At 40.1% G+C, this 72089-nt stretch overlaps 2 protein-coding genes across 3 annotated transcripts; one reads left to right on the top strand and one right to left on the bottom strand.

Moving 5' to 3' along the window:
- Positions 1–17931: 17931 nt before the first annotated feature.
- CYLD (CYLD lysine 63 deubiquitinase) lies at positions 17932–44491 on the bottom strand. Of its 2 annotated transcripts, none has more exons than XM_030955907.1 (17): positions 44331–44491; positions 39725–40385; positions 38353–38520; positions 37253–37358; positions 36122–36217; positions 34939–35055; positions 33060–33439; positions 31484–31649; positions 30521–30662; positions 29895–30017; positions 28513–28604; positions 27395–27461; positions 25839–25971; positions 25323–25431; positions 24268–24386; positions 23450–23666; positions 17932–21994 (listed from the first exon to the last, which is right to left on the bottom strand). In XM_030955907.1, the coding sequence occupies exons 2-17, from the start codon at positions 40229–40231 to the stop codon at positions 21810–21812; spliced, it is 2727 nt and encodes a 908-aa protein (XP_030811767.1). In that variant the 5' UTR covers positions 40232–40385; positions 44331–44491; the 3' UTR covers positions 17932–21809. The 2 variants fall into 2 exon arrangements, with proteins under 2 accessions (XP_030811767.1, XP_030811766.1); XM_030955906.1 differs by having other exon boundaries at positions 38218–38520.
- Positions 44492–50217: 5726 nt separating this feature from the next.
- On the top strand, positions 50218–57551 carry SNX20 (sorting nexin 20). The gene is made up of 4 exons (XM_030956157.1): positions 50218–50343; positions 52446–52617; positions 54191–54342; positions 56855–57551. Exons 2-4 carry the CDS (start codon positions 52452–52454, stop codon positions 57521–57523), a joined length of 987 nt encoding a protein of 328 aa, XP_030812017.1. The 5' UTR covers positions 50218–50343; positions 52446–52451; the 3' UTR covers positions 57524–57551.
- Positions 57552–72089: the final 14538 nt, after the last annotated feature.

Genomic DNA, 72089 nt, shown 5'->3' on the forward strand with positions numbered 1-72089 from the left:
TTGAAAAATAGTGAAATGCAAATTTTTATTGATAGGGATACTAAGAACATAATGTGGTAACTACTTTCTGTGAAGTATGCAATTGTTTCTGTGTAATCCTTAAAAGATAAAAAATAAAAAATATTAGAGGTAGATCTTATTTAGAGAAACTGAAGCTGCCAGCACTTTGTAAAAGCAGTACTACCAGTGTGAAAATCAAGCTCTGATTTTTTCCCTTAATTTTTAATAAGCATTTTAAAGAAAACCAAATGTGGAAATTGCTCAGCCCATCTCCTCTGGGGAGCCAAGCTGCTTCTGCTTCTGAAAAAGGCAGCAGCTGACCTGCAAGGGGAATGCACTGGTTACCAAGCCACTCAAAAATGGGCTCCTCACATGCTCATGATGGCACTCTTCCAGGTTTTGTAAAAAGATTTCAGGTTTTACTAAATCAAATGGAGACAAGCTGATTCTTTGGCCTTGTTTTGGAGGAAATTGTCTCACTTCCAGTTCCTTTGTCAAGAGATGCAAAACTGGAGGAGCTCCATAGAAGAGAGACCCTCCTCAGAGCACCAGGGTGGGTGCCCGCCTTGGACAAGAAGGGGCAGAAGCAGCCCATCCTTGCCCTTGCTGGTTGCTGGCTCAAAAGATTAACACATTGACCTGAAGTCAAACTTAATGCTTCAAGTTAAACTATAGTTTTCAGCACATAAAATATGCATGATCTGAACTGTAAGGGAAAATGAAGGCCTTGTTCTCCAAAACACCATAGCCTTACCAAAATTTGCAGAGTTGTCTCAGCTTTCACCAGCAGAAAATCTCCAGGCTCAGTCTAGAGATTTGCAGCTGAAGGATCAGAGTAAAACAGAGTAAAACTCAGAAAAAGAGGTATATTTCCCTTTTGGGCTCAAAATCAGAACGGAGTTTAACATAATTTCCAAATGATTGATCCCAAGCAATAGGTTAGGAGGGGGATGTTTTGAGCAATATTGTCCCTCACTTTCCCTTGTATTTCTTTGTAAATAACATATTATCTATATTAAGGTAAACTGAATCTATTAGACAATTACCTAAGGGGATTGTGAAACTGGGGTCTGCATTATAAAGCACGTGAAGTTATGACAGCTGTGACCCCAGAGGAATCAAGGCTGAATAAAGACTGTCTCCATTGCAGACAAATGATGATAAAGTGATCCTTTTAGCCAGCAGTCAATGGAACCTGACAAGGCCAAACCTCCAACTAATGAACAGCCCAACCTTTGCTACCAGGGAGATGTACTGAAAGTTTAATCTCAATAAGCATCAAAATACATTTGGCCAAACATTTTTAACAAAAGAGTGGCACGTATCATTAAACAGCCGTGAAGTTAGATGAGTGAGGAGGAAAATAGGAGCATGGGGGTGTATGTTCTTACTGTATCACAGGTGCACAAAATTGCCTTGATAGAACAATATCTTATTTTTCTTCTAAAATTGAATTTCAGATGGTACCTACGTCACACAGACCTAATAATACAGAAAGCAATTGTCTCAATGATTCCTATTAAATCTGTGCATTTCCAGATCCTTATAGAGTAATGTCAGTTACAGAACAATGTCAGGCTGACGGACGCAGCACAGCGTTAAAGAAAAAAAATCATGCACACAATAGGCCAGCTGCACATTAATAAATATGTAATGTTTGATTAAAAATATGGATCGTATTTTTCCCCCCAATTGCTGACTACCCCTAAGGCAGAAGATGTGATCTGGCTCCCACTGATGGGTTTATTTCTTGCTTGCTTTGAAAATACAAACTAAAATGTTTTCCTGTCCCAGCTGTTTCCCATTGTTCATGTTTATCAGCTCAAAGGGTGAACGGAGGAATAAAAAATACGCTCGCATTTCAAATGTGCCAGTCAGTCAATCTATTGTTAAAAGAAGAAAGCCTAATTGTCTGTGCTGGCAAACTTCTTTTTGGTGAATGTCCAGTTTTTAAGAAAAGCTATTCAGCTGTGCCATTTGTTTAATACATGCATAAAAAAGCACATAAAATCACAAGTTTTCTGTGGGATGGGATGGGGGTGGGGGAAATCACATTTCTAACTTATATCCTTGAAACACTCAAGTGGTGGCCTAAGTAGTAGTCCATAGATTACTTTTCTGGTTATTTATTGGTCTGAATTAGTGGCTTAAAGGAATTTTCGTGGAATAAGAGCTAATGCCCTAAGACTGAAATTGTCCTTCTCCAAATCTTACATTTTACTTCTTTAAGAAGCAGCACTTCTTCCAGATTGCATGACCAATGCAGGGGCGAAAGTCTTCCCCAGTTACATTCACAAGAGTTTTATGTTTTAATTTAAGCTCCTACTCTTCTTAATTTCTTCAGACCTCATACTAACACAAAATGGGAATCAGGATGGGGAGAGAGCAGGAAGTCCTTCCCTGCATAGGAGAATCTTCTGTTTGTCCCCAGCTCTTGTGACAATTACACAGCTGTATCCTGTCTTTGACTTGCTCTCCAGCTTGTCCTGGCAGTGCTACTCTTCCAGCTTTCTAACCAAGCCCAGTTAATCAGAACTGACACTCATTTATGCCATGCAAATGAGCAAATATTTAACTCACAGACTACTATATTGACCAGGACTGTGTTAGTCCATCTTTCTGTGGCTAGTGCAGTTTTTCTTTGAAAGCCTTTTGAGGAAAGGGTCATGTTTAGTTCCTCAGTTGTACCCGCACCAAGTGCAAAACATTCCTACAATCTGATTTTTTTTAAAAAATCGTAATATAACAAATTAGATTTTCTAGTTTTTTCTTCTTTTTGATGGGGGAAGAACAAAGTAAGTGGCATTGTCATCCAGCTATCACCCCCTTGTGACACTGAGATGTCACTCACAGCAAATTGTACAGATCTTTCTTCCATGAGGAGTTCAATAACTCCTCGTGACATCTAAATTACCATTCCTGGGTGTCTGGGTTAACACCTCACGGGAATGAATAAGGCAATAAGGTAATTGTCCCAAGTGCTCTGAACATCCAAGTATCTGCTTTGGTCATCCTGGGCTTATATTTGCCTGGAAGTTTGGGAGCCACATACTTCCTAAAATTGGCAATTGAGCATCTGGGGATGAGCTACCTCACCCACTAAGGTGAGGATTGGGATCTTTCTAAATCTGCCTTTATTAAAAGTTACTGGCACATATTAATGTACTTCATACTGGAAAGCACAGGGAGCCCAACCCTCACCTGCACCCCATGACCAGCCATTTCAGAAGCTTCACTGACTATTAATTCATTGATTTGGTAGAATAAAAATTACACAGAATTATTCCAGAGAGGGTAAAACAAATGGAGAATTACTAAAATAAAAAATTGACATGCAGGTGGAAGGGAAGCAGTCAGGGAGATGCCATGTGGTTGAATTTTAGCAATTTATTTGGAAGACTTCTGTCTTTGTCCTAGGGATTTGTTAAGTGAAACAGCAGGCACACAGCTGTGGCAGGACAGTGCACCCTGGGACAGCAGACATCAGGTGAAGGGCCCCCAGGGGACAGTTTGGTGACCAGAGAAGCAAACAGATGGGAAAGGGTGCAAGAGGGGCCTGCAAACTCTCCTGAGGAAGTACCAGACCTCTGCAGTTCTCCAGGAGCTCCAGTGCTGGAGCTGCTGTAAACAGATTCAGTCTCTTTCTGTTTGTAAAAATTATGGACAACAGTGTTCTCTTCTGCAAACCATTCATACTGCCACAGCTGGACAACAAGCAACAGGGAATTCTGGAGATACACAGGGCAATTTCTTTAAACCCACTATTAAATTGTAGACTTCTCCATTAAGGATGAAGAAATATTTTGGTTTAAATTTGATAATCAATGATCTGCTTAGAAGGCTTCAGTTAGCAGATACGAACTGTTCATCACATCAAATCTACCAGATCTGGGCAGATTTTGTTGGTTTTTTTTTTCCAAGAAAAGAAACCGAATTAAAAAAAAAAATAGCAGCCTAGAACACTTAGGGCTTGATCCAATCTTTGCTTACTAGGATTTCTCTGCAGTTGGTATGGTAATATAACGTTAGGAAATGTCTCAAGATCTGGTAAAGCACAAAGCAGTGGCTCTCCTGAAAACACACTCATCATTACACTGATTTATACAAACTGAAACTCTGGCTGTTGCTGGCTGGGATGTTCCAGCAGCAGAAATCCAGGACAGATGTCCATTGTCCTGTGATTTGTGCCATCACTTGCCGCAGTCAGTGCAGACATAAAACAAGAACAGATCCAAGCGGAACGGGGGTCTTCGTGTGTGCTTGGGCCCAGGTCAGAGAGGAGCAAATTGGGACTCACCTGTCAGCCAACACCACCAACGTGAATGTGCCTTCCCAATCCAGCAGAGACCCCCTGGTTTGTCACAGGAAATGGCAAGTCCATGAGATCAGCAAGTGCTGTAAATTGTTACTCCTCCAGCACCATTCTGGCACAGGTTCTGCAGGCACAAACATGAAATGGTGAGCCTACATGGAATTCACTGACCTTCCAAAGCAGAGAGGAGTCTGGTTATGAGTTACTATTTATTAAGTAATTATTAGCTATTTTTAAGCCTTGACTATTCCAAAACTGATCCATAGGTTCAAGTCCAGCTCCTACTAAGAGCATTCCAAGGTAAATCCCTGCCTGAATAAATGGCACCTTTTTTTAGCCAGACACTGTTTTCCAGTAGGGGAAAAGAATTCTTTTTCAGCTGATCCTTCCTTGGTTTAAAAGAATATTTATTCACAATACTTCATCCTTTAATTATTTTTCTTTTTTTTCTTTTTTTTCCTTTTTTGTGTGGTTTGTTTTGTTTTTTGGGTTGTTTTTTTTTGTTTTTTTTTTTTTTTTTTTGTAAAAAGAGGTAATTTTCTCAGTATGAAGCTTTTCTGTATTCTTTGTCCTTTGGGAGACAAAATAATTGGAAAGACTTGGCAGAATTAGTAATATTCTTCAACTTGTAATTGTCTAACATCTTAGTGTTCGAGATGGAAAATCAATACATTATGATGTGCCCCAAGCCAAATTAATATAATGTTAACATGGTGGTTTGAAACTGTTTGAAATGCCTGTTTGAAATCCTGCATATCTACGTCTAGTGATTCAGAAGCTCGTAGCAGAGGGTGGTTGGGTGCCCTATCTTCCTGGATAAATCTGTCTCTTCCTGGCTCTTTGCTGTATTCACTCTGTCAGGCAGGCAAAAACTTCTGCTGTGACTCATTTTCCTTCAGTGGCCCAGAGCTTTTCAAAGAATTCTGAAGGAGACAAGAAAACACCATGCATTGATTAACAGACCACATTCACAATATCTTTTTTAAATTATATTTAGCAGTTTCTCCTGTAATATAAACTTCTTTCAAAAATAGCACTCAGTACAGGATGAGGCATTGGGACAGACAGTTCAGGCACTATTTTATTACCATAACAATTCCCTGCATCTGACATACTCTCCATGACAACATCCATACTATCCACTGTACAACAATTTTGCACAACAGAATTTACACCCTAGACCAAAATTTTGAATTGAACTGTAATGTACTATAAATAAAACACTGTCACATCTCTTTAAAATTTAAAATATGAAGTGCAGCATAGCAGGGGACTTCTGAATGTAATTAGCACTAATGCAGGTCTCTTTGAAATCAAGAAATCTGTTTTCCTATAGATCTGCTTCATCCCTGATTGTGTTCTTAGACTTAGGTAGAATGCAGCAAATGAAGCCCATGTCATGCTTTGTATCATTTTCCTACTGCCATCAGGAAGTGCAGTTTTCATATAGGCTTGTGGACCATCTGTTAGATATGAAATGTGCTGAGGGCTAAAAAATCACTGTTTTTCTTGGCTTCTGTGCTGCTTTCCTTGTAGATAGCAGGCACTGTTTTGTTTTGTGCAATATGCTATAGTACCTTGCAGTAAGAAGAACAATTAATTTCCTCAGAAATCATGGCCATGCACCCAAAGTGAAGACTTCTGACATTCCATAATAGGTGTTATGTATAGTGGGTGTCAAGATCTGCCTAGATATGCTGATAATGAGCCATACTTTTGAGAAGTCATAATCCATCATTCTTCATTTAGAAAATCAGATCCATCAGCCTGTCATCAAAATGTCATAACCCATTGATCTCACATTGCAATCAAGGAATCTTGACTCTTATTAATGGCATTCAGTTATGCCAGGAACATCAGCAATCATTTTATCTTTTATGATAATTTTATCATTTTAGTGGTATCATTTAAAACACTGAAGTTAGTGACTAAATCCATTCATCCTTTTCTTAATCCCCATTAATAGTTACTACCAACTCTAACATGGCTGTTTTAAAACTTCAAATTATTTTAGATCCAATATGATCTGCGTATGGAAATAAATAAGAAAAAACACCTGTGAGTCAGAAAGACCTGAGTGGATTGAATTTCCTTCTGGGGGTCATTCTACCTCTGCTCTCATAGTTGGTGATGTCAACACAATCTTCTAAAGAAGTTACTTCCTGTTATCTCAGTGCTGCCCATCTGTTATTCCTGTATCTCCCGATGACATGTCACCAGTGGTAGTGACAATTTCTTATCCACTGCTGTCAGAAAAAGAATAGCTTAGGAGCTTGGAAACAAATTTCAAACTAAAAGTTGCTTTGAAGTTTGATCTGCTATTCAGTGAAGCACAGTGCAGAAGAAATAGTAAACATGTCAAGATAAAGGAAGGAAAAAAGGGAGTGAGAACAGTGGAGCAGGATAGAGATGAGCTGCATTTGCATACATTTCCAATGTGCCTTTCAGGCACAGATACTTAAGAGATGCATAGCCCTGTTGCCACGGGGGATTTTAATCTGTGGTTTAGGAGCAGGGAACATACATTGTCTGGTTGAAGTAATTGTTGAAGACAGAGACTAATCTTTTTATTTTTGGGACATTTTCTGTGATACAGGATTTTACAGCAAAAGTCTTCCAATACATGGGAATAGTCAGGACTCTTCTGTTAATGCTAAAAGGATTTGTTCCCATTTTCACTTTAAATTTTACAAATCTAAAATTACTATATGATTCAGAGGAAAAAATGGTCACAGCAGAACACTATACAGCATGTGATTATTTTCAAACACATTACTTTTAATAAAATCAAACAACCCCATGGAAAGTTTCATTTTTGATAAACAGTTATTTCCTAATAGCAAAGTATCCAAATGGGAACTTTTACCTGGTCTAATAATTGCAAATTAACTGGGATCAGGTTTGCAAAGTCCTAGGAGCCCACTCTTGGCAGCCAGCTCCCTGCAAGGCTCTTCCTCACAGCAACAAGTTTGCCGAATCAAGCCCTTTGTTTGGATCAGTGCTCATCCCTTCAGGCAGAGCTAATTGGCTAATTCAATCACACTGGCTATTTAATTAATAAGGAAGCCCAAAATTCCACATGAGATGAAAGGATGAAGAGCCCAGGAATGACCCTTGATAATAATAAAAGATAATTACAAGCAAGAATTGCATTATTCAGACTTTGTTATTGACATGATAAGCACTGCCATATGCCACGCAAGCTGTGATATGCACCCTACTGCTCTGAGGTGCCACTGCTCGCTGCATTTCCATGAAAATGTGCCTTCAGGTGAGGAAATGAACACTGTGAAACTAGAAAAAACCAAAACTTCCCAGCAGTAATGAGGGGAAAGCAGCCTGGCCACTTGGTTACCTGTGTTCAGGTAGAGCAGTAGCACTTTTAAGATTCATTTTTCCATTTAGAAAAACCAGGGATCTGAAATACCAGCTGCATCTTGAGGGTGCTGCATGGGGAAAAAACCCAATCTGTTGTATTATTTGTACTATTATGTTTATTACAAAAACTGGGTTCCCAATAGAAAAATGACAGGTGTTTTTGCAGGACCTACTGGGAAAGGGATGGGGAACTACACTGAAGAGCAGACTCCCAAAACATACAACAGAAGTTTCTGCCAGAATGAAAAATTTCCACAGAAGTTAGGTCCTATTTTCTTTACACAGTGCAAAGAAGTGTCTGCTGATCCCAGTAAAGCAAAATGTGTGGGGTGCCTGAAAGACACTGGGCAGAAAGGAAAATAACAAGACGACTTCACCTGCAGCACCACTTTCCTCCCAAATCTTTATTTTGTGTGCTAGCTCCTAAAGACAATCAAGTTCTTGGGAACTAGAATTAGAAAATGTAGATAAGACATGGGCTTGTTTTCTGGCTCCATCTTTCAATTCTTGTGGACCTGGGGCACACAGAATGTTGCAGTGAGTCCTGCTCCGTCGCCTGTGATTTATCTCTTCAGACTGTGCATTTCTAACATAGAGACCATGTCCTCATCTGGGAGTACCATAAAAAGTCCCCAGTATAATTAGGCTTTTTTCGTTAAAATTAAAAGTTTTATAAAATCTTCCCCTATTCTTAAAGAGTTCCAGAGCTTTATTGCTCGTTAAAAGTCCGTATCTGAGAAGCAAAAGGTGTTTGATTTGTAATGAATGTAACCCTTCAGTAAGATCACAGCTGTAATGTTACAGAATCAGTCATGTAAAGAACAGTCACTGGAAGAAAACCTGCCTTCTTTTTTTTTCTCTTTAACCTCAATAGAGCAGTTCTTTTGTTAATTACAGTTACTGCACACTGTGATATTGAAGTGCTCTGTTCTCAAACATATTCTTATTTATTTTAGTCCTTTTTTTCCCAGGTAATGAAATGTCAGAACCCTACTTTTTCTGGTTTTGTAGTATGTTGATCAAAGTGACCTTTGCTTTGCGGCAGACACAAATCAATATCGCGCTCTGCGGTATTTGACAGATAAAGGTGCAACATATAATAAATGGCAATCACTGACGAGGAGAGCAAGAAAATACCTGCCAACTTCAGTTCATACCAGCAATTTTCAGACAATGCCACATGTTATGTTCAAAGTAAAATTCATTCGTCCATCTAATAACAGAGGTGGGGGATATTAAAGGACTCAGTTTTGTTAAAGAAATGTTTCAACTCACAGTAATAATTCAGAGTCCAGTCCAGGTCTGTAGTGGTTGGTTGCAAGTAAAGTTATTACATTTTGAAGACAGGTTAGAAGAGCAATTTTCCTTGCCATAAAGGAAAAGACACACACACACACACACAGAGCTTTTGCCCAAGAAATGAAATAGTAATTATATACACCCATACAAACACAGTCTCTCATTCTTTCTCACACACAGACACACACACATTGTCTTAATATCCTAAAGCAGCTCTCCAGTGCAGTGTTTCACAGCTAAGCATTTGATTTTCTCGTATTCTTTGTAACCTGCTCATAATTAATACACAAATGGAACCAATTTCTATTTAAACGCTTAATTACAAGTAGTGTCAGCTAAGTATCTGCCAGAGATTTGAAGTCAAGAAATCATCTGTATTTTCTTCTCCTCACAGGAAACTAATTTTATACTGCAATGGAAAGGCCCTTTTATTTATCTGTTGTTCATAATACATGTAACTTTACAACTTGCATTTAATGTTTATTTTCACAAGTGCTTTGCATGAAGCTGTTGATACACTCAAGGCAGAAAAAGGCCAATTCACAACATACTTGTGGCTGTTCAGAGCCATTTGATGTGGTTCAGTGAAGACACAGCTAATTTATGAAGCCCAAATGTCCATGCAAGTGCCATGTGTGTCTACCCATGCATCCCACTTTACCTGTGCAAAACCTAAGACTGAGATGCTGTGCTAACTTTTGATTAATATTGTCAGGATGTGACCATTTATTAGTACTAATGGTCAAATTCAGTGTTGAAGCTTACAGCTGAGCCTGAACTGTGAAGCCAGCTGATGTTCCAGAAGCAGAGCAGCTGCAGGAAGGGGATTGCAGACACAGGGTCAGTTCAGGGGGTGACCAGAACACAGCACCTTGCACCAATATCCAACATGGAAAGGCCAGTTCCAGGGAATAAATAAAGCAGCCCAAAACATTGTAGGAATCTTTCTGATCTGCTCCAGATTCTTTTCAATTTAGTGAACCCTTCATCACTTATCCTGGTCTTTTTCAATAGAAATATTATATTAATTACTTATATTCTTCTGTGATAAAAATGAGAATTTCCCTCCTTCTGGTTACTACTGTGCCATTTTTTTACTATTTTCTCACCCTTTCATTTTGAAAATTGAGTTTATCTTTGCTCTTTTTTTTTTTTGACAAGATATTGAACAGGAAGCAGATGTTTTTTGTCATTTGTCTGCAATATTGCCAGACCTTTCCCTAAGCTGCTGAATGCATGATTAACTTTAAACTGATCCTGCTTCTGCATATCATTTTTCCTATATCCTGTTGTGTTAAACTGTACTCATCATTACCTGCATCTTGTCCCCCAGTTCATGTTAACCCATTCTGAATTTCTCACGCTCTCAAACTTGTGCAAAACAGATATTTCTATTATCATTATACATTTTGCCACACAATATATTTTCTGAAATCAGTCACTTAGTGCTGGTCTGTAAGGAACTATTAATAGCTGACCTCTCCAGCCTGGAAAATGTAGTTATATAGGGCAGCAAAACTTTTTCCTCATAGAACATCCTTGTTATTTCAAATGATGATTCCATACTAAGTAATCACAGTCTGGCATGTTGTCAGGTAATTGACAGCTATGAAAAGACCACATTCACTCCATCCAAAGTTGCATGCAGTTGTTCTGCTGCTGTAAAGTATGGGTTTAGTAAGGACAGAGTCTCTAAACATCATAACTTTGCTGAGGGGGTTGTTACCCCAACTAGCAAAGGCTCAACTGTGAGCAACAGATTTATTACCTGACATAATTAATGGCCTAGATAGTGACATTTCCCATATTATAGACAATCATGAATTATGAGCCCAGCTGCTAGCCTTCTCATTCACTGAAATCGGTTGATAAATATGTTTATTCGAGGTCAGCTTGGCCTCATCCATTAGAAATATTGTTTTTCTAAACATTACATTGATTTAATTTAACTCTAATCAATTTAAAATGGTTCTGACAATTAACAAAAGCTTCAAATATGACCTTAAAGTAATAGGATTCATTAGCTATGTTTAGGATTAAACTTATCCTAATAGGGCTATTTTTCTTCTGAGGGCATGTAGTAGGCCGACTGGTGGTCAGTCAAAATGAAATCAATTATTATAAATTATACAGTTTGGGTTGATTATGTCATGCCTGCTAATTTGTATAAATAAGGACCTCAAACAATAGAAGCCATTTATTAATAACTATCTGTGTCCCAACCTGTATCACGCTTTATGCTACAGCTGCAGGATCATCTGTTACCCATGAAGTATTACATTCTCTACTGCTAGGCATATATGCTAATTAAACCCATAATTAATTGTAACAGTTATAGTTAAAGTCAAAATGCTGACAGCCTTTTTGGCCTATTATTCATGGTAATCAACTGATTCAAAAGGCAACGCAATCAACGATTCCTGCACTAGCCAGGGGATCATGACACAATGGCAGCACCAGTGACAGCTGGCACCCACAGCTCTTGGGCTACAATAGGAATATAAACCTCCCGAGCTGAAATGCCTCGCTATGAACAGTGCCCATTGTTCTTCTGAGGGAAAATAGGAGTGGAAGTCATATTCAAGAATTGCTGCCCAGTGCAGTGGTTAACAGAAGGCACCAGAGCCCCAGAGAGCCCACCCAGCCCTCCTGGGGACCAGCAGCACTCGGGGCTGGTGCCATCCCTCAGGGCCCTCTGGTTGTACCCCTCACCAAACCCCTCCCCTGCAGCAGGGAAGGCTCAGATTAGGGAGGAGAATTCTGGAGAGTGATTTGGAATATCAAGAAGAGATTTTCCAGGCCCTGTTCTCATTGAACTTGTGCCTGCTGGACAGTGGGGAGTGCCCAAAAGGTGTGTGCTGTCCCTGGGTGTGTTACCTGCAGAATGAGAGAACATTCTCTCAGCCTGAGCAGGAACATCTCCTTTCCCACTTACACCTGTCTGTGTAGCACCCTTTGAACCTGTGGGAAAGGCCTTTTCTTTTGTTCCCAGGCACAGTGGTGGATTCCAGCAGCCCTGAGAGGACAGGGTGGAGAGAGCAGGACAAGGGGACAGTCTGACTACTGTCAGCAGAGATCCACAAACACTCTTCTAAGACTTGCTCTGGGGCAAGTGCTCTGTGGGCACAACCTGGGGTGCCTCCAGAATGACCTGAGCTCTTCAGGAGGCCACCAAGGGCAGAAGAGGGAGTAAAGGCCAAATTAGTGGCCACTTTCATCAGTGACACTTTGCAGCCCAGATGAGGTGCAGTGCCAGATGGGCCACCTGAACCTGTTGCACCCAATGGTACCTGTCTCTGTGTAGGTCTTGTCTCACTTTCCTCCTCAATTTAATTTTTAGTCTGCTTATCTATCCCTGCATGGGGCCTCAGACCACAAGCTGTTCCTTCCATGGTCAGGCCTGCTCATGGCCCATAGCACTGCCAGGCCAGCAAGTTTATACATACACATCTTGAGATGTGCTGCTGCTGCTTAAACAAGGTTAGCCAGAGCCTCATTACTAAGATTTACACTGTCACTTACAGAGATGCCCATCCAATCCTATAACACATAAATTTATGGGCATCACAGCGAATTTTTTATAGTTAGAGCTCATATACAATGTGTGCCCTTAGTGACACATTTTTAAATAAAATATATTGTACTAGTGATTTCTAATGCTTAAAATAAAATAAAATAATAATCAACTTTTAGCTACAGTTTCCCCCTGGTTATTGAGCTGAACTTAATGACTGGCTGAAAAGTATTTGTCAACACAACAGCTGGAGAGCAACACTTTCTTGTGGCTTTATGTCACAGCATATGCCAGCCACTCAGAACATGTGATAATTCAACTGGAGCTGGTACTACAATAGCAGATGGGTTGAAGCATTGTTATTCTCACTCTAGCTCCCAGCCCTTGAGGGATCACTAAATAAAATCAAAGCAGATGGACCATTACAAGCTCATTTGTGTTCACTACAAGCACCTCAACCTCCAGTTGTGATATACTGCACCTTTGTATAAAATGACATGTATGGTAACATGGCCTAATGAAAATAGCATCAGACTTGGCAAGTGAGGAATGAGACTGGGAAATATGCACAGATCTATTTATCACTGAGTTCTTACCTTGCAGAAAGGGTTTACTGCCATCACTCTCTCCCTGGTGCCCCCCCCCTCCCCCAGCAATGTTTATCATAGTATTTTTATCCATGTTTATAATTTAATTTCCTCACACTTGTCACAAGAACTAAGAGGTGCCTGTTGGTTCTGGCAGTAGGAGCCAAGCAGGGCTCCCAGCCTGTGCAAAGACAGGATGAGTGCTACTAACCTGGACAGTAAAACTCATTCCTACACACCCCTGATGAATGTGCTGATCCAGGTGGCTCACAGGGGTTAAGGCTTTAGCACCTACTGGCACCAATCCCTGCAGGGACCAGGACAGCCTGTCCATTTCTCAGCCTGCTCCTGCCATGAGGTGCTCCACAACTCTGCACTTTTGAGCTTTTCTGTGCACTTGGTGCACAGAACCAACTGCTCCACCAGATTCCAGCACTTTTGTCTGTGAGGTCCCATTCAGCATCTCTGAGCAAACTCTCATGGTATGGAAGGCATCTGCTTCCCAAGGATAAAAGACACTAAAATTGTCAGTTTCCAGAGGAGGATCCTTTGGGGTCTGCTGACAGAATTTGAACTGAAAGTCAGAGTTTGAACTGAAAAATTCTTCTTGCCATCCTCAGCCCAACATAAAATCAAAGGCACATCTAGTGCCTGCTTAAAAATATATCTTCTGAGCACCTTGTACAGCAATGCACCAACAATGTCACCTGAAGGCTTTGTCCTACAGTTCCCACCCTGACACCCTGCTCCAGGGAGCTCCAGCAAGATGAAATATGGCAGGAAAGGTCTTGCTGCCCTTTATGGGTGCTTCTCAACCACACAGACACAAACACACACACACAACATATGTGCGTGCAGTTAGTGGCAATTCCCAAACTGAACTCCTCTCAAATGTGAGCTCTTTATATCTGTATATATCTTTTTTTTTTCCAGACAGGTTTTAAACAGCTTTTGCCATGCTGCAGACACAGCTGCATTCAGTGCTAAGTAGAATACACTGTGAACTTATTCAAGGCTTTGAGGGTTCTGTTTTTTCCTGTATAAACAGGAAAAGTGGGAGTAGACAGTGTCTGGGGAGAGTTACATGTATTCTGTCTGCATGACAGACCCAAATAAGACTATCAAGTTTTAGCAAAAGCTCTGTATGTCACCTGACTGCCATAGGTTCCCTCATCCAGCTGCTGCTGGGCTTTAAAAAGCAGAGAGGTGCAGCAGTGGAAAGCCAAAGAAATCACCTCATTTGGGTTGATAAATACATTTGAACTTCAGTGACTGCAGCATGCAGTTGAAAGACTTGTCCAGCTTTTGCTGTGAAACGGCCTCTTCCTGAATGTCTGAACTGTACAAAATGATGAATGGAGCAGATAATATTTCTCACCTGACCCAGAAAGTCCAGGGCAGCTGGATAGTGCAAGGACAGTGTTCCAGGAGCACAGTGCCTGCAGCTCGTGCCACATCCTGCTCTGTTTGTTCTTGCTGAGCACTTTCTGCTCAGTGCAGTGACTCATCCTAAACTCAATTGGTGAAACTCTGTCAGAGGTATGTGCAGGTCAGGTCAGGCATCAGCACTGCCCCTTATCTGCTGGCCAGCTTTCCTATCAGCCAAACTAATTTGCTAAGATAATTCTGCTTCCTGCCATCTATTACAATAAATCAACCACTGTAGCTTCATTGAATTCTCTGCCAACTGCTGCCCTTGAAAATCTCAAACTGTGTGGGGGGCTGGGAGGGAAACCTGTACTCTTCTAAATATAAAAAAACTTTAGATGAACAACTTGGAATCCTGGGTAATGCTGTATCTCCTCAGCCCCACATTAATGGTGTGCCAAAGCCAGCTCAGACTGAGGCAAACCCCAATGCATCAATCATTCATTCCTTTGAAAACAAGTTTTTGGAATGATGTGATTTCGGGTGGTAAAGCACAAACAAGTGACACAGAGAGACAGAGAACATGAGCACATGCTCAGGAAAGAGCCAGAGTAAAATGACAAGGGATTCACTGTGGTGGCTGTTGAAGAAAGAAATAAACGTGTTCCAATGAAATGGTAATTCTCTGACAATTAATTTTGAAGAGGAAAAAGATATGGAGGATGGGCGTGAACTGAAGAAATATAAAGCATCCCCAAGCATGCATACTACAGGAAAAGACTTCAGGGAGGAAACTGTATTCTGCTTTTCCTTATAGCAATATCAAATAATGAGAGTAGCAGTGTTATTACAATTCACAGCCATGTTTAAAATTAGAAGATGCACTAGTTTATACCCTACTTTTATAGTTTTGTTTAGATTAGATATTTAATAATGCCAATTTGTTGGGTTTTTTTTTGAAAGGGACCTTTATCCCTCATGAAATTCCAGCATTTTCTTTTGAACTATCCAGAAGATCAACACTGGTTTTGCAGCAGCTCTGCTGGGATGAAACTCAGCCTGTACCAGTGTGGGTGCTGAAGGGAGCCAGCTCCTTCCTCAGCGACATGGCTGGGTTCATTCAGTCAATCACTTGGCAGAAGGATGTTTGAGCATAATTGCATATCCCCTCCCTGTCTTTAAATATTCAGAGGAAAAGTCACAGAAGAACTGATAATGTAACAATAATAATGGGGCTGAAGAACAGTATTATAGTGTGAACTCATCTATCCCTTGGTTTCATTTACATGTTTAACAGCTGCTTGTTTCTCCATTATAGAAAGATCATTACCTGACTTGTAAGAAGAGAGGGGGAGTCTGTTCACCTTTGGGCAACTAGCTCTGCATTTATTAATAGTTGTTGCCCATCTCATTATACATTTAATTGCTGCATTATAATTTATTTATTCGTTGATTTATTGTAATAGATGAGTAGAAGCAAAATTACCTTTGCAAATTACTTTGATAGGTGGGAAGTTTGCATGGTTAAAAATAGCCAAACATGCAGTGTGGAATGTGAGATGTTACTCAGTGAATAAACATCTTCACACATAAGCACTAGCAGAGTCAAACTGGTCTCATTACAAAGTGAAAGTAAATGCAGCCAACTTACATACTGTTTAAAAAAATATATAATTGTAACTTCTATTCAATTATCCTTATCTTCCCAGATGTCTCTGCTTCATGGAACAGGGTATCAGCTGAAAAATGAAGGACAAAGAGGATGGAAAGCAGAGATTCATCAAAAATTAGGAAGCTACAGGTGTAGGAAGTTTGCAGAGCACGTGGCGAAGCCAGGCCTGCCTTGCTGTCAGTGCGGGTGGGAGCTCCAGCTGGGGCAGCTCAGCCCCAGCAACCAAATGGGGCCATGGGAGCCAGGCACAGCCCGGGACAGAAAATACACACACGGAATTACTTCCATTTTCAGTTATTAATACATATAGGGAAGAGTTAGACCAGAAAACCTCAAATTATTTTTGTCAGTTCATTAATGATTTAATAAAAGTGATTAGTCAATAACAATATCCACTATCGAATTTCTGCATACACAGATCGACCAGGTGCAAAACTTGTCACAAAATGCAGGTTGATTTTTGGTGGGGGTGTGGGTTTTTCCTGTCCTTAGTACCCGGGGGCTGCAGAGCTGCCGGGGCGGTGGGACTCGTGCAGGGCCCGGTTCCTGAGCGGGCAGGGAGCAGGAGAGGCCGGGGGAGAGCCTGGGGGAGCCGGGGCTGGGGGAGGCCGAGCTGCAGCCGCAGCAGCGGCCGGGCCGCTCCCCACGGGCTCTCCTCCGCGGCCCTTCATTTCGCGTGGAAGCTTTGGTGTGAAGAATTATTACTACATTCGTGCTGTTGATGCCGTTTTTCATCGCCTTTCATCAGAGTGCTACAATTACCCTCCGATTTCCTGGGCATTTTGCATCTGCCAGCAGTGCCTGCTTCCCTCACTCACACACGGGCACCACTCGGATCCAGCTTTCCCTACGGGGCGCACAAGCCTGGCCTGGGGCTGTGGGCACAGTGCCCGCCAGCCCTGGGCAGCTCCGGGACAAAGCCGCGGGGACACGGGGGGACATACAGGGGGACAGAGCGGGGACACGGCGGGGGACATACAGGGGGACAGAGCGGGCCACGGCAGCGCCCCGGCGCGCTCAGCGCCAGGCCGGGCGCAGCGGGGCGGGCACTGCCCCCGTGTGGCCGCAGGGCGGCAGCGGCCCCAGCGCCGGCCCCGCCCCGGCAGAGTCGCACAGAGCGGAGCAGCATCACCGTCCTGCTCGTGCAAAGCTCAGCTTAAACAAACCCACCTTTACTGCAGCTCTTTCCTAAAAATAGCTTTTGCACCTATTTTTACAAGTGTTTAAGGATTTTCCGTAAAATATTTAAATTGCTCAAATTGACATAATACCTTTTGCATGCTGAGGTAGGATTTTATTCGCTATACTTATCGGTTTTTATTTATTTATTATTACTAAAATACTCAGGAAAAATAAATAGAAAGGTAAAGCTACTCCTACTGGATAGGAGTTAGTGTTTTTCTAGACAGAAAATGCATAGAAAGTGGCAGCTGTGGATTCAGCAGTGAAGCTACAGCATTATTCCAGGAGGAGCTGCTCACCAGGGTTAGTAAGGTGGTGTACTAAGAATTTAAAAATAAAATCCCCCCAGGAAAACTCCAGGCAGCTAGAGCTGCTTTTCAGTGGTTTTCCCTTACAGCATTAGGTGTTAATTGGTAAGACACAAGTAGTATTCTTAGACTTGGTTTTATACAGTACAATTCCTAAGCTTCCTAGAAATGTTGAAGGACTAAAAGAAATGTATAAACATAAAACTGCCTGTAAGTACACAAAACACCCTGGTTAGTTCACCTTGTCTTCATGCTTTGTCATGACACTCCCACATTTCCAACCCCCAAAGAAATGAACAGAGCCATAAGAATAATATTTTAATTAATATTAATACAGAAAGAGCACATAGTACATTCCTTTCCAGCAGCAGCTCATTCAGCCCTACCATTTGAAAAAAAAATAAATTAAGGCTAGTTGAGGGCAACCTGATCCAATGGTTTGTTTCCCTTATGCCTTCTTGGAGACAGCCTTGTAAGCTTAAGAGACTATTTGTGCACAAAACATGGGATGTTTATTTAGCAAAACATCAAGAACAGATAAAAACATGCTTTGTTACAGTGGTAAAAATACACAGAGCTTTCAAGCTGCTTTTTACACCAGCTCAGTTGGGAAACCACCCCAGTCTGGTATGCAGCACGGTGGTGCCTCGGGATTGGATGGAACTGGCAATTGTCAGGGATCATGGTGACCACGCTCAGCTACTCAGTGGAGTATAAAGTGCACAAGAAAAATAAGTGCATTGAAATGAACCATTTATGATCAAGAGCAATTCTTGTTACACACAGTACTTGCTTAAAATGGGAATCTCACAGGCTGTTCAGTACAACACAGTACTACAATTTTCAAAAGCACAGAATCAGTATCACATATTAGAAAGACATTTACTGAACATAGATATTTTTGTAATTTTTTCCTCCAATTATCTCCCCTGCCCAACAACAAGCCTTCTGATGTAACTTACAGTGGGTTTGGTTGGGGTTTTCTTGAAGGATTTTGTTTGCTTGAGTAAATCTGTAAGGCATCACCTTTAGCTAATACCTCCTCTTTACCCTCTATGTTCAAAATAAGCAAGGATTTAGTGGCACAGTGATTTGTTCCATTTTGAATCCCTAGTTCTAAAAATGTTTAGCAGAGCAGGCAAGTTGCATGGGATGAAGGTTTTTTCCCCAGTTACAAAAGTCTGTCCTATGAAACTTTACATTTTTACAGGCTGTCAGGAACCATGTTGTCAATGTATTTTCCTACTCCCAGGTTAAGGCCATTGTTAGCAGTACTTATGAGCCAAACCATGAAGAATGATCTAAGTGCTATTAATCTGGGGGGACATTCACCATATGAAAAAAAAAAAAAGTAAATATTGATTGGGAGGTTTCCAAATGCATTAAAAAACAGAAATGCTGGGTGCTTAGTCACTGGACTCTTTGGGCATTACAGTTAACAGCAGTAGATGCTTAGAACGCAAGCTTCAAAATAGCTTATTCAAATCCCCTACAAATATATGCTGAAGGCTAAAAAACACTCAGAAAACCCCACCTTTTCTACCCTTGCATATAAGTTATTTTACAAGTTTCCTTTCACAGTGAAATCACTTTTCTGTTTGTATACTCATTTCTGAGAAAGGAAATAAAATTGGGGTTATTTCTGTAACATTTCATTTACATTGCCAGATCACCTCCAGTGCAGTGCAGTACAGAACACAGCAATACATTTTAGATTAAAAGAAGACTCCTTGATTGCCAAAACAATTTTTTTTGCATGCTGTAGAAGATATCTCTGCCCTCTTAAGCGGGCAACAAACTAACCATGTAATCATACAGTGCTTGCAAAACTATTTACCATTTTGCAACAATCTATAGTACAAAGGCAGGCTGCAGAGCAGTGCCTGCCTTTCCAAACAGTATTTGTCACCAAGAAGCGTGCACAGTAAAGAATATTCCCTGTGTGTCCCACGGGAAGAGTCCACACTTCTTTTCCTTTTCCAGTGAAAGGCCAGGAGTTTGGAGGCAAGAAGCCAAGTCCATTTACACCCATGTGTATTAATTCACTTCTGCCAATCGAGTATATCTCCTGAGAAGCTGGATACTTTCCAGCTGTATGAAAGAGTGGATATTTTGCTACAAGATTATTCACCTAGGAAACTTTAATATGGCTGCCAATTTCAATTCTCTCCTCTGGCCATAGCAGGTCCAAGGCTGTTCTCCAAGCTCAGGCAGGAAGAGGAAATGAGGCTGAGGGGAGATGGTTGGAAAGATGACACCAGTGGAAGACACGTGAAATTAATGCACTAGGAAAGTCAAAAATAAATCTAGAGCTAGGGAAGAGAAAGAGTCCAGACATTCAGACTGGTCTCCTGGGTGCAGGTTTGTGCTTGGGCCTGTGTTTTCTCCTTGTTCTAAGGGGTCACTGCCTGGACCTCCTTCCAGGCTGGGACACAAGGGGCCTGATTATAGAATCCATCACCTAAAACCTCACCAAATTTTTTCAGGAGAGAAAGAGGTCAAGAGCTCTGTACTAAAATAAAAGAGTCTGGCCAAGGAGCACAGACTGATTAAATAAGGCAAGGAAACATGAAAGCCAGGAGACTCTTCAGGCCAAAGCAAGGGTGACACTTCTAATAACCTCGCTGCTCTTGAGAGTGAAAGGTTAGAGCACACTTCATGCAAAGGCTAATGGAACAGATCAACCCCCTCAGCAGCCCCTGCTTCTCATACATTAGTCTTTCAAGCAGTTTTCAAACTTACTACCCTCTATGGTAGAGTGTGTCCCAAAGAAAGATTCTAGGTTTTCCAAGAAAAACAAAGTAACCACACTTTCTACAATAAGGGATCAGTCTCCATTGCCTTTAAAACAGCGGCTTTTTCAATGTGGTTTTTCCTCTGTTAAATTTGTCTCTTCCCTTCTACAGACTTGATCCCAAAAAGGAAGTTTCCATATAAAACAGTTTAAGAGTTGAAAATGTACAGTTCATATAGATGCAATTTGTACGACCAGATGTTACTGTATATATATATAGTTGCATGTTTGCCAGTAGTGTAGACAGAAGTAGCTAAAAGGCAACTAAAACAACAGTATGTCATTGCAAACAGGAACCAGAAGACTTCAAAGTATAGTACTTTACATAAACACAGGTTTTGCAGCTTTTCAAGTTAGTTTTCATCAGGTACTTGGTATACAGTAAAACTCTGATCTACCTTTATGTATAGTTTCATCTTTCCAAGCAGAGATTTTTAATATTCTCTTTATAATATTACTAATCCTGAAATGAAGAGTCAGATGCATAACATTCCCAGGCAGTAGCTTAATGTACTGTAGAAAATTCAGTTCTATTTACTAAGGACTAGAATTCACTTCATAACATTCCCTGAGGCAATCCATGATTTTATTGTTTTGTCCTGGAATCATTTGTGTACAGTTGCTGTTCTGTTCCAGACTGCTTTGTTTCTTTAAAAATAGACACTTAGAAAAAGACATCTGTTAATTTTCATTGCTAATTTTATATTTTAGCAATTATGCTTCCACTTAATGCCCTCTTCTTTTCCTCTCTCTCCCCTCCAAAAGTTGCAAGTTAACAACACAGCAAGTCTGTGTGCTTGATTTTTGCAAGACAGGGATTCAGACCTTTAAATGAATGTTAATTTTTAGAACTGAAAAGAATGTAGTAGATAAGAGAACATAATATGCAATGAGCAGTCTAAAATTTATCTTACTCAAACTGAAGTTATTCTCTCTTTGAGAGAGAATCTATGGTGCTAAAAATATCAAGGGTGAGAACTCAGGGTGGGTGTAGAGAAACACATGAGAATCATCATCCCTGTCCACAGAAATGCACTGAGCTAGAATACTGTATCCTTACATTCCCAATGGACTAAGGAGATTTCTCCTGATATAATTCCACCTTTAACATTTAAAAAAAGCCTGTGTATCATCAATGCACTTAAAGCTTTTAAGTTTTAGTAACTTAACTTTGTTTATAAAACAAACACACACAAGCACACTTCCTAGAGTGCAAAATGCTTAAATACTTCAGTGACAGAACTCCATGTGTAGTTTTTGGAACAGTAAATCCTCTGGATGTCATAGTCAACTTCTTCCATTGCCAGCAACGGTTGCAGTGAACTACCCAAAACTGCAGCAAACCCAAGAGTGGGTGACTCTGTACTGTCTCCTCAGTTCTGCAGAGATCCTAGTTCATTTGTATAAACTCATTGTTGGACTTTGATACATGCACATGTAAGCATCACAAAGCAGTCTTCGTGCACAGCCTTGGATTTTCCTGGAATCCAGTGAGTGCAATTCTTCTAGAGACATCTTCAGGTATTCACCAACTTCTGGACACGGGGTAACTTGTGGAATGTTAAAGCCATTCTGACCTCCTTTTAAACCATTAGGAAAAAAGGAGAAACAGATTAGGAGAACATCTACATATATTTGCTATTCAAAATGTACTTTTATTATGATCACTGGAGCATCACCAGTTCTTGAAAACACCTTCTAAAAAACTTAAACATGCCACACTGGACTGCTGCAGGGTAAACACCTATGAGAAGTGCACTGTTTAAAAAATCACTATTAGAATCAGAATATCCTGTAGTATTTACCAACAAACCACACCCACACAAGCACCACACAAAACCAGGGGGAACTCTGGGTTTTCATTAACACTAAAAATTCTGTGTGACTTTAGGAAAGTGACCTGAATACACATCTCACATGCACTGAATTTGTTAATAACATGACAACCAGTAACAGCTGATGAATTTACAAACCACCATGTCTGTACCTGCCTTGCACGACTAAGGCATGGTTTGCTCCTGGCCATTTTCATAAAACTGAGCAAATTCAAACACCACAAGTATGGACATCCTGCTGTTCCCAGCAGAGATTTTTAGCTTATGAAGAAAAGCTCAAGAAAAATATTTGCAATACTAAACCCCCCCCTAAGATCAGCAGGAGATATTTCCAGCATCTCATATGATCTGAATTCCTGAAATAAAGTGGTTCTTTACAAACATCAGTCATACATATTTCAAGCACTCTGAAACAAAGCTTGATTGTCTTCTGGCCGTTGTAAGAAACCGACTTCACTTCTGTAGCAGTACCATTTTCATCAGGAGGCAAGACTCCTCTCCCTGCCAACTCACCCAGTAACAGAGGGGTTCAAGAATACTTCATGCAAAAAGTGTTACTATGTGTTTGACATTTCATCTATTACTGTTTTTCTTAGGCACCAGAACTACAGAGTCCATATTTAAACAGGATCCGTTTAAAAAGCGGCATCTAAGAAAACAGTTGTTTTACTGACATTTGTATTATTACAGGATAACAATTTTCCACTGTTAACTCTAAAGGGATTCAAAGGAATAGCACAGATGTTGTAATGTGTGACTACTTCCTTTATTCTAAAGACAGCTACCGTAAGTCATTTAAGAAAAAGAAATTAAAATATTTGTATGCTAACTAATAATAATGTACATCAACAAATATAAATGGAAAGTACATTCCTGCAGTTTATTATTTAAAATTGTCTCTGCCTAATTTGCAAAGCGTAGAAATATTTATAGGGAGTCCTACTAGGAAACTTCTGCAGTTACTTCTGTACCATCTAATTACCAAGGTATCCAACTGAGGTGAAATTCAGAATACTCAAATCAGCAGCTGCCATGAAATCAATGCGCTACGGTAAGGCTGAGCCAAGATCAGTATCCCAGCATCGAGCACATCAAGTTAAACTACGCTAATATCCCCAAAACTTTAGGGAAACAATCCCTGAAATCTAAACCACACATACAAAACTGTAAGAGGAAGTGAAGTAGTGAAGGAGAGGTTACCATCCCGATCTGCCATGCTGTCGAAGAAGAGCCAGGCGGAGTCGTCCCGGCCGTACTTGACGAAGGCCACGTAGTGGCTGGTCTCGATGCACAGCACCGCAAACAGCTCCATCTTCTGCGAGGGGATGCAGCCGTGCCGCCAGTCCCAGTCCGGCAGGTCCTTCGGAAGCGACAGCGGATTGAATTTATGACTCTGTCTCTTGGGATGAAGATGAACCTACAGTTGAAGTGATATTTCAGAAAAGAAAAAACACTCTGTAAGATTATTTGTTTCAGCGGCAGACAAAGCTAAAAAGGACATTACTGCTGAACAGAAGATTAATGGCGTTAGAGAAGGAACTGCAATAATAGCAGCTGACTACACGTTTCTTGTATTTTTTCCCCACCAGTGTAGTTCAATATTGCCCAGAAAATTTAAATCAAAGGTTAGAAGGGAGGTCAGGTTTAATGCAACAGTTTTCTACTATGCTCAGGTTTGAAAACAAGCCGTGATTGACATCTTCATGCAACTGCCAAACAGCAAAACATAGCATTTCTGTCATGAATTTATCAACTCTAACAAGGTAGCAGGATCATGAAATTAGATTTAAAACACATGGTTACTACTTCTCCACTGTGTCCAGTCCTGGATTTGGCAGTTGCCATGCTGATAAACACATTGCAGGAGTCTGATCTGTCACCAAAAGAGACACTTCACTTGGTGGGTGGCAGCTACACTGGTGCCGGTGAAGAAGTCTCACTCTTCTGCCTTTCTTTCAATTACCACAGCATTAACCATTTGGGTAAAACCCATGTGAATACCAAAGACAAGCACTGACCTGTGTATTGCATGTTTTGCAGAACTGCTTGATTTTGCCAGCAGAAATATCAGTGTCTTCATAACACTCCCTGCACTCGTACATAGCGAGCCCTCTGCAGATACGGCACTGCCTGGGAGCTGCAGTGGCAACAAAGATATTAGTCTCCAGGCTGGGGAGGCTTTGATTTTTAACAAAAGGAATATGAAAATGAAGGACAACTATTACTTTACATGGAGAATGACACTACATTTAAAAAAAGTTAAAATGAGATTGCTAATCAAAGAGAAATGTACCAGTCTATTTAACTTCTCTTTGGTGCAATGTGGATTAAGAGAAAAACATTTACACTGGTAAGTGGAAAAACAAGATGATAAAAACGTAGTGCATGAACAAGCAAATTTTTAAATCATGTTAGCTCTCTCTCATCTAGTGGTCTTAGCTCCTACAGCTGTCAACACCAGAAAAAAAGAAAAAGAGAAAAAAGCATAAGCTGATGGCCAAGACAGTGAGAGAAAAGGCCACGGCAACTTCAGAGATTATTATTCTACGAAATTTTGTCAGTTCTATTAATTCTTAACTCAAATTTAAAACCAGGTATCCTTCCTTAGGATAATGCAATGAAAAATTCAGTGGACGACCAATACCAGAAAATTAGGTCACAAAAAGAAGTGACATAATTAAGGCTAAAAAATGCACAGCCACAATATACCACAGGTGCACATCTTCATCTCAGGCTCCCTTCTAGTCTAATGAACACCTTTGCTACTAATAACTCAATTTTAAAAACAGTCCTGAAATAAGTTCAGTTGTACAGGTTCTCAAGACTTAAATAAAAAAAGAAGTTGTATTCTATATATTCTTCTGAATTAGAGCTTCTAATTTACATGAGGGAAAAAAAGCCTTCTACCCAGCAAAATTTCATTTCTCCTCAGCCTGAGCACCTCTCACTATCTTGGTAACTATCTAACAGAAAAAAACCCCAACAAACCACCAAAAATATCAGGAATACTTTAGCTGTCTTAGTCAGTCTCAGCAACTCTCTTTCATTATACAATGCAATGTTATTTACTTACTGTCTTCAAGTAAGTCTGTTATATTTAATTCCAAGGATGGAAAAATTTTATTGAACATTTTGAAGTCTTTTCCAAACCGGGGCATCTGGATAATCAGGCAAGAGGGTGCCTAGGTAAAATGCCAGAATATAATGTAATGAATTTGAGATAAATAATTATCTAACTTTGTAGACATCTTCTAATGCCATAAATATATTCATGTTTTTTTAAACTCACAGCCCACTGACAGAGGTATCTCACAGTATTAATCCTTAAAACAACTCAATGGCAGCAGCTAAGAAGTTTTCTTTTAGTAATTCTTCACCTAAATCATTTTGATCTGTTCAACCAAAGAATACATCTCATTAAGTTAACCTTAAAATGCCTTTGCTATGTAGGTATCCTGGATCACTGACACAATATTCCCATTTCCAGCATGTCTGCATGTTTTTGCACCAAACCCCACTGTTCTCCCATTGCTGAATGGACAGATATTTAGGTATGATCACTTCTAATAAGGCAACTGCTGTCACCAACCTCTGCAAACTTCAAGTTGCTGTTGATGAATGACCACTCCAGTAACTGCTGAATTGTTGGGACTCCAACTTTCTCATTTTTGTCCATAAAAATTTGATAGAAGTAACAGTCTTGTACTTTCTGACCTGCTGATCTAAAAACAGTTTTAAAGAAATAAAAAAACAACAGAAAACAGACTCTGAAACTCTACTGTAATGATAACTGTATCTTCTAGGAAGATAACATCTACATGAAAATAGGTGACAAGACATCCTCTCTGCATTGAAATATATTGTGTTTAAAAAAAAACCCAAACAAACAACAAAGCCTGACAAAGCCCAGCCCCCAGCCCCCAACAACAGAGTGCCAGGCAGTCAAGTATTACGTTTGAATTGATTATGGAAAACTTTAAAGAAACAAAATCAGTGTGAGTTTCAGAGCATGTTTTAAAAACATATGTCTGTGCATGGCTGAATTACCAACTAAGCATCTGCATCAAAAACTCCAAGACAATAAAGCAGCTTTCATTGGAGAGACAATTAGGAGTTTCAGTAATAAAATATCAAATGAAACAACACTAATTATCTTCAGTATGATGGGTTTAATGAAACATTTCCTCTAAATCAGGGTGATATTTACACTGCTTCCTGCAGTGGAAGTCTCACACAGATGGCTAATGCTGCTAGACTTGCTCTATAGTTAGCAGAGAACTCTCCAAAAGGATAATCCAAATTCAAGGCTGCCCAGCTGTAATTGTTAAGACTCCTGCCACACCTAGGCCAGCTCTGAGGCAGATTACCACACAAACTGCCAATGCAAGCAGTCTGGAGAAACTTCTTTATCCTTACCATAAGGGCGGAAAAAAGGGAAAAAACCCTTTCCATTAAACACACACATCCCTTACCACAAAGCAATTATCCTCTTAAAAAAAAAAGAACCACAAAACCACAACACATTTTGTATAGCTAGGGAGAGGGACACGGATTAAGCTACCAATTTAAGTATGTTTTGAGGTCAGATGTTCAAAACATAGAATTATCAAATATCAATGTTCTCAGATTGTGTTTCTGTTAAATAAACATAACTCTGATATATTTGGGAGGAGATCTTCAGATAAGTAATTCAACCTCCTCTGGAAGTACAAAAGAAAGGATATAAAAGATGATGCTCAGGTTGAAGAAATGTTTTTTACTACTATAGAGAAAAAACATACAGGACTAACTAGCCTCTAACAGCAAAAGAAAACCATTGGGTTGGAGCTGTTTCATCTCACTACCAAAAGTTCCTGGGAACTTTCATCAAATTTTCTATAAACTGTAACCTCCTCCAATCCAGCCAGCATTTAAGCCAAAGTTGCTTTTCAGAGTATTCAGGTGTTGAGAGGATTCTAAAAGCATGATGCTCAGTGTTATCACTACTAAAAAAGAAAGGAGATTTCTGCATGGCCCTTGAGGAGTTCAGGTATGTGCACAATACACACAAACTCTGTGCTAAAGCTGAATGGTGGAACATAAGTTTTGTTCTGTGTATGGCACAGACACAACAAAGCCCTGGAAGGCCAAAGAAATAAGCTTCACCTTATTTTCAACAGTGGCTCAACTCTCAGAATATGGTGAAATAAAATATTCAAAAATTCTTCCGGATCTGGAGGTAGGAGAGAAAAAAAGTTTTGTCAGCATGCAAAACCAGACACATTATTCAAGACTCAGTAAAAGTGACAGTTTTCAAAATTTTCACAGAAAAAAAGTAACAGTTAAGTTTTACAGCTCTATTACCCCAATAAGATTATGACAAACTAGAAATATTTTCATGACAAACCTCTATTTATTCTTTTAAATGGCCCTAATAAAAGTACAGGCTCAACCGGGTAACAAAGCTTTCCAGTGAAGTTAAAAAAGATGCTCTGTATTTCAGAGGAATCATCTAGCACCACACAACTTTTCCAGGAGAAATAAAAGCTTTCAAAATGAAACAGTGAATCTGCAGAGCCATTGAGGAGCAGTGAAAATAACACAAAATCTACACCATAGTCCCAAGTTCAACTAAACCAGAGACCAAGCTCTCTACCCAAGAATGCAGCCAACAGCACTTCCCAGAGGGCTGTTCTCCCCCACCACATTTGCTGTCTGTTTCTCTCCCTGCCACTAACTGCAGTAAATACTGGTTCCAGCATACAGTACTTACAAAAGTGGTATTCTCTTGAATAAAAGCAAAACAGTTACATAATACAATGCTAATTAATCAATATATGCAGCAGAAGACGAAGAAGTTGGGAACTGATTCTTCTAACATGATTTGAACATTTTGTCTCTTAAAATACTACATAACCATTGTAATAATGAAATGTTGTAGTGCAAAATTTATTCCTCATAGATCAAAGTGACAATTTGAAAGAGGACAAACACCGCAGCCTTATCAGTATTCTCCACTAACTGCTAGAAGGGAGTTCCAGGGGCACAGGAAGGCACTAAAAGAAATCCAGGCAGTGGAAGACTCCAAAAATTGTTCAGCTGGGGTTCCTTACATAGCTGAGGAAACAGAAAAGACCTTTCTAGCAGCCAGTGGTCACTCAGATCTCTGCTCAAGACACTGCTCCAGAAAAATATCTGGGTGTTTTGTTCTGCTTTAATTATGTAGCAAGGTTCCTCAGTTCCTTCATTTTAGATGAAAAAGAAAAGCAAACCTCCCCCATTACCTTTTTCCTCTGAAGTGAATCCTGATGCAGCCTCAACTTTTTCAAGTATTTTCCTCAGTTTCATTATTTTTGTAGCACATACATATCCATATCTAAGATAAATGGGTTTAATAAGCTATTAGCTAGTTTTTGATCAAGTCAGAGCAGTAAAAGAAAAGCCAAAACCAATTACTTAAAAACTCAAATACAGGTTCTCAAATCCTTCTTGAACTGCATACAGTATTTCTTCAAAACTACATACTGATTTCTCATATTTAATCTGACTCCTAGTTTTCTTAATGTAGTATAAATTTAATGCAATACTCAATGTTCTTTTACAACCTTCAAGAGCATTTTAATCATCAACTTACCAGGATAGCTATTTTTGGATTTGTCAGTTAATTACTTTTGATTTGTTTTCACTCTAATTTGCACAGCTTAATACATCATTTCAGAATGTCACATAACAGCACTGTGGGAGTTGTTAACAAAAAAAAAATAAATTCAATATTTGAGAAAGACACAGAGCTGTACTGCTGACCTAAGAAGCTGAGGCTTTGAGCATTCAGTCTTTTCCCCCAAAGTTTTAAAGCATGATTAAAGGACAGTAAGGCATTCAGCCACCTCAGGCACCTGAGATTTCTGCTACTCAGTGTGCATCCTGCTATCCTGCCTGTTCCACAGACCCTGGAACACAGCAGGCCAAGCACACACTCCCTGACAAGAACAAGGCTTCAGGGGCCAACATTTCTGTTTATCAAAATAAAAACTTTGTCAGAAATTGTTCAGTGACAGCCCACAGAATTTTGGAACTACAACTGCATTATTCACCTGTTTGAAAAAAATTAAGCTTAAGAACAACAACTTTTCATTGAGATTTTTGTTGCACCTCCTTTGCTCATTGTACCTGAGAAATTATAAAGGTCATATTAAGTTATTTTAATAAAAGCATTGTGGCCACTTGCAGACCACATGTAAAAAGTAATGAAACTTTTAAAGCCCTGCTAAATCTATCAAATTGTGAAACTACATATAAGATAACACAAATAATTTTCTTGTCAAGTACAATAGCATTAAGAACATGTAAAGATGAATGCTGTGAACAAACATAACTTGTATTTACCAATACTTTTTTATTATTGTACAATACTTGTACAAATTTTACAATTGCTTTGTGCTGATCCATTTGCAAGTAAGACACTAGTGAAAATATTTCTCACCCAACAATGAGTAACTCTTTCCAGTTATCACTGATTAAATTTGCTATGAAGAAAAAGTAAAAATACTTAAAAAAATACACTGAGTAGCAGCAGATAGCTAAGCTTCCCAGATTTGCAGTAGGAATGCAAACACTGCAGGATCTCTCTAATTCATGTTAGACTAGAGACCAGTTCTTCACTTACATTCTCAGAGGATTCACAATCTCTGTCCTCAGCAGCTCCTGAGTCTCACTATAATACTCTACATCATTAATTTCTTTAGGTCTGAGTAGCACAGTGTCCAAAACAGAGCTAAAAGAAAACAGGCTACAAAGAAAAAAGGAAAAGGAATGTTGTTTTGACCATTCAGATGCCTGAGCAACATAAGACAAACCAAGCAAAGCCACAGAAGAATTAAAGAACTAAACAAACTCAAAAAGAGGCAGTTATGGACAGGGGACACAGATGCACTAACTAGCAAAGTCCACTCCAACCCAATATCCTCTCTGCAGCAAAGTACAGAACCAGTTACCCAGGCAGGGTTCTGCAGAGCTGTAAGAGGCATTTCCCTCCCTCCACCCCCTGGCCTGTGCTCTCCTGATCCTTCAACCATTTACAGGCCAGGGACTCCCTCTGTCCAAACAAGCAGATCCACGAGGGCCAGTGCAGTGTGGACATGAGCAGCACTGCACTGCTGGCACTGGGAGAGCACAGGGACTGCAGCACAGCACACTGGGAGCTGCACAGGAATTCACAGACAGTCACTCAAGCAAAGATCACATGTTCTGCATTTCTAGCAAGGGATGCCACTATACAAATGATGAACTTACCAGAATAAGGTGGAGTCTAAGTAACAGGAGTTGTAATGACCCTGGATACCTTTCTTCTTTCCAATCATTGTCTCTAAACCTTCTTTTTCCATTTTTGGAGGAGTGTTTTCTTCTACCACTTCACTTAAGTAACCTCCAAAGGCTGAAATTTTTTTTTTCAAAAGTCACTTTAAAGCCTCAGATTTTATCCCCCTTGAGATCTTCCTAGTAATATTTTATAGCTAAGTTGCTGCCTTAGAGTAAGCATTCCTTCTCTGGACTAGAACAGCATTTTATCATAGCTGAGACTCACTGTCTTCCAGAGAGTGAACAAGGCCTTACATTCCACACCAGAGTGCTTCAGAAAGCCTGCAGCACTGAATTAATTTTATCCAGTAGGAATGAAGTTCTCTTTTCATTACAAATGCCTTTTTCACACTACCTTACAAGTATCAGACAATTTTCTTTGCTGTTGTCCCAGACAATACAATGCGACCCAAGAAATCTAAAATACTTGAAGTTAGGGAAAAAAAATAAGTTTTTCACCACTAACTTCCATCATAAAAATACATGCTTTTCTTTGTTAACATTTAGAGACTAAAATAATTTTATGTTATAGATTATAGAAAAATAACTGCCTTTATTTCTTTTAATGTAATCATACAGTGCTAGAGTTACAAATACCATTTTCAGCAAGATTGTTTTACAACTTCTAATGTAAAAAGTGTACAGCATAAAAAATTCCCATAATTTTATGACATTTCTTTAAATATATGAACATTTTCTTGTTTTAAAGCATAAAGGAATAATTCAAGAATCACTGTATTCTGTACAGGGGCTGATCTGTTATTCATTAATCTCAGTTAAGTAATACTTGTACAGATTTCCAAGTGCTCAATAAAAGAACTTCTTGCGGGAATGAATGAAAGCAAAGCCCTGGCCAGTTCCCAGCTGATAAACAAGAAATAAGCAGAAGCTCAGTACCTAGAGAGTTGCAGCGCTCGATCTGGTTGGAAACAGGCTGCAGTGAGGCAAACCTGGAGTCTGGCCTGCAGCTTTTGAGTTTTACAAAAAGAGCTTTCTTTGGAGCACACGTGAAGTAGCGAGTTCCTTTAAATGTCCCATCCGTGCAGCCTGCACATTCATCTTCCTGCAAATCCAAGTGAGAAGGATTCAGCGTTTTTCTTACTTCTACAATTCTGCAGTAAGACATTTGATAAAGTATCTACCCACAAGTCACCCTTCTGCTACTCTGAAGCATGATACACAGTTTCTGCAATTTAATATCCAAAGCCTCAACTGAGGTGTTGTTCAACTGGATTTATTGAGAAAATTAAGACTAGCACACTTCTTTCTTTCTTCATGCTTAAACTTTCACTACATCCAAAATAAAACAAAAATTCCACCAGAAGCAGCATGGGGGAGGTAGGAGGAGAGACTGAATTCAACCTGGTCCAGATTCCTTCTGTAGTTAGAAAGAGCACTTTTTACCACTTAATTGAAATCACTGAGCATGGGATGGTGTGAACAATTTCAGCGTGATTTGGCTGCACAAGAAAAATGCCTGCTTCAAAAGGTACAAAATGTACATCAAAAGAGAACACAAACTAGGAGTAAACAACAACAAGCTGTTACCTTTGAGAACAGGATTTAAGGTACATTGCCTGCTCACTAACAACAGCTAGGCTTTAATGCAGAAATGCAGGAGTGGGACCCAAGTTAATGCACGACACACTAAGGAGCAGGCTCAGAATGCCTGTGGCAAGCTATGGCTTCAACCTCACCCTAAACACCCACAAGGATCAGAACTTCTTGGTAATAGCTGGAATTCCAGTCACATTCTCACATACCTTGCTGATGTTTTACATAATTTTACACTGCTTTATGTAATATGTTATTGAACAGTATCCCAAAATAAAGACCCCCCCATCCCCCTAACTGTGTACACATTAATTTAACCAATATCCCATCACAACCTTGGCAGCAGCTGCCACAGAGAGAATGTCAGTACACAACAGCAATTCATGTTTGAGGCAACTGTGGGGTTTTTTTACAAAGGGCCCACAGAAACACATAAAGCACATGGCTGTCAAATCAACAATATCACTACTGTCAATTATCAAAACCAGCCTTACAGCTCTGACAGTCATCACTCTGACTGCCTGCTTGCTGATACGCAAACAACAAACAAAAAGTTACATTCAACAAAGACCACTATAGCTAGAGAATTTTATATAAATTTCCACTTAAAGGACCTTTAAATTTCATTTTTCAATTACAATCTCCATAATGTAAGCAAAGGACACTCCTCTAAAGCAAGGAATTGATCAGCCCTACAAAATCCTTTGCCCACTGTGATACAAACAGATCCTACTAACAGGGTAAGGTGTGGGGCAGCCATAAAAGTCAGTGCTTATCAAAGAACTTATCACTAAGCAAATCACTTGGCAACCTGTTTGGGCAAATCCCCAGACTGGCTGCTTTTCCAGTGTGTAAAGACACCAGCTCTGAGAAACAAAACTAGTAATTAGCATTAATGTGAACTAGAATTTATATTTACCAGTTCCAGTCCTGCTAACACTTCATTTACTCCAGGGGGCTGGCCAATCCAGCGGATTACTCCATAGAAAGGAGGATTTTCTTTAACTTCAGCCAAGGAACCTGCTTCAAGACCATGTGAGTTTCCAATTGGACTTGCTGCTGATGGACTGTCCTGGGTAGCTGTAGTATTCACATCACCCATGACAGACTGAACAGATAAAGAGAGAGGACTATGTCCCATAGTACCATTAGTACTTGTTGTTTTTGTCAAGCTAAAGGGGAGGGAGTGAAATCTGTTTTCTGTAGACACAGAGTTTGTTAAAGGTGGCTGCAGTGGTGGTGAAGAATGCCCAAATCCAGAAGAAGAATCAGTAAGTGACTTTGAAGGGTCTTCAGCAGCTGTTAAAATCAAAACCAAGATGTTAGTAAGCATTGGGGGTTTTTTTCTCCTTCTATTAAAAAAGGAAAGACTTGACTCTCAAACCAGCAACATCTGATGTAACACATGGGAAGCACTAACAGCAGCTGGGGACATTTAGGAAGACTTTTGTCACTTGGTAACACTAGAGACACAGAACTGACTGAGCAGACACTGCTGCAGTCCCACTACTTTTACCACAAGCAACAGAAATGAACAGCACAGAGAAAGGAGATGTTAGAAACTACAGAAAGGTTTGGAATGAAATCTTTTTTTTTCATCATCACAGAAGGCTTTTTCTTGGAACATGAGTTAACAGCCCCAAGGATTATGACTGCAGGGGGCAAAACCAGAAAGAGCTCACTGGTCATTGTGACTGAGGAAATTAATTGGTTCACAGCTTATAAATACATAAATAATTGCAGATATGATTTGCAAATGGAAAAGTGCTTATTCCACTGACTCTATCACAACATTGGTTCTAAAAAGGGAATCTATCAGTGTTTACAAGGAATAAAGGACTTAAACATGTCATGAGCAATGTAATGCCTGATAAGAGAGATCACAACTACATGGAACAGCACAAGCACTGTGTCTTCTCTCATCTCTCTACACAGACACAGAATACCTTGAATTGGAAGGGTCTCTAATACACTATTGGTATTTACAGAACAAAAGCCTCATCTTCACCCATTCTCCCCATGCTGTTTCATTAAATGAAGTTAATGTCTTAAAAACATTAAAAAGACATCTGTTACAGAACCAAGAACAATTTTAACCCATTTTCTTTTGTGCTTCAAAGAATTCAGGGGTTACTGCCTCTACAGGTTTCTGGTGTAACTTAACAGTTTAGTATTTATCTCTTCAGTCATTAACCCAGTAAGTCACACTTTTCTAAAGTTCACCAGGAAAAAGAAAAATAGGTCTGCAAGCAAATCAAGATATATTGATCCTTCAAGTATGTGCACTCATACAAGAGAGATTTTAAAGAAATAACTTTTTAAAAATACAGAAAAAAACCCACGTATACTTAGATAATTTCCCTGCTCTCACTTCCAGACTGATTAGCAAGCATGGCAGAATACTGTAAATACAGTTCCCTTGGATCTGTAACACAGCTACAAAGACAGGCAAAGTACAATTCCTATAGAAACTCAGCTACAAGGAATACTTCTAGTCTTCCATCCCAGCTTCAGCTTTTATTTTGCCTGTGAGATGTGCATTCCCACAGAGCTGCACCTGAATTGCCAAGAACAATCTCCTACATGCAGAATAAAACCACAGGTCACACCAAGACAGAGTACATTTTCACAGGGGTTTCAAGATGCTTTTTGTGATGTAATATGTATTCCACTATGACAACACAGTCCAATAGTTTTACATTTAATCTCATCCTTATTTTATTTGAAGAACATAATACACTCTAGTTTTGTTTTGTGGGTTTTAAAAATAAATATATAAAAAACTATCCTCTCTTTACCTTCATCCATATACCATGGGGATTTTGTTTTTGTTTGAGGCTGAGAGTCAACTGATGAGCCATTTAATGTGTAGAAGACTTCAGATCTGCTTCTATTTCCAGGTTCAGAGGTAGATCCTGGAAAACAACATATTTTATTGAAGAGATTAATCTCTATTTACAAAAGGTCACCTATACTCTTATTTCATTGTATAAATTTGTTAGTACACTTTCAAGAAGACACAACTTCCACAAAGGAGCAAACACAGGCTAACACAGTTCTAGGCTTACAAGGCAGAAATCTACACCAAACCAAAACACACTCTGAGCTGAAATCTCAGTCACCAAGGTGAAACGAAGGCAGAAAACTCCTCTCAAGAGCAAATTTTTCATGACTATAAATTATGAATATAAGAAGGTATTTGCAATAAAGCTGGTTTTAAAGCACCAAAATTTCACAGTAGGCAAATAAATTACTGAAGATCATCTGTGCCAGCATCCAATGCCAGGTAAAATGAAAACTTACAGAATATACTGTCATTAGTATTTTACTACACTAGTAAAATCAAGACACACTGAATTTTTATTTTTGTCTTAAAAAAAAAATTTAAAAATTGCTTTTCTTTCAGTTTGTTTGTTTGTTTTCCCCAGGAGGGTTTTCAGACTTGAACAATAAACAGAGTCGAGGAAGTTTATATTTTGGGAATTCAATTCTGGTTTTGAATCACAGCAAAATTAATACAGTCACTATTAGGGAGATCTGCTCCTGAGTTAAAAATTTTGAAGTTACTACTTTTGCAAGAAGACAATAGCAAACTGTATTTATTAAAAGCCAAAACAAAACAATAAGTACACAGCACACTTCCAGAGAAAGTGAATGTAGCCCTGACCTGGTAATACGGCCAAGAATTTTTGCTAAACCTCAAATTCTTTTTCATGAAAATGAAGGTGGTTTGAGCAATCTTAACTTAAACTGTCTATCACCTCTACAATGATTAAATTCATACTAATATTCCAGAGAAATTTAACTTTTAAGTACAGTTGGACTTGATCTCAAAAGGTCTCTGCCAACCTTGGTGATTCTGTGATGATTCTTGACATATAACTGAAATAAATCACCAACTGAGAGAAAAGACAATACTTTCTTGCAAACAACAAATTTTTGTAATCTTACAAAAGTAAAGAAAATTCCTTCCATACATACCTATAGCCTTTGGCTTACTATGATTGAACAAGCCTTTGTCACCACTTCTTGAGGTATAGGCAAGCTTGGGAGGTCTCCTGTCCTGTGACACAGTCTCTAAGACATGGCACATGAAGAGAGTATTAGCTTCCCTTTGCTACATTTTCACTGCATTACACAAAGCTCACCTCAAAACTGAACAAAGCTCTGCCATCACAAGCTTTAACACTGAGCAGAACAAAGCCTTGTTTGGCACATGAACAACATTTTGTGTGTATACAATCTGCTTTCATCACATCAGCAACTGCTTGCTGCAAAGTCTACCATTACTTCTTGAACATATCAAATAAGCTGACTTCACATCCTTTAAGTAGGTATGTATTTCTATTATGGGAAACAGATACAAGAAATTTTAAGGTCTTTCTACAAACACATCTACAAGAAATGCTCTCTTCAAAAAATGGAGAAGTCCCTGTGAATTCTCCAGAGAAGAACAGAAAATCTGTGCAAAAACATGCATATCAACTAAACCAGCAAGCAGGAGGCCAACATAAGAAAAGTGAGTCAAACTGAAGTGTGAGAGCAACAATTACAGACTACAGATTCATTAGAACCTGCCTAGAGATAGTGCCTAAACAAAAGTCTCATACAAACTTTTCTTTCTTCAGAAAAGGTAACAGGAAACTGTACAAGTTAACACTATTCATTGAATTACTGCAGTGAATTTTTTCCAGAGACAGGCATTTCCAAGTATTTATTCCCAGAATGCATACATAATCCTGTCAACACCTTTCAAGCACAGAAAGAACAACTTTCTGATCAAGATATTTGAAACCCTGGAGTAAATTGAACAACAGTCCATAGAAAAGATTCCCACTACAGACACTCACATATTCAAGAAGATTACACACTGCAGAGTATTGTAAATACTATACAATTTGACAGGAATTTTGTTCAGTATTAAAGCTTTTCTACTGGTGAGACTGAACCCAAAGGAGGGCAATAATGAAGAGAAATGTAACAGAGAAGGTAATTCAAGTGAACTTAGGAAATGAATTCTGCAGTACTGTTTTAATCATATAACTGTGCCTAGTTGGAGGATGTCCTAGATGTTATCAAAGTCTGCCTTCTGGTTAGGAAAGCAGGGCATACCTGGAATAACATCATTGATATGCAAAAGAAGTGTACTTTCAACACTTGCAAAACTGCACAGCTGTATTCCATTATATCTTCCATCCCAGTTTCCAATCGGATTATCCTAAAAATAGAAAAACACATTACATGTATCCCAAAAGAAGATTTACATCATACTGAGTACACACATATGCCTTTAGGAATATAAAAAATAGGAGAATTAAACATTTGACAACATCTACTTTTTCCTGTAACTAATTTTGTATTTAGAATAGCCAAACATTACAGTCTTTAAAGGCAAAAGCTTAAAACATTATCTCTTGAGAAACAGCTTCTACTTTAACAAGCATTTTCCTTCTAAAAAACATTATTGATAAACAAGCTAGAGCTATTCCAGTGCATTTTTAGGAAACAGGTAATGCAACCAAGAAAATGGAAACATCTAAGCTACAAAACCAGAACAATCTTGAAATGCCAAACATTTTTAAGCTGTTTGTTTTTAAAAATTCATATTGCTAGAGATAATTTTTAATTACAAGCTTCCCATTTTCTTGAAAGATCAACTTTTGTCCTTGAAACTCACTTTTAAGGTAGAACTAAGTCAAACAAAACAGTTACACAAAAAAAAGCTTTTAAAAATGGCTAACAAAAGAAAAAGACATCCAGCCTACTTTTTTAACAGGCAGAACAAAGCCAGTCTCACAAGACAAACACTTGACTGCATGACTGACACCTAACATGGCAAGTAGCTCAGTGGAGGCTCCTCAGAGTATTTTGCCTGAACTGTTCAGCATCAAATACAACACCATTTACCTGATGCCAAGAAAATTACCACCAAATGCATCTTTGAATACAGTGTTTATTTCCCATTTTAGGTCAGCCTCCGCTGAAGTAGCTTGTGGATAATGTTTCTTCTTCTACGTGCATGTCATTCACTAGCTAACACACATGCAGAAGTTATTAAAGTCAGATTATTTTCTTACCATGTCCACTCCAACAACGTATCCTAAACTTTCGTTTCCTGGTAAGACATCACAGAATATAACTGTGCCATACTCTATACTCTCTCCTATCTTCAGAGAAACCCTGGAGTTGATCTCCAGAGGAGGAAGTTCTACCTGCATTGCGTCAACTGGAGCTGCATAGTCACTTTCCAGTTCATTGTCATCATCTTCCACCAGCTCCAGTTTGTCCAAAGCAACAAAAACCCCACAGTCCTCATCACATCTGAAAAGCTGCTTGCCTTGGTACTGTCCATCAGTAAAGCCCTGACCACGACCTTCTTCCTAAGGGTCAGAGGAGGAAGAAGAGGAAGGAAAAAAGAGATAAAAAAACCAATCATGTATTTTGTGAAAAACAGACTACTAATAAAGCAGTAATATAAGCCAGTGTTCTGGATCAATTGCACTAAGAATTTACCTGATGCACTATCATTACTGAGAGAATTCTGTTGTTAGAATCTGTGGCAAATATACAAACTGTCTATCTTCAGGGAGTAAAGAGCAAGATGTCACTAGATTAGAGAGTAGCTGCAGGCAGAAGCCTTTAAACTCAGAGAAGCATGTTTTCTTCAGATGCAAATCTTGCTTCAATCATCAAATTCTTGCCATATCAAGACAAGACTACTTCATACTAGACATAATGCTAAGCATTCAAAAATTCCACTTAAATACCATATAAAGTGAGACCATTTTAACACTTGGGCCTGATATTCCCTAAGGTTCTTCCTCAGGGGGAATTACAAAGAGTTCAGGAAAAGTTTAAAGAGTACTTTGAAAATTATACTTCTACAACGAGAAGAACTCTCCTCAACCTAATTCTTCAATAGCTTATGGTTGGCATTAATTTTGCAGAAATATCTCACAAGGAGCACAGAACAGATACATTCTCTATTTTAACTAGTTGCCATTGGACTTTTAGGGATCACCAAAAACAGCAGCCCTAAAAGTCCAACCCTGCATTTACTGACTGTATCCTGACACAGGCAAACAAAGTACTCAACAGAAATCTGAGAGTCAGATATTCACTATGAGAGGGCTGTAAATATTTTTGCCCAGACAAGCTGTGGATGCCCCATCCATGCCAGTGTTCAAGGCCAGGATGGATGGATGGAGCTCTGGGGAACCTGATCTAGTGGAAGGTGTCCCTGACCTAACAAGGGGTTTGGGACTAGATGATATTTAAGGTCTCTTCCAAGCCAAACCATTCCACAACTCTATGAATTAAATTTTTCTGGGCTAGAGGACTCAGAGTATGTTCAAGTCTTTCTGCCAGCCCATGCACCACATCAAGCTTCACTTAACATGGAGATTACAAGGCTGATGTGATATGGCAAATTCACATAAAAGTACTTATGAGAAGACTGAAAGTAATGGATTTTAGGGGTAATATGGTCCAGAAAAAAAATTATTAGGACTTCCTCTTTATACTGAAGACATATTTAGCTCACCTCACAAAGTATATGATACCACCCCTTAGCAAGTAACTTACCAGCAACTCTACTCCAAAGTATATCCCTGTTAGGGACCTTTCTTGCATTAAGGGTCCCCTGAAGCGAACAACTCCAGGATATTTCTCATCCCCTGATCTCAGCTGTACTCTAACAGGAGAGCCAATATCTATCTGCACTCCTTTAGCTAACCTGCTTTTGCTCTTAAACAAACTGTATCTTTCCTCACAGTTAGTAATAGCCAGAAGCAACTCAGCTAGTTTTTCATTTATTTCTATAACATCCTTCTCATCCACGAACAAGATTGCATGAGGCTGTTCCAGAATCTTTAATCCAATCTGCAGTTTCTTGCCTTTACATGGAATATTTCTGGAGTGTGCCACAGAAGAACGGTCTTGAAAAAACTGCCCAATGCTACCTTTGGGCACTTTCAAGAGCTTTTGAGTCTGCTTGTCTATGACACTGCATTCTTGGAGAAGCAAGTAAAAGATCCTCTCTTCCCAGTAGGATGAACTTGCTTTTTCTTGACTCCATAAGCCTGAATTCATTGTGATTAGAACTTTAAAAGCTGGACAGAAGTCTTCAAGAAAAATAAGCTCTTGATTAATGCGCAGTGATTTTTCCAAATTCTACTGGAGGGTCCAATCTTTTTGAAACAATGCAATATTCATTTTGCAAAGAAACACATTCAGAGCAGGAAGCCTAGAATAAAAAAGAAAAGAAAAAGAAGGCAAAATTGAATTGGGTAAGCACAGCTAGCCTTAAGTAAAACAATTTAAATCCGTGACCAACTCATTCCTCATACAGATCAGAGTTCAGCAAAATGCAAGGTAGTGACCACAGTCCCAGAACAGCTACTGTACTGCTGATCATGGACAGACCCATTTATCCATTTCTGCTCCTTATTGCAGTGTATTTCATTTCCTTTTTTAGTTCCTTGTGAAAAAAGGGTTGAGGAAAACATGTAACGAAATGCAGAAAACAAAGGAAATACACATAAGTGAAAGCAAAAAGAAAACTTAAGTGCAAATGAACATAAATAAACAACCTGCTCTATTTACAAACAGTATTTTAATGAAACTTTCCACTGTAAAGCTCTTTTCCCATGCTTAGTGACTACTTATTTCTGACAAAGTGTACTGCATCTGTCATCCTGCATAACATTTTGATTTAGTGAAGCAGAAAATTGTGTTGACAAAATAGAGCAGCACAAAATGGGAACTGTAGTAACTTATAACAGCCATTTCTTTAATAGAAATGGACAGTTCCAGTAATATACAATATATGAAAACCAAATTGTGTCAGCATTGCAACATGCAATTCTCAGGAAAAAAAAATGGAGGCTCTTATTTTTATCATTCTAGAAAGATAATTCACTTCAACAAAATAAGAAATACTTTCAGTTATTAAAATACCACGTAGCAAACATCTCAGTTAGACATCATCTTTAGAACTACAGTTCACAACTAATAAAATGGAAAAGAACAACTTGAAAATACTTCTTTGAGCATGTATGTCAATAGTTTTGATCACAGTGGATACATGAAGAAAGATCTGCAGTACCTTAGCAGGATTTGTTCTTCTAAAGATGACAGCAAAGGGCAGTGTAGAAGTTCAGAATGTATTGTCATGTAAATGCTCCTGTTCCCGGTCTGTGATGCCACAGTTTAATTCAGTTAAAGGACAAATCTCAACGACTATTTATACCCAAAGGCAAATAATCTTTGTCCTTGTGCCTAGGTACCCTATTTCTGCACAACTTTTCTCTGATGGCATTCAAACAGCACAAAATCTATTTCTCCTACCCTGTCTGAACCCAGTCTCAGAAGCTATTGGAAAGCAATGAAACCCACCAGCCCTGTAATTATTTCCCTCATCTTTTTAAACAGAGTATTTAACAAAACTCAAAGAAAAGCAGTAACTAGAGACAACCTGGAACTTGGGCAAAGCCTCATCTTTCAGTCCCTAGGACCTCCCACACTGCTGCGCTGCCTTGTGAGGCTCTTGTACCCAGCACAGATGTGACACACGGGTGGCAGTGCCACCACTACACCTCCCCAGCGCTGCTGCAGCGGCTCCCAGGAGTTCCCATCAGCCAGGTAACAATGCCTGAGGGCAGGAGCCAGGCAGTTCCAGACCTCACTGAGGGAAAGGCTGGTACACCATCCATGTGTTCCCAAGCTAAAAAACATTTTTCCTCACTTTCCTTTGATACACATAAATGTGCATTCATGTTTGTTAATGACTAACAAAAAAGTGGTATGAGCATGGCATTGAAATAGTTCGTGTGGAAACAGATGAAGAACACAGCGAGACTCCCCTCTCCTGCCCCACATGGAAACATGATTAAATGACCATTACTTTTTCGTAAGTCTTCTCAGATAGTAAAACAAGAGTTACACAGAAGTTCTGAGCAGTTTTCTCCCTTTACTTTTTCACACAACAGGAAAAAAACCCTATCTTGTTCTTCATAGCTCCATTTTATGTTCTCAAGAACATTTATGTTCTTTCAAGAGCTGACACACTTCACTTCACAAAGTTTCTTAATCCCCAGGAGACTGCAAACAAGTATCTCCAACATTACAGGGATCCTGATTTTCCCCACTTCATTTACACAAATAATTAATTTTTATAAGTATGCATAGAATAATATATTAAAAGAGAAAGTGTGTTCAACAGCTTAAAAATATTAATTTATTTTTTAAATAAGCTTTATTTATATCTATTTTATAATAAGTATATCTTGTTTGCAAGTCCATGGCTGAACAATAATTTTTTTATTCTTTATATGCTTTGTAGTAAAAATTAAGTCTGAAAACTTCAACAGCCCTTTAGTTACGTATACCCACAGAAATGTGTACTGCCCCGAAAACTAAAACCCACTGTCTATAGTACCAAAAGGCTTTTCTTTATTAAAGAGTTCATTATCACTATTAAAAAATGCCTTCCTTTAAAAACTTATCTACAACCACTGTCCCATACAGCTTTAAAAGCCAAATACCCTTCTTTTAGAATAATACAAGTGATAAATTAGTTCTTTTAAGAGCACAGAAAAGCTTTTTAAAAGGACATTAAGTTTTGGCAATGTATCAAAAATACATTTACATACATCACTAATTTTAGGATTATTCTTACAGCCATTTTCCATAGAACTCTGTGAATAAAGAAAAATCTCTGCTGAATAAACAGCACAGTTGTAGCAGACTATGACCAAAACAAACTCTTAGACCACAGTATGATCAACTTGGAACCAAGCACCTTAATCCTTACCACAAAGCCATCACTGCACTGCACAACACACCAGTAGCTACAAGACTTGTGCAAATCCAAGAGAACTCGACCACCAACAGGGACAATTTAAGTGTCAGAGCCTGTTCAGCTGCAAACTTCTATTCCACCCACTACCTGCATTTCTTCATGCTCAAAAGACTTTGGGGAGAAACAGGAAAAACACAATTATGACTGCAACACTTCATACTGCAGAAGAAAAAAACATTTTAAAAATTGTCAGGAATAGGCCATAAGCTACCTAACTTCAAAGCTTCCCTAATTTCCTTTATTCCTCAGTTGTGAGTCACTGTTGTCGCTACAGAGATATCTCATCAGAATAAGTTTGCTCTGAAATTCAAGACCTCTTTCTACCCTGCAGGAGCCTTACATGAACTATATTAAGATGATGAAACCAGCTATCAAGTTTCAGAATGAGCACACGTCTGTGGCTCTGATTCAGAATATAAAATGAAAAGGCTAAAATAAACTGTACAGTTTGTTTTAAACACTACCAAAAATAATTAAACCAGCTGAGATGCAAAGTTCTTTTCTTCAACAGCCCAAAACCAATTTTCATGGGAAGGTTAAAACTAGGAGCAAGGAAATTTATGTGCAGCTCAATGCACAGAATTACATGTCGGCAACACAAGCCATGAGTGGAAGAAATAGAAACTCAAAACAGCGGTGGAAGCACTGTAATACAAAGATGTTCATACTGGTAGCATGATTCCTAAAAGAAAATATGTTGTGTTCGGCGTTATAAATCTGATACAAATAATGCCCGCGAGAGGAAGAACAGGACTCATTCTCACAGGCCAGAATGCTGTGGCGTTACGAGATTTACCAACGCGGCCACTCTGCAGGTACCCCGGGCCAGCCCTCCCCAAAACTGAAACACGTGCGCTCAGATTCCGAAATTACACCGAATATCGCATTTCACCGCTTCTCTCACGGACTGCTTCATGGCAAGGCACGGCCGTGCAACCCACCAGGCTCCGTGCAAGCCTCAGCTCTGGAGGATAACAATCCTCCCCCGCCCAAACCGGAGCATCTTCTCCGCTCCCCGGGCGGCTCCGCGCAGGACGGGCCAGGAAAGTCCCGAAACTCCTCTGGAGCGGCCAACGCGCTGCTGGGGGACTGAGGCTGAGGCGGCGGAAAGGCCCAGCAGGGCCCGCCAAGAGCGGAGCCACCGCCACCCCCGGCCCAGCCCGGCCCCGCCGCTGGGCCCGGCTCCCCCAGCACCGCAGGGGCGGCGGCGGCGGCCCGCGGGGACCGCCCGCGGAACCGCCCGGAGCGCGGCCTGAGCAGGCGGCCGCGCCAGCCGCGCCCCTGCCTGACGGCGCCGAGCGACGTCCCGCGGCCCCGCTCGCTCCTCACCTCCTCCTGCCCGGCCCGGGCTGGGCCTCCGCCCGCCCGCCCGCCCGCGGGTCTGTCCCGCGGCCTCAGGCGCCAAGAGCCGCGCCGGCCCGGCCCTCTCCGCACTGTCCCATCGCCGTCGCGGCCGCGCAGCGAGCGCCCGCACACTCGCTCCGGCTGCCCCGGCGAGCCCGCCCCCTCGGCCCTCCGCCACACCCGCAGCCAATCACAGCGCGCCGGGGCCACCGCTGCGCAGCGCTATTGGCGACAAGGGCCGCCAGTCACCAGCGGATTCGGGAGTTTCCAACGCATCGCGCTTGTATGAGCAGCAGGGGAGAGGGGGAAGGGCGGAACACTCCCTCTGAAGGACGCTGATTGGTCGCGCAGGCGAGGGGGCGGGACTTCTGGCACACAGGAGGCCCTGATTGGATGGTTCGCGCGTGCCCCCAGGGGCGGGGCGGGCGCTGCGCTCCGATGTTGGGGCGCGTGCCACGCCCCGCTCCCGGCCCCGCGCGGGGGCGGTGCTGCCTGTGGGCTCCATTGCCTGCGGGCTCCGCTGCCCTGGGCTCCGGTGTCCCAGGCCGCTCCGCCCCGAACGAGCCCGCCCTGGCAAGGGACACGCCCGCGTCCTGCGCTGAGTCCTAAGCCGGAGCCGTCGGTTGTTGTCCCCGGTGCGCGCAGTACGTGGGGCGGGGCAGACGCTCCTCGGGAGGCGGTGCCGACATCGTGGTGCGGTCCGGAGCCTCCCCGGGCCGGCAGCGCAGCCCCGGCGGGATTAGCGGCCGGCCCTCCGTGTGCGCTCAGGGGAGCCAGGAGCGGTTCAGCCGTGCCGGGGCACGAGGGGCCGCTGCCCCTGCACAGCCCGGACCTTGCCGTGAGCCCGGCGTGCTTCCGAGCTGCAGCCGTGGCCGCTCCGCCCCAAAGCGGCTCACGGATATCAGGCTTCGGTCTGGCCTCAATACCCGCTTCTGAAATATTTTTACTCCCAAGAAATTGAAGTAATGCTGCTGAATATTTCATGTAATAAAAGCCAAATGTGGTTCCTCTTTACCCGACCTACTTTAGATTGTGCTTGTCATCTGAATGCTGCGCTATTCCATTTTAGCAACTTCCGCTGTTCCACTTACTCTATCCACTGCGGTTTATAGCTAGTGAGCTCTGCTTAAATTATGAATGAGAGTATGAGCTCTGGAATAGAAGGGAGTTTCTCAACAGGACAGTTAAGATTAAAGACTCCATTCACACATTCAGCATTTCAGAAAAACATTTATTTTAGAGAAGATAAGTTTTTATTCATGTAGGATTCTAAACTAGTGCTTTAAATTTAATTTAAAAATCTTTCTAAAGTTTTGCACTTTTAGAAGTGGACTTCCTACAAAGAAGCATCTTTTAAGGATACAGCATTTGATCATGTACCTCAGGAGGTTGCAGTAATATTGGCATAGAAATAAACACTTTCCTGGTTTCTTAGCATCTGTAGCAATCCCTTAACCTATGTTTTTATGTAATTTAGTAACGTGCAGTTCAGCATTAGCTAAAACAGTTATTCTGTTCCCTATAGCTCTCAGAACCCAGAGGCAGTCAGTAAGCAGATCCAATGCAGCCTCAGATCAGGCTGGAGTGCCCATTTCTAAGCCCTGAAGCACTCTGAGTCACTACCGAGGCTTTTGCCAGGAAGATGGGAGGGCAGAACAGGGGGTTTTATTTGTTTGGGTATGTGCAGGATGGAAAGGACACAGACACCAGCAGGAGTTTTTTGGGAACTCCCAAGGAGGTAATGAGATTCCATCTACTATGGAATGAATGCTCACACTAATCATTACCCCTAGTTCCTCAAAAGAAAAATTGCATTTCAAAGTCTCATTTAATTTTTAAACAATAAATGACATTGAAAATACATTATACTAAGCAATATACTAAGATTTATGCCTTCCTGATTTTGCAGAAGAGCAGAGTAACCCCACGTCATGCTCTGCTGATCCTCAAGGTGGCTATCTACACACAGCTGCTGCAGCCTCTGCTCCTGGAGCTGCCTTTGTGCTACTGCAAACTGCATTAACATGTCTGCTAGAAGTCCTGTTATCCCGAATTTCATTATGTTTACACATTGGGTATTAATAAATCACATGTGGAACATGACTGTAAGTATCAGCCAAAGTACACCACAATTATATGTGAGAAGAAAAACAGATACATTGATACATAAATATCAGACTTCTTGATAGGAATGACTACATGTAGTGGTCCTAATAAATCAGAACCAAAATTTTAAAATATTTTAAAATATTTAAAATATTTTAATATTTAATATTTTAAATTATTTTAATATTTTAAAATATTCTGTATTCCATATAATTATGCACTTAATTCGGTAGGAAAAATGACCAACCTGGCCCATTGACAAAGCCTGTCACTCTGCAGACAGAGCCGTGCTTGTGACATTTAACCCAAGTTAAAATCCTATTGACCCACCGGGCTTGCACACAGCTCCGTGTCACTGCCACACCACAGATGAAAGGCAGGCCCAGACTGCTGTTTACTCTAAAGCTCCTTCATACTCCTTTAGAAGTATGAAGGAGCTGTAAAGTGATAACAGGACTTTGGCAGTGTACAATGGGCCTGCCACGTCTCTTTTATGTTGAAAACCCTGTCAGTAACACTAGCACGAGACATTTGCCATTAAACAGCAAATGATTTCTTTAAACCACACTCTTGTTAAGAGAGACATGTTTTGTAATAATGAAGTATGGTAAACAAATTTCACTTCCAAATGACACAACACTCTGCAATTACATATTATAGCATAGCATGGAACAGAATTTTGTGCTGTGCCAGGATAGGAGTATGGTATTCATTTATCACAGCATTGCCCCAAAAGTGCAGAATATTCATCAAAACAGATGATTTTTTTTCTGCTAATTCAAACATGGAAATGGTTGGTATTTATCCAGCTGCATTAAAAAAAAAACAGAGAGGAAAGGTTCTTGTAGAAGCATCAAAGACAATATGACTGCATTTTCTAAATATTAGTTATATGATAAAAAGGGACTTGAAAAAATATATCACATATTTCTGCCTCCCCTTGTTTGTTTAGGGCTTTTTGTCATTATCTGCTGTTCTAATGAATGATTTAGTAAAATAAATCATGTTGAGCTAAATAGTTTGTGGCTAGATGGAAAAATAGAACAGACTAAGTTGCCTGAAGTTGCACTTCTTAGGACAGAAGCTGAAGAGTATTTTGTAATAGGGATATTACAGCAACATTCTTTAACAAGAATAAGACCTTGCTCTGCCTGTGATAAAATGCCAATAAAATCTGCCAGAAAACTGCAGTTCATATATGACATTGATTTAGCTCTTAAGTTTTCCAGCTGATACCAGCTTTGTAGTCTATGGTTAAATATTGTATCTGTCAGGGTTTGTGTAATCTGTCTGATTGGGAAAATGGGAACTGCCCAGATCAGGGTATAAATCAAGGCAGAATGTTTGACACTGGGGCAGCAGTCCCTTTTGCTTCTTTAACTCTCAAAAGCACACAGCCTTTCAATAGTGGCAGGCATCCTTTACATGGCATCACAATGCTGGCTCATCTCTTGGCTGCTCACCAAGTGTTGCCCATAAACTTTCCAGTTATTCTTCTTAAAATGAGTCATTTCATCTTAAATGGGTATGGAGGACATAACTCACATGACAGCCACCTTTTTTTATGCACTGCACTGTTATGATTTTAACCTTGCCTCTCTCCTGCATTATTGCAGAGCACACATTTCCCATATCCCCTGGTAGGTGCATTATAACACCGTGGTCTTTATGTCTGACAAAGTCAGCACTCTCACAGAATACAAACTCTGAGTGAGCCACTGCATTAGGATCCCTTTTCCATCCCTGACAACGACAGAAAATGCTTTTCCATTAAAATTTACCACAGTTTTATGAGTATTAAGGTAAATTGATAGTGTAAGTGCACTTGCCTGTCTCTCAGAATGCTTTGCTGCCATTGTGAAAATTTTCTTTTCAACTGCTTAACCTTTACATAATATTTTGACTGTTGGAAGTGTAGCTGAGAATATAAAGAGAAATATTAGTTATGCATTCTGCTAGCAAACACTGTGTACTGCAGTGTGTTTTGCATGTGCTGATCAAGTAGACACTTAGGAAAGTAAAATGCTGCCAGACTAATGGCACTGGTGAAGGACTGTTTGGACCAAACCTGAGCTGCTGTTTGGACCAAACCTGAGCTCCTGGGAGCAGGAGCAGCAGCCTGCCAAACCTGCTGTGGATGTCACAGCTCCTGGGCATGAGGAACACCCTCAGGAACCAGCTGTGACCATAATAGCTGCCTCTATTCAGGTAGGCTGAAGTCTTGTGGAACACCTTTGATTTGTAAATATAATAACACATTTCATTTCTTTTAATCATCCAGGTTAATTTTATTAAAACTTACTTATCCTGAAATAATTTAAAGTAGAGGTCACACTTAATATACTGAAAAATGTATTCTTTTCACTCTACCAAGAGCAAGACAATAGCATTAAACATCACAAAATAATACACTGCTTTTTGGCAACACATAAATTAACTGTTTCCAAATTCAAAGTTTAGATACATCTGTAAACTGTCAGCATGAGTGAAATACACTGAAATCCCCCTCGGTTTTTGCTCACAATTGTAACCAAACCCATAAATCTAGCTTTAAAGGAATGAGAGTAGTGCCAGGAACCCATGTCTTGTCTGCACTTAAAAGAGTTGGCTGGTACAGCTACACCTCAGAGCTGAATTGGCAAGCACAGATTTCTTTTCGGGTGTAACTTAAATCACTTTTCTCATGGAATGGGCTAAAGTGGCTGAAGGACTCTGCCAATACAACAGCATCCACTCCAGGGCTTTTGCCAGTGCGGCTGTAGCTACATGCAAGGGATTTTTCGTCATTCTGACAGCTATTTTGGCAAAACTCCTACATTTAGACCAAGTCCAAGTTAAGGTTGGCATTGTTTTATGTTGCAAATAAAGCAGAAGAGAAGTATTACCAGTTTATGGCCCTGATTTTACATTATTTTAAATTGTTTGTTCTAAAGGAATGTGTGGGGCAGGATCCATGTGGTCCTTTGGAGGCTTGCCTCCCACATTTGTGCTGCATTAAAATTGCTTGGTTTTTCAGTGACTGAACTTTGGCAGAGGGGAAACTTACCTTACTAAAAAAAGATAGTGTCTATATTACTTACCCCAAGAATAGCTATCCTGATGGTTTAAAGCAAATTTCCAAACTGAAGTCAACTCAAAAAGGAAGCGTCTGGGCCAAAGGATATGTGGATTAATACATTATTCTTCATCTTGTCCTCAGTTCAACAATGAATTTAAACACACATAGGATTAACTGTAGGCACACTCGTAAGCCCATCAAGTTTAGTAATCATGTCAGATATGATAATGCTCCTATTTGAAATTTAATTGAGCAGATATTTGAAATTAATCATGTGTTCTGCACTGTGCAGAATCAGGATTTCTGTCAGAAGTGCAAGTTTACACAGAGCAAGGCTGTTTGTTGTGATGCCATGTGCATTTTTTTTTTTTCCTGAACTGGATGTTAAGTCTGTATTTTAAAGACATCCCAAGGGGCATTATTTTTTCCGCATAAGTACATTTTACGTACTTAGCTCGTTTTTCCCCCTAATCTCCCTTTTGCTAAGAGTGTTTTTTGGTTTCTCGGGCCACGCAGGGTAGTTTGCACGGTCTGTGTTGATTGCACGGTTGGCTGTGGAGGTCTCTGCGCTGGGTCGGAGCCCGGAGCGGGGCCGGGCCGGGGCGGCCCCGGCGTGCGGAGGCACCGGAGGGTTCATGCGCAATGAGGCCAGTGGCACTTCGGGGAAGTGTGATTTAATCGAGCCTTCTTCCTTCCTTTTTGTAACACCCACAATGTGCCCGCTAGCAGAAGGCACAGACATCTTTCTGTGCGTTTCGGAGAGGCCAGGCGGGCTGTGCGCGGCCCCGCTCGGAGCTCAGGTGTGCAGCAAGTGAAAAACTCCGCGATTCCCAGGTGGGTGCTCCGGGGTTTGTGATGCTTCAAACCCAGGGCAGGAGCTGGAGCAGCACTCACCCCTGTGCGGAACAGGATGAGTGTCTAGTCAAGATAACATCGTGTAATTTATTGCAGGAGGGTTGTGCCGGTTTCGATTTTTTTTTTTAATACGGAAAAATAAGTAGTAGCTTAGATAAAAGAGCTTGCCATGTGTTTTAGCTGTGAAAACGAACTGTTTGCACGAAGTGCAATTAGTATTCAAGGTACATATATTAAGGCAGAAAACTTGTGTGTCATAACATCCACTTCTGCGTTCTTCTGTTTACAAGTGTGTTATGTATCCTGGTAAACAATTTTAAAACAGTATATATGAATAAATAAATAAATAAATAAATAAATAAATGAATAAATATGTATGTATGTATGTGTATATGTATATATATACATACATACTCATATATATATTTATGAATATAAAACGATGCACATACAAAGGGTTTTTTTAATGTAAACACAATTTTTCTTATAAAGTTATCTTAACTCATATCCAAGAAACAAGTTGTCATTTAAATCTGTTTGGCCTTTTTCAGATTCCTCATTTAATCTACTATACATGCTCTTGTGATATATGCTCTTTTGTGATTTTCAAAAAACTGAGCAGTTAAACAATAAGTAAGTGGCTATTCTTCATGTTCAAAAGCAGATCATAAGGAGGACTGAAGAACAGTAAGAACTTTCACTCCAAGAATAAGAGCTTCCATGATGCTTTCATTAAGGAGGATGACAACATCTGTACACTTACTTGTGCAAGCCAGCCAAAGGATAGGTTTCTGTTAGAGGAAAGTGGTTTGCACTTCCATTATTTCCAGTGAGGAAAGTAATTTCTTTTCTTTTTATAGCCTTGCAGCTTGCCAGAAATCAATAAGTCTGCTGAAGGAGTTTCCTCACCTCTGTATCCAGCATTGCACAACTGTGGTAGATGAGTAGAGGCAAAATGACATGTAGCAACAACCCTCCTAAAACCTCCCATTGCTTAATAACTACTGCTTGGGCATTATATTCTTGTAAAACTGTCTTGTTCTGTTATTTGGTTTTCACTTGTTGGCTGAACTGGGAGCAACACTTTGCTCATGCTAAGAGAACACAGCATCTTGGCAAAGTTGTTAGGATGTTCTTAGAAATTTTTCAACTTCTTGTGTAACACAGTGGTGCAACAGGCAGGTTTTGTTTGTTTGTTTGTTAAAAAAAAAAAAACAGCAAGTCCAAGAACATCCTTAAATGTGGAGATATTTAAGCAGCAGAATGGCCAATGTGGTCTATGGAGTAGGAGTATATTGTATTAAGCATTTTGTCAGTACATGGTAAAATAGTGGTCCTAGCAGAACAGATCTAAAACAGCACAGTATATCTAGGGTAAAAGAACAAGTAAAAGGAGAATACCTCTGTATAATAATTTAAAAATTCAGATCTCCTGCCACCAAGCCATTGTCAAAGTCAGTTGTTTTGCTTTCACAGTACAGAGACAAGTCTCTGGAGGGAACCTAAAACTGTGAAATATGATAAAAACTTTATACTATTTTAGATATCACCCTATTTTGTCCTACAGGTTGCGATTAAGAACAGACAATAAGTTTTTGAGTCCTGAGAACAGTAAATTTTAGCAGTGTAACGAGGCTGCTGGTTATACTAATTATCTCAAAGATTTTTAGTTCATCTGAGCTCATTCTTGGAAGCTTGAGGGCAAAATAAAAGGAGGAAGAAATCTGCCCACACTGAAGTTCATGATAAAATTCTCATAGGTAAGAACTGAGTTCCCCATCTAATCTTATTCAACATAACTTCTTATGGGTTTCTTATTTGATTTTAAGCTGACAGAAAAACATCCAAACATTTTCACTGGTAACAGTAATAGGGATGGTTCTGTGCTGTGTAGATATTTCTGTTTATTACTTCAGTTTTTATGAAGTTGCACTGATACAAGTTCACAGAGAACAAAGAATGAAAAATAAATTAATAGAATGAAAACAACAGAATTAATAATATATGAAAATTGCCAAAGTGGATCCCCTAAAGGCGTGGTACTAAGAAATCTCACAGGGTTTGTAATCTTTCATTGATAGCAAGCAATGGACCAAGATTCACACTGCACAGCAGAAAGGGAACTGTTGGAAGCTGTAAGCAGAATTACTACATCTTCTACCACAAGTCCATCTGATGAAGAAGAAAATGAACCCAAAGCTGAAATTTCATGTCAAGTGAGAAGAGAAAACCCAGAAAAAGATGACACGCAAGGTTGATGCTATCCTTTAATTTCATTTTTCATCTAGCTGTTTATGGTGTTAATCTTTTATATTAAAATTTTGCTTCTTTATTGCAGCCGTGGTTCAAAGCTGTACTGCCATACTCCACTGAAAAAAGCCTTGAGTACACTTGTAGTAACAATGTAGCAATAGTAAAACCGGCGCTCATCCTGGTGTGTGTATATACACACACAGATGTTTCCTTTAAATGCCTCCTGCCTAAAATGTATCACGATTTAATTTACACGCCAGGACTGAAAGCAGCGATCACCAGATGGCTGATTTTGGGAGTGCCCTTTCTGTGCACCACCAATCTGAGCTCCCTGGCACTTTCAGCAAGGACACCAAACTGAGGCCCATCTCCAGGAGGCAGCTCTCACATGCCTTTAAAGAGGCTGCACTGAGCATTCACCATGCCTAACAGTACTCTCATCTGTTATTAAATAAAATGTTATGTATAACCCTAAATATATATAATCTCATCAAGGTTTTAAATCTGGAAGGATGTCATAAAAACCACCTCTCCTAGGAAATAGATGCTTTGAGCCAAACCCCCAAGGCCTTGATAATTGAAACTGTATGGTCAAATGATTAAGAACATGAAAGAGTACTGTGGTGCCTTTACAAGTCTATTTCTGCATATTCCATTTCTTTTATCCACTTATCTAGCCTATATGGCCCCTGATGAAATCTATTGTCAGTAGATTTCAAAGACAGAGAAATCACCTTTTTGAAATTCTACATCAAATTCTCCTGTAAGCAAACTCTCAAACCAGCTGTCTCATATTTTTATATGTGCACACAAATATATATACATATATATAGATATATTTGTGTGTGTGCGTGTGTATGTGTGTGTATATGACTGCAGGAAGAGAGAAAGGGGAAAGGAGGGAGGTATAGATATAGATATATAGATATATAAAAATAAAAATATATATGTGTATACATATATATATATATAACATATATATAACTGAACTGTGCCATCAGTTCAGCTACAGGAGGAAAAAAAAAAGAGAGAATGTGGGAAATTCTCCTTCAGCTGAGCTGGTTATCCAACTTTGAGGTTAGGATATTCATGTTTCTTCAGCTTTCTCCTGCACAAACCTCACCTTTGAGTAGAGTCAGTTTTTGAATATATGTCTGAATTTGCAGCCGCACTGTATTATCTCATCCATTTAGCAACAAAGAAGCCTGGAGAAACATCTGACTCAAAAGACTCAGTCAATGTTTCTTAGGGCTACTTCTGGGATGATGAAGAAAATCTCCTGCTCAGATTGCGCCCTAGGTTACAACCTTGACATACAATATTTCGTGGCAGTATGTTCTCTACAATTTTGTATTCAGCAGGTGATATCTTTTCTTTCAAAATTTCAGACCCTAATAGCTCTCCTCAAAGCATCTGTTCCTGTCTATTAGCAGTGAAATTTTATTTTATCAGTCTTTAGGTCTTGCTGTTACAGCAACAGAAAATCTAGGCTGTCCTTTCACAACAAATACATAAAAATTTTCTTTCCAAATGCAAAGAATATAATCTGAAGTACTAAATATATTTGTTTTAGATTGCAGTGCAACCCTAAGTCCCAACTCTTCGATGACCACTAAGGAGCTTCAGGAATACTGGAGGAATGAAAAACGCCAGTGCAAACAAATCAAACTCCTTTTTGAAATCCCATCAACCAGAATTGTAGAGCACCACTTATCTAAATATGTGGTAAGCTAAGAAATGAATATGGAAGAAGATCATTAATTTTCATTCAGTCTGCAGGGGTCTGCACAGCACACAGCAGGCCTCACTACATGAAAGCCTCAGCAAGGGCCAAGTTTTGCAAGCCAGGATCACACTGAGCAGAACCTGTTCTCACTGATTGTATGGGCCTGCCTGGTGGAATCTGCATCTAAAAAACCCCTCTGACAGTCAGTTCACAAAATCTGCTGCAGTGGAAAAGTGTTATCAAACAAATTATTATCTTGAGTATCCTTAAAACACAGAGTTTTGTCAACATTAAGAAAATTCACACAAATGTAAAAATATCTGTATATTTACACTGCCACTGAGCTAGCCAGCTGTAGCAGCTGCAGTGCATTTGTATAACTTCCACATCAGAGGTTTCTCTTAGCACAAATGCAGAATTCTTTGATGTTGACAAAGTCTGAGACATCCTCCAGCTAGATGACTTGGGATTGTTCCCCTTCCCTACTTGGAGCTCCCTTAGGTGGCATATTTCTGTCATATTTTTAAGATGAAACATGAGTATGAGGAGTGGGAACAACCAAGTAGGTTGGATTTTTGTATCTTTTTCCCAGTACTGACACTTAGCTTTTATTCCTGATTCTGCTCCTGGCCTTCAGAAGCACTGATCTAGACCGAGTGCCTTTTAGTACTCCTGTGAAATTCAGAGAGGGATGATTTCCTTGTTTGCTACAGTCTGTGAGATCTGTAGATGAAAAATGCCAAGAATCAGCATTGCTGATACTGGGTGATCCAGTTTGGTAGAATTTGAAGCAAGTAAATGTTTTGGAGACTGCCCTTGCATCTTGTTGCATGCTGGACACACCTACTTAATTGATGCTTTTCTTGCATACACCCCTGAATATTCAGCTTCTAAATAGCTAGAAATTGGTTTTTGGTAACTGCATGAGAGCAAGAGTATCATTCAGCATATGTGCAAATAAACTTAGTCATAAGTCACAAGCCTAGGCAAAAAGATTTACATTACAACAAAACTGAGCCAATTTGAATGACTGTTTAATTATGTGCTACTTCTTACCTTTTTCATGCACACTCCACAAATGAAAAAACAAGTACTTGTAAATTATTCACTTAGCTGCCCTTGATAAAATGATAGCTTTAAAAAATTGCTCTTATGATTGTTTTAGAATGCATCAGGCATGTATACACTTTTCAGCAGGGAGCAGGACAAAGTATAGGAAAATGTCACAGTGCTTACAAATGAAAAGAGATCAGAGAAGTCAGCTCAAATTTAGAAACCTTTCAAGAAGTGCCTGTAAAGATCATTTATGAAGATTAAAAGAGAGAATTTCTCTTTAAGGAAAAGCAAGGAAGAGAATCAGACAGGCATAAGTACTGGTTTGCAGCCTTCCACAGCAGCAGAGAAAACAACTGGCATGAGCAAACCCCCTCCAGCTCCTGTGTAAATTAATGGGCACAGGGTGAGGTTGGATGTGAACATGGTCACCATCCAAGAGGCCAGCAGTCTGTGTCCCTAGCTGGTGTCTGGTGACACAGTTAAACTGGCCCCCCGTGGGGCCACCATGGTTTACATGTTAGGGAGTGGTCCTTCCTCAGCATCACTTCCTCAGAACCAGAAGAGATTATTTGGACAACACAGCACAGAATTTTGCAGCTATTTGCCCAATACCACATTTATTATGGTCTTTTTGGGGCTAGTGAAGAGCTGAGGAAGACGTGCTCTTGAGTACTGTTAAGTGGGGCAGCACAGCTGTTAGCTGCTAGTGAAGGGCTTTGGATAGCAGATTGCTGTAGAAATTTTGCTTTTTTGGTATTATTTAAATGTGAATTAAGTTTGAATACGGGACAATGATTTAGGGGAGAGAAAAGTATTTGGAGTTGCTCCATCTTATTTTTGCACACATCAGATATATTGCCAAATACTCCCTCTTCTTTCACAGCATTACTAACACCCCAAATCCCTAGGAGTGTCTTCTACAAAGAGCATTTCTGAATATTATGACCGATGTAAAATAGATTACATTCAATATTAAGTCTGGGAAATCCATTCAGTTCACTGAAAATGATTGATTGCAGCAGCCATGGCTGTTATAAACAAAGTACAGCTACAGAAATGCTTCGTGAGTGTTTTCATGTGCTTCAATCTGCTGCTATTTGCTTTCCCAGCACCTTGCAGGATGGGATCTGTTCGTGCTCTCTTTACGTACAACTTACTTATGTGCTAAGCCTAAGCCTGGTGACAGAAGTACAGAACAGCAGGAGGAGGGAATTTTTAGTTTGATGGCTGCAGATCTCTCAGGTCTACACTGAGCATGCACTGTAATCCCAGGCAGTAACTGATTTAGCAGCACTGCCATGGGAGTACACGGGATTACACACAGAGAATTGGTGCAGGAGTGTTTCAGCTGGAGGACTGAACAAACACAAAGTGTGCTTTGCAGACAAAATCTGACTGCACTGGGGCTAGAATGGTCCCTTCTCATGCTTATTTTTTCTCTTTGATTGTGTTTAGATGTATAAAATCATCATTTTGCAAACAGGGAGTTTTGACAGCAACAAGTCTGTAATTGAACGGCGTTATTCAGATTTTGAGAAACTGCACAGAAATCTGCTGGAAGAATTTAGCGAAGAACTGGAAGATGTAACCTTTCCCAAAAAAACTCTAACAGGAAACTTCACAGAAGAAATAATCAATGAAAGAAAATTAGCCTTCAAGGACTACCTGAGACTCCTATACTCTATGAAATACATCAGAAGATCAAAAAAATTCATTGACTTTTTAACAAGGCCGGAGCTTCAGGAAGCATATGGTTGCCTGCGGGGTGGCCAGTACACCAAAGCTTTGGAAATCCTTTTAGAAGTCATTGGGCTGCAGGAAAGGCTGACAAGAGGGAACCCTGTTGCAATTGTCCCTACTCTCTGTGCCATCGTGGTGTGCCACAAGGACCTGGAAAACCCAGCAAGTGCCTTTGAATATGGAGAAAAAGCTCTGTCTCGCCTTTGTGTGCACACCAGCCACAGGTATTACATGCCGCTGTTAGAAACAATGATCACTCTGGCATATGAACTTGGCAAGGATTTTCTGTCTTTGCAAGAAAAACTGGAAGAATGGAAGACAAAGAAAGATCCCATACGGGTTTTTACCCTGAAAGAACTTGCAGTTCGGGAGTACGTACGATGAACACAAGAAAAAATTAATGAAAGAGAAACTCTTGAAAGAATGAGAACTGGAAATTACCTGATTGGGTTGCATAACATTGTATTAATAGGAAAAAAAATTAAATATCCTCTATGTTCAAAGGGACATTAACATCTATGTTGGAATATATTATATCTACTGTACGGATATGAGGAGTTTCCGAGGAGCACTTTAAGGTTTCTTGAAGGAAATGTGCAAGAAAATATTCATTTATGATTTGGTTATTTTGAACATAGCTTATTTTGTGTGAACAGTCAGAATAAGAAAATACAATTAATAAAGAACTTGAAAATCTACAGAATGAAGCATTACTTGTTCATGTGGAAACTACTTCCTTTCAAGAAGAAAAAGATCTTCTCAGTAGATGCAATCTGAAGGGTACATCCTCAGGCACTGAATATAGTTTTTTACTCCTCCAGCTGAGGCCTGGTCAAATGACACTTTTCCATTTCTGAGGATGATGGAGTTGGTCCTGTTCCCACTGAATTCAGCTGCTGTGGGCAGGAGGAGGGGGAAGTTTTACAATCAACTCGGGTGGGAGCAAAACATACAAGTGATGATCATTCCATCGCAGATGAGGAAGTACACTTCATGTCCCTTTTGGAACTAACACAGTTTTTTTTTACTTTCTGCACTGAAGGCACATTCTTGTTTGCTTGTCTGCCTTGGTAATTTCCCTCCATTTAAGGTCTCTCCCATACACTTAACTTAACAATCTGGTAAATTAATTCTCACAAATATTGTAATTAGCTTGTCATTATCTAGCATGGGTCATTATTCTCTGCTGAGCATAGTCCACTGAGTACTTTCAGCCCTGGACTTCTGTTACAGATACTACCTGCACCACAATGACATTGTGTATAAATTAGGAATAACTGTATTAATTTATCTCCCCAAGACATGAAAGATTCAGCTAATTGGAAGTGCACTGAAGCTGAAAAACTTTGTTGTGTATTGTAACAAGAAGGATGTCTTGAAAAAAATACAGAATAATAGGACTGTCTAGGGTGGAAAGTTAATATTTTAAGTAGCTATTAAAAGCTAGGCATTAAACACAAAATACATGGATTATTTGTTATTTGACAATTATTATTTTTGCTAGTTATACAGAAGTAATAGAATTAAGAGTAATTAATTAAGAGACTTAAGGGCTAATCTTCTCACAACATAGCATATTGCAGGACAGTTAAAACGGATCAAAGGTAACACCTTCTTAGAGGATGTATGAATCAGTAACAAAGCAGTGAAGAAAAAAGCGTCTGGGGTCTGCATCACACCCAGGCAGTTTCAAATTCAGGCAGAAAGGAAGCATGCCCTTCACACTGCTCTAACTCCACAACAGATTGTGATGAAAAACCAAAAGAATTGGAAAAAATTATTTCCTCCCTTTTGCCCCCTCCCATCTTTGTGTGCAGCATCTCAGGCACAGTTTTCTTGGATTCCCCTTGGTTTCTATGGGATGGTCCATGAATATCTACCAGCCTCTTTATATGCATGTGAGAGCTGCCTGCTTGAGATTGGCCTCAGTTTGGTGTCCTTGCTAATTGCCAAGGAGTTCAGATTGGTGATGCACAGGAAGTACTACTTTCATTCCTAGTGTATAAATTAAATCTGTGATATATTTTAGGCACAAGGCATTTGAAAGGAAACATCTGTGTGTATATACACACCAGGATGTGCATCTGCAGGTTAGGGTTAGGATTGGGTTAGGGCTATGGTTAGGGTGAGGGTTAGGGTTAGAGTTTGGATTAGGCTTAGGGTTAGGTCATTAGGGTTAGGGTGAGACCTTTCAGGTTAGTGTTAGGGTTAGGCCACTAGGGTTATGGTTAGGATTAGGGTCAGGGCCATTGGGGGGTTAAGGTTAGCACTACAGTTGGGGTCAGGTTTAGGGTTAGGCCATTAGGATTAGACAATTAGGACTAGTCTGTTAGGGTTAGGTTTTTGTGTTTTTTGGAACCCTAACCCTAGGTGTAACCCTAACCCTAGGCAGAGCAGTAAAATCAGCCTTGGCAAGGGCTGGTTCAAGGGAGAAAGTTGTGGAGGAAGCCATGTCTTGGCAGTTTTGTGTTCCCCTTGGGATGCCTTTTGCAGCTGCAGGGTCCCTGGAGCTCTGGGCTCTGTGGTTTTCAGAACCCTAACCCTAGGCAGAGCAGTAAAACCTGTCCTGGGTGCTGTTTCCAAAGAGAAAGCTGTTGAAGTGGCCATGTTTTGGCAGTTTTGTGTTCCCCTTGGCATGCCTTTTGTAGCTGCACTGTTCCTGGAATTTACCTGGATTTTATCTGCCACAGACTTTGTCTTCAGTCAGAAGAGGGAACTTGAACTTAATCTCTGTGCCCCTATTTCCTCCCACAGTACTTCCCCATAAAGTTTCCTCATTCAGGTTCCCTGTACTCACGGAGGGTGGCTGGAGTCAGTCTCCAGCTGAAGGTCTTGAGACCCAAGCTCTGCTCTTGGCAGTGTCCCAAGCCCACTGAGTGACTTTGATCAACTAATCAAATCTCAGATTTTTTTGAATACCAATATTACTTTGTCTTCTTCTATAAAACTACATTTTACTTATATTTTAGCAGTACATTCCAACATATCATTTTCCCCATTTTACAGCTGGGGGAATTGTGGTGCAAGTAAGAGAAGTGATTTTTCTCAAAGTCTAATGCAGTGGTCTGGAGACCACACTGACTGCCTGAAGAAATACTGAAGCACAACTGGCATCCCAGCTTTGCAAAAAGAGATGTGCCACAGTTGTGTGTTCTTAAGTACTTCTTGCATGAACAGTCACAACACAGCTCCACCTGTGCCTGCTGTCATACCCCTGAGAAAACTGCCTGAGGTGTCAATGCAAGAGAAAACATTTCTGACTAATTAATATATTTGAAGAACTATTAAGTGGTTGAATAGCACAAATATTTTAACACTACTTTATAAAAATAAAAAAGCAGAAGTCTTGCCTAAGAGATTCTTAGAATATATAAAAACCCTACAGACTTCAGTATCATTTTCCACAAGAAGGAACAGAAAAATATTTTCAAATGCTTTTTTTTTCAGTTTTAAGTATTTCTTAGAACTTTGGAATTTCTTTCCAGTGCTCCTGTAGCCTAAACAAGGATCCCACAACCGCTACAGAGTACTGTATACATCAGCAATCTGGTACTATCCACTTTTCTCAACAGCAGCACACAGTACATCAGAGCTTTGCAGTATGGTCTTACTTTTCCAATTGCTATTGACATCTCTGAAGTATACCTACACCAGATACCAATCCAAGTATAAATTCACATTTAAGTTTTTCCCAGGAAAAAAGGATTAAAAAAAATGCTGTCCAACCAACATCTGCCTAGCATGTCTAACAAACCACAGGCTGCATACTAGTGAGAAAAAAAATTTAAATAAAATCTGGGCAGATCATCTCCAAGAGTCCATGGAGAGTTGCATTATGATCTATTGAGCTTTGCCCCATTTCCATATCAATTATTATATCATTTGGGGCATTAAGTAGATAATACTGTTTACACAACTTTCTAAAATAACTAAAGAAGCCCATGAGGATGCCTAGTTACTTATGAAACATATGCAGACAAGATGCTCTCTGTGCAATGCAGCATCTTGTTTACAGGGAATCCTGTGATCTTTATCACATACTTGTTATTAACTCCTGTTATCTGCTGCATCACTGGAGGATAATATTTGCTTTCCTGAATCTTAATAAGGCTAAATACATTATTGAATTCAACAGATTTGTACAATCAGCATGGGAGTCGAGTTCAGGACACAAGATGAAATCTAGGTTTTTGTGGCTGAGACAGCAGCTGAGCAAATCAAATCAAGAATGTTTGGTTTTTTTTATTAGATCAAAGGCAGGAGCAAGATGTGTTGAAAAACTAAACACAGTTGTAATGGTGTAAAATACTGAATGTCAATTCCCATCTGGATGAGGTGAGAACCCCAAAGAACCAACCTATTTACATTCAGATCCCATTACAACATATGTTCATCACACTTTGTGAATATGTATATGCTCTCTAGATGCACAAGACACAAATTTTCATGTCAGACTGGTAAGAGCTGAGAGTAGCTACACTGAAATAAATTAGGTTATAATGTAGTTGAGGACAGAATAAGTTCTACTGTCTATATAAACAATCTCTATGCTCAGTGGTTGATGAGGGGAAAGAGCAAGCAAATTTGAATGTTTTGATGCTTAATAAATGCTTTCCAAGTGTTTAGGAAATTCAGATCAAAGTTACAAGAACCTCATGGTTTTATATACATATATATATATAGAGAGAGAGAGACAATGCCAGTCTTAAACATACGACCTTCTTTCATTAGAAATAGGGATTACATATGTAACTGTGATTATTCAGAAAAATGCTGCAGAGAAATACACTGGATGATCCTCCATCTACTAATCTCTCTAAACTAGCATAATTTAAATATTTTTCATTCCAGACAGTGCGAGACTCTGCGGTAACCGATAGGAAACATTAAAGAATTTTACTGAACATGCAGGAGTTAAACCCCACTGTTTTTCCCGGGTGGCAGTGATTGCCAAGGCTTTATGTGCCCTGGCAGGGCTGCAGTGCCACTAGATGGAGCCGCAGCATTTTCAGGAGCTCGGGACCCTGCGAGCTCAAGGGAACGGAGCAGAGAACTTTTTTTAATGACTTGAATTTTATTTTTAAAAAATCTACTCTAAAGTCTAACATTTAAATTTTAATATGATTAAACTAAATATATATCTCTCAGCTCCATTGTGGGTTCAGACTGTAGTGCCTTGCTTTCCAGCTGTCCTTCAGGACAATTTACCATAGCCCTTTATCAGGCAGAGCTCTAGGAGCTGGCTGGAAAGCTGAAAGAGAAAATGTTCTTGCAGGCTTTTAGACCTGGTGAGTTCAAAGCCAGAATCACTGCAGCGTCTCAGTTCCTACAGTACCTTTTCCTTCTGATCAAAAGGAACCAAGTAAAACTCACAACTCTTAAAAGAACTATCAAATAATGGGGGGAGGGAAGTAAAAATAAATGGGCCCATAATGCCTTCTGAATAGTGCTGGGGAAAGTTCAATGACTCCATTTTAAAAAGCTGCACTCCCAAGTATGAAAACGAGATCTGATTCTGTTTTGAGTGCAACTACTATAGAATACATCTGCTAATTTATGTACAGGCAGAAATATACTGCAAACAGTACCCATAGGCATGTTTTGATATTGAGCATTGTCCTCTGGTTGACAACATAGAAGGGGAAGAAATGATGACTAAACCTGGACCATAGTTCCCAGTCATCTCCTTTATCTGTGCTTTGAGGTGCAAAACACAGAAATTTGGTTTTGGAAGCAGCCCCTGATCCCCCAGCAGATCCAGCATTGGCCTGCAGTTCCTAGAGTTGTGCTAATGATTTTTATCAAGTCGCTGGGATGGCCTGGATTTGGAGAGTGGCTTCTCCCCCCACTGACTGCCAGCTGCAGACCAGAGTTTGAGAGCAGCCTCCCCCTGCATCAAGATATTTTTTTTCCAAAAGGTTTCTGCAGAATCTGCTAGCTTTTAGAAACAGCATGAGGGAACTGGGCAGTCCAGAGGCAGTAAAAAGCAGGAAGACTTTGCCAAAGTCTTTGAAAGAATAGTCTCAGGAGGTGAAATCTTTGAAGGGGTGTCTGCCTTCTTCCTATTCAGTTTCTTCCAGAAATCATGGAAGGAAAAGGAAAAAAAAAAGATACAGTGCTTTTATAGTGCTTCATATGTTCAGAACATTTTATAAATATTGGGCAAGATTAATCCAGGCTTTAAATCTGCATAAACCTTGGCAGAGGGCTCTGGTGCCCATGAGATTATAAAGTCTGCCATGAAACTAAATTGTGATCATCAAAAAAGGAGACTCAAAAAGGTGCAGCCAGGGAAAAAAGTTTATATTTGAAACAAGAAGACAGAGAAAAAAATCTAAGAAGAGAAACCAATGGTTGGTCATTTGCAGTAGGGGGCAAGTTTTCATTCATTTCATCTCCTTTGGAGAGCAAAGAGTCATGCAGATCTTTATAGTAAAAGCAGTACCCCAGAGAGACTGACAGGGAAAACTGCTTTTGGTTTATGCATTTATACTTTTCTTATCCTAAGAAGATAGCAGTGAGGATACTTGGTTATAAGTAAACATAAACAACAGTGTCAATTATAGTCTTCACAAGCAGCAGTAAGCCCAACTAACTTATTCCTTGATTATTATGCTCCATGTTCATCTGAGAGGTCCACGTAGCAACTGTAAGAGGCTTGATTTGAACTGCATCAGAATGTATTTTACACATACTTAGATTTGAAATGTATTTAAAATTATGATTTGTCCTGCTGTGCAGCAGCTTAATGATAACTGACCTAATTTGCCATATAAATCTTCTGTATAGGAAAGGAATTCATTTTCCTTCTGGAAGGCAGAGCACTCTGAAACAACCTTTGTTTGCTGCTGCCACCCCAAGCCCCTTGAAAGCCTAAGGTAAGAGGCAAAGGATGAGGGCAGAAGGGTTTTTATCTCATCTCAGCATGTTTTCCCTGTGTTGGCCACTGATGGTCACAACAGAGAGGGTGAGGGAGCAGTAAACACAGCAAAAGCATCAAGTGGAAAGTTGAGACAAAGCACAATTCCCCAGCTAACCACTGCCAGAGGAACCAAGTGCTAGAGCTGGGCAGATTGTGCCACCAGAGGTTCAGTCATTCCCCTGGATGTATGTGTAGCTGCTATTTTGCATTTGTTTTCACAACATCACTGGTTGGCTCCAGAGACCTCTCTGCTCCCTCCTCCATGCCATTCTCTCTGCCTCAGACACTGCAATTATATTTGGAGCAAAATAGATTTACTAGCTATGGGAAGGTCTCTAAATCTAGAACATTGACCATCTCTCCCCCCACCACTGCCTAATCTGACAATTGATTCACCACAGCATACAGACAGGACTGGCTGCAGCAGGACAAGCTCCAGATGTGCCCTTAACTTCCCAGCTGACCTGTCCTCAGGCCCAGATGGGATTTATTCACTGAACATTATAGTCTGAATGCATTCCCTCTCCACAATTTTTCTTCTTGTTTTTCTAAACTTCTTAATTTCTCAACAGCACACACAGCTTTAGAAACCTAAAAAGCTGAGCCTCTGAGCTTTTTTTCACACATACATGCTCCCTGCCCATCCTGCAGTACAGCTCAGCTGCACCCTGTAGTAAGTGTTCAGCTACAGTCTGGGCCACAAAGTATTGAAAGCACATCTCTACAGAAAATGCAGCTTCCTTGATCTATTAGCTATGCTTACAAGAGCTTACGTCTCCTTGTACTGATGCATTTAAAAATCTGACTTTACATATTTTTTCATTCTTCCTTGTAACAAGTGCCATACTTCAGATACTGTCTTTCCCAACAGTGCAGCTGTAAAATGTCTCTTCTTCACTGCCACTTAAGGTTTTCCTGCCTGTAGAACACAGCCTTGAAGCATCTGCACTGGTCATGCAGTGGCCATGATTTGAGGTTGCCGCTGATAGCCTTTGTCTCACTGCTCAGAAAGCAGCAGGGACAAGCCATGGAGGTGGAATTCCACCAGCCTGACCCTCAGGACAGGCAGAGCTGTTGCCAAATATTCAGGACCACTATCAGTAAGAGCAGTGACACAGATTCATTTCCCTTCGTGTTAGTCTAGACCACCAGCACCTATTTCAGGCGCCATCTCTCTTCTATTTTGATGTATCTTCACAACCTACAGTTCTCTTCCATGTAGACACAATAGTGATGATCAAACTACTGCCTTAAAGAGACATTCTACTTATTGAAAAGGATCAAAGGAATTCTTGCAACAATAAAAGAGGTCATATGCTAGTCTGATTTTCATTAGGATCTCCAGGTCTAGCCAAAAAAAAAAAGTAACTCTTTTCCTCCTTCCTCAGCATGTCACCCTGTCCCTCCTGACAGCTTCTGGCAACAATCTTCTTTTTTTCAATCCTGAGAAACCAACTGAAGTTTCCTTTATCTCCAAACCCCTTGCTGTGCAAAAACATTTGTATCATTTTGGATCCATGAATTATATCCCTCAAAGCTATTTGTTTATTTCTCCCGCTGTCTTCCTTATGGAGACTGAGGCCATGTATCACAAAGAGTTGTGTGGCTTTCCCTTTCCTTATCAGAGGCAGCAAAGGTTAGAACAATGTGTACATAAAGGGAGATCTGATAACCCACCCATGCATTGCTTCACCTGCCACCTCCAGGTCACTCACAGCACTCGAGCAATTCATTCAGGCCAGCAGAGTCAGTGCAGGGCATTGCTCTGCTTGGAGAATCACACCCCAGTCTTGCTAGGAAGCAAAACCTTGAATTACTTCATCCTCTTTCTCTGGACTAAGAGAGAATTTGCCCCTCTGCCTGTTTTAACTTTGAACTGCATAAACTCCTGCATTCTCTTTACCAGTTGGTGGGGTCTTTAGTTGTTGTTTTGGGTTTTTTTGTAATGAATCTTTCTGGAATTTGTATGTAGTTCAGAGCTAATTTTAGCTTGATCAGAAAGTGTTCTGGGATGCTTGCACAAAAGGTGCTATAGAAATGTACTGCATTACACTTCATCCAAATCAAAATCAGCACAGTTAAAAATTAGCTATGGCAGTAAAAAATGCTGCAGGGATAAGGCTGGCACAGAGTCCTTGCTGAAAAAAATGCCTAAAGAGTTGTGATCTCTGTATTTTCACAGGTTGAGAAATCAACTTTCAAGGGCAATTTGAATCTGATGCTTTGAGATATGAGCTGACCACCCTATAGAAATGCAGAAGGGATTTTTAATCAGTGGAAAACTGAGCTGCAGCCACACAGAAACACACCAGTGGATCTGGAGTACATCATGCTCATTAGCTCTGGGTAGGAAGGTAGATTCACTTGTCTGTTGTCAATGCCCTGTTGGTAATGATGTAAGGCACAAGACAAGGACATCCTGGTAGGTGAATCAATACTCAGAACCACTGAAAAAGTCTTATTTTCTCCACAGAATGAAGAAGCAGCAGCACTCTGAGGTCAGAGCTAGGCAGTCAGGTATACATGGATAATTGCAAGCATTGCAGTTCCTACATGCAGTCTTCACAAACATGCATTGATTCACCACAGAATGCCTCCTAAAGAAAAGGAATTCTTAAGATTTCTTAACATTCTCCCTTGAGAGCGAGTTTCTTTTCCAATCCATTGTGCTACCGTTACAACCTTATTTTTATTTTTGAGAATTTTCATTGAATCACAGAACTCCTCTCTGACACAGCTCACCTTTTAGAGATATTTTTCAATTGATCTAATCCATCTATTCTACCTAAGAACTCCTTTGCCTGTTTAAAAAAACAACAAATGAAAACAAAAAAACAAAGACCTAAGGATGCATGTAAAATGTAGCATCATTAACAATTCTTTAATATATACAAGCAAATCTGGCAACTTTAAGTCTTGTTACTACTTTGAAACATGCCACAGACTGTCTTTTCCACTTTCTACTTAGTGAATCTTCATAGGGTTTTTAATACTCTTTCTACTTTTGCCATGATCAAAGGAATTGCTCTCCGTTTGCTTGTTCCTCTGATAAGTGATAAAAGATGTCAGTGAGACTAATGAGAACTGCCTCCAGCTTCCTTCATAAAGCCCTGTAGAAAAGAAATCACAATGCATCCTCAAACCTGCTAGTCTTTTAGGAAATAAAGTGTGGAAAAATACTAGGCACAAAGACAACAGGGGGATGGGAGCAGGGGAGGAGGGGGGAAAAAGCTTTTACAAAAGAAACAAGGATATTGGTGTGTAAGCAGAAATGTTAGTCCCATCAATTGTCTGTATTGGGGTAAATCCTGAAACAACTGCATGTGCAAAGGTGGAACTTCTGTTCTTTGCACATCAGTATTTGCCTTTTCACACACACACACATTGCACATGTTGGAAAGGTCACATAACAGCTTCCCCCCCCCAGCCCAGCACACAGCAGTGTTAAAAATCAGAACCAAATCCAAATTAGGCCTTTACTCTGCAAAGCTCAATGACAGTTCACTTTACTTTTTTCAGGACCTGCCAGGATCTTCTCAGTTCCAAAATGAATTTTACCTGCTAGTGCAAAGGCTGTCAATGAGGCCTGAAGGCAGACTGAGCACATCTCCAGGTCCCACAACCACGGATGTGTTTCCATTTACTGACACTGAAAACAACTCAAACTCAATGGATCAAATAAAGTATTCATGCATCAGTACCTGCCCCAAATAAGTGGTGAGATTTTAATTTGGGCTGTGAAAAGCTGCTCAGCCTTCTGAGCAAATTCTTCCTCCCATTTGCTGACCCATACCTCATCTGCAGGGGCTGCTGTGTGTTTTCCCAAGCCCAGATAAAGGTGCAATGCACACAGGTATCTTCCTAAGGAAATCTCACTTCTTGGAATGAAAGAGAAATCAAGGACGTGTGTGAATCAAACAGCAGGCTCTGCCCACATGCCACCCCCTGCAAGGCAGCTGTCTGGGCTCTTGTGTTTCAAGAGTGTCAAAGACATGCAGAAAGTGGTGGCAGTGCCAGTTTTCCAGGGAATAACCTGTCCTATAACACCTTATTGGCTGATTGCACATTAAACCCTGATGAGCTACACCTGTGGCTGTTTTACCAAGTTATGTGAAGGCTGAGAACTATGTGATAGAGAACCACAACATTTAATTAGCAAGCAGAAAACTGATTTGGTTTTGTCTTGATTTGCACTACTATTCCTGTTATTTTCCTAGAGTGAGGCTGAGGTTATCTCAGGCTGGTCATTTTTAAAGCATGCTGATTTATGACAAAGTACAGCCATTTCATTTTGCCTGCAGACAGGGCTTTCTAACTATGCACATCTTTTAAAGCAACTATAGGAGGTAACAGTGTACAAAAATGTGGATTATAATTCAATATTTATAAATTAAAGTCAATCCAAGGGAAAAATATACACTTATCCAACTATGTCTTCCTTTTCAAATTAATTGTTTTAATCAACAAAGGAAGGCTTGAGTTGCAATGGTTGTTTCCAACCATTATGCTTATAGTAAACAAGCAGCCTGCTTTTTGAAAGACTCAGTAACAGACATGGCAAAATGGATATATTTAATTTTGACACAAAATTGGAATATCATTTTTTTGGGGAAGATAACTGAAGAGTACACAATGAAAACATCTCTTAATGTTCTACATATTGACTTTAATCACTGAATTAAATGGAGTAAATGGAACATAGGAGGACTGTGTTCTTTTCACTGGTAACAAGTAGTGATTCACTGACCTGATATGAGTACCTTGCCAGCAACACGTTTTGGGGTTTGGTTTGTTTTTTTTTTAAACTTTGAATTATTTAATACATCAGAATAAATTGGACTCAGTGTGGGTTTAAAACTTAATTTTAAAGTTTCACTCAAGAAAGACTTTAAAACTGAAATTAAAAGCCCAATTTATTTTTAAGTCATTGATTTTTTATCTGTCCTGCTGTTTCTCTTCATTAAGGGAAGAATGACTCTGATGCCTCAACAGAACAGAAACTCTGATCTTTCTCCTGGGGCTCTGTTTCCTCTTTATACTAATACTAAATATGAAGGGTCTACAGAATCTTAAATGAGGAGAAGAAATGCATTTCTAAGCTGGATAGGGGAGGGATTAAGTCGGGGAAGTAGCCTAGGGGAGAGTGGAGCTACATAAACAGATAGACACCCTGAGGCAGCTTCTATCACCATTAGCTTCGCTGGGCTGAGCAGCAACCCCAGCCCTGAGCCTGGGCCGCGCCTCCAAAGCCACAATCACACCCACTCTTAGGGCTGCGTTCTTCTGAAATAGCACAACTACAGGGCTAGCCACCAAAACCCAGCAGAAGTTGCTTTCAATTCTGTTTGGATTACTGTTACCTTGTGAGAGAGCCAGGGAGCGCCCTAATTAGCACGGGAATTAGCTGATGCTTGAATTCAATTTCCCTGGTGATCACACCCACTGTAAGGACCACTGGTGGGGGAAGAGACGCAGTTCTGTTCTTATTATTTAAGCTGACAAATGCTACCCTTGCAGCTTTCCCTCATGCAAACACCTGCAGGGGAACAGTGCCTCTTGTATTCAAAACAAAAGCTCTTTTATGGCTTTTGTCACATGAACTGTCCATTTCTTGCATTTTACTAAAAAAAAAAAAAAAAAACAACAAAACCAAGACATATTGTTGGCCTATTTTTACGAGTTTCAAAGTGAAGTATTGAAAAGGGCATTGAGCAGCAAATTGCTGGTAGAGATAGAAACTCACAAAGAATTTCAGGAGCACAAGGTGATTGTAACATCCAGTCCTGCAACAAAACAGAGCCTTGGAGATTCCACAGGTGCCTGCCTGTGCAGGAGGCAGTGATGGCTTTAAGGGTTGTAGCCTCAAAAGACTGATCTGACTGACAGCAGCAGTCTCTTCACTATTTCTCTTCCACCAGGAAAGAAAAGTGTACAGAGTGCAGAAATTTTAAAAAAGAAACTTATGAAAAAAAAGAATTATGGAAGAAGAAATGAAAGAAAGGAGGATAAAAACAAGGAGGGAAATGAAGGAAAGTAGTGAAATAAATCTAGCAAGGTTTAAAATTACAAGGGAAGAAGGAAGGGATTTAAAATAATGACATACTGACATGGAGTAAAATTTAACAAATAAAATGCATGGAGAAAGAAAAATGAAGGTGACAGTTATTGAAATTAAAAAAAAAGTGAAAAATAAAAGAAAATAAAGATGAACATAAGATACACACATCTCAGTTACTGTTACATTATAGGCAGAAATCCAGAATGGCTTTCTTAAAGATGCACTGTGAATCAAAAACTGGATCTCAATCTCTACTCATTTTTAGCAAGAAAATCATTACTCTTTTCATGTTACTCTTCTTCCAAAAAAATCTGACTGGAACCTTCCAAGTATCCTACCAACTGCAAGAATTTTTGACTTGAACATGAAATTTTACAAATGAAAATTTTACTGCAGCTCCACATCAAAATATTTTAGACATCTTTAAGAATACTATCAACCTTCATTTGGCAAAGGAAAACAAAAAATCTCAAAAGATTTGCTTGGAAAATGTTTAAAACTTATAGGGAAAGCTGGCACTTTTCCAAAGATGTTTTTGTTATGCTCACACAGAAAACATAAAGGCAGCTGAATTATCACATTTCAAGTCTAGCAGAAATTAGATCCTAGATGTCTGCACCATCTGCTCAGCATATTTTGCTTATTATTCATTCAGGTAACATCTCCTTCCTTCAGTGGTTTCTGTGAAAACTATTCCAAGGAGGAAGCCATTCCTGAAATTATATTAAACCTAGAGAAACATGCTGAAGAATTGCTGCAGAGGCAAGCATTAAAGTTTTTCCAGGGAAATCAATTTATTTAAATTTTATTGTATCACTTCTGGGAAACATCTTAGCCAAAGCAACTTTCATACTTGATCATTTATTATGGTATTCCTTTCACTTAGTAGCTTTTTCAATATGTGCAAAGGACTGGGGATTTACCTGTGTTATTTTCAGGATGTAGAGGATGGGAATTCAAGGAAAAATATTGGTGGTGAAGGCTTGTGGCAGGAATGTCATAGAAATGCTTGTTCTTGTGATCAGTTCCATTTCAGGGCTGCTAGCCAGACCTCTTGTAATAAATACGGGCTTTCCTAAACAGGAAACCTCAAAAAAAATTCATTTGAATGAACTGTAGCTGTGAATTAATGTTCCCAAGTGCCTTTCCACAGACATGCACTTCAGGGTTTAACAGACCACAGTGCAGCAGAGTCTGGGGATGTGTCTGATATAGCTGGGAGATACCACAACCTCAGCAGTAATTATTTTTTAACAACGTTATTCAAATTGGAAGACTCATACTGCTTCTAGTACCTTCAGTGCCTCAATTTCACTTAAGCTGTACTTGTTTTTATCCTTGAGAGACCCAAGGTAATGAAGTGGAGAAATGGTTTTTCCTAGTACTGCTTGGAAACAAGGCAAAGGACTCCATTACCATAAAAACCACCAATGCAAGACCTGGAGGATGGAATCCCTCAAGGCTGTCCCCAGAATGAGGAACATTCTGTGAGCATTTCCTTGTTTTGGGACAGAGGCTCAGTCAGGACTCGGGGTCAGTCACAGATCCTGCGGCCACAGCTCCACCGAGCCCATGCTTGTCTTTCCTTGCTGCTCAGTGCCCACATGCCACCCGTTTCTGTCATCATTTTACAGATCTGCGGCTGGAGCTGCAGTCCCTGTGCCCCCCAGAAGTGCTGGGCACAGAACCCCCTCTGCAGTGCCATTCCCTGCTCACATTGTGCCCCCAGTGACTCCCCCACCCCAGCACCCCCAGGATCTGCGCTCACAGCACCACTCCTGATCACCAGGCCCAGATCACAGCCCCTGCTGCTTCATTTCTTGCTTTGCTCCTGGTTAAAGAACAAGAGGTTCTATTTTTCTGGTCCCAGCCCTACTTTGCCACACAAGTCCCCTGGAAGGACAGGTGCCTGGGCCTGGAATCCTGGCACCAGCAGTGTCACAGCAGTGATGCTGCAGTGACAAACACTG

The sequence above is a fragment of the Camarhynchus parvulus genome, chromosome 11 (genome assembly GCF_901933205.1).
Source record: "Camarhynchus parvulus chromosome 11, STF_HiC, whole genome shotgun sequence".
NCBI lineage: Eukaryota > Metazoa > Chordata > Aves > Passeriformes > Thraupidae > Camarhynchus > Camarhynchus parvulus.

Bases quoted from the DNA above. Each gene is read 5' to 3' on its own strand.
- CYLD (XM_030955906.1), bottom strand. From the start codon at position 40,231: ATGAATTCAGGCTTATGGAGTCAAGAAAAAGCAAGTTCATCCTACTGG. The intron at 28,605-29,894 runs GTAAGTGAAGAA...CATTTATCTTAG, and splicing joins ATTGTGAATCCTCTGAGAAT to ATATGGATATGTATGTGCTA. The intron at 25,972-27,394 runs GTGAAGCTTATT...AACTGTTTTTAG, and splicing joins GAGCCACTGTTGAAAATAAG to ATCAGCAGGTCAGAAAGTAC.
- SNX20 (XM_030956157.1), top strand. From the start codon at position 52,452: ATGGACCAAGATTCACACTGCACAGCAGAAAGGGAACTGTTGGAAGCT. The intron at 52,618-54,190 runs GTTGATGCTATC...TATTTGTTTTAG, and splicing joins AGAAAAAGATGACACGCAAG to ATTGCAGTGCAACCCTAAGT. The intron at 54,343-56,854 runs GTAAGCTAAGAA...GATTGTGTTTAG, and splicing joins ACCACTTATCTAAATATGTG to ATGTATAAAATCATCATTTT.